This window comes from Coffea arabica, chromosome 2c, assembly GCF_036785885.1.
Source record: "Coffea arabica cultivar ET-39 chromosome 2c, Coffea Arabica ET-39 HiFi, whole genome shotgun sequence".
Taxonomy (NCBI): Eukaryota; Viridiplantae; Streptophyta; class Magnoliopsida; order Gentianales; family Rubiaceae; genus Coffea; species Coffea arabica.
The window spans coordinates 12,051,057-12,109,033 of NC_092312.1; the positions used below are offsets into that span (position 1 = coordinate 12,051,057).

The window sequence follows — 57,977 nt, forward strand, 5'->3', positions numbered from 1 at the left end:
CCTATTTTCATGAAGCAGATGGAGTATGGTGGAAGTTCCTAAAATTTCTTAAACTATAAATGGCAAGTAGGGATGGCAATGGGGGCAGGTGACCGCGGGTACCCGCCCCGCGGGGGGCTAATGGGAAGGGGGATGGGGCGGGGGGAATTTTTTCCCTCCCGCTTAGAAACGGGGCGGGGGGCGGGGGAGTGTACCCCCGCCCCGCCACCCGCTTTAAAAAAATAAATATATAAAATATATATAGGTATATAATTATATATATAATATATAATTTAATTAGTTACAAACTTATGATAATGATATTATTAGTTATGTGTATTATATGATGTCTATTAGTATATATAATATAATTGATATTATTAATTATACTAATAATTATATATGTGTACTAATACAAATTATTAATTGGTTATACTAAATTTACTAATACATTTATACTAAATCTCTAATTACACTTAATACAATAATATTTTTTCTTAAAAAAAGCACAAGCACAATAATGAATTAGTGATTGTATTTGTACCAAAAGTGAAAACTTGACTACTGTAGTTATATTTATTTCATTATGTTGGATTGTATTCAAATAATTTTTATTTGATTGTTTTTATAAGTTTCAATTATAAAATTACAATGAATAATAATTTGATGATGTGTTAATATTTTAGTATTTGATTATTTGCTAAAATTTAACCATAATAAAATTAAATAATAAATTTTTATTAGCCCCACGAGAGCACCCGCGAAAGAAGCGGGGCGGGCAAGGCGGGGACGAGACGTGGAGCGGGGGACAGGGGATGGGGCGGGATCCGGGAAAGTTTGTAAGCAGCGGGACGGGGGATGGGGAGGGATCCCCGCCCCAACCCCACCCCCGCCCCATTGCCATCCCTAATGGCAAGCACGCCAGGCCGTCCTTTGATTCCAGTGCACGTCATAACCTCGTCCACTCATCGCATTTAATTCCGTACGATATCTGTGTTTTTCTATGCAGACAATTTCTAGGTCTAGAATGACCATGCAGCTTCACAACTACACATGCCCTTTTCTACAAAATACTTAAAAATTTATAAGAGTTAAAATTATTCCATTACATGATATTAGTAAAAACTTCTAAATCTTGTGTAATGTAAATACTATAGATGTTTAAATTATTATAATTTTCCTTTTAATTTGGTTTATGATTAGATATCTTTGACGTTGCTTTGGACATTACCAAGTCATTTTTTCTTATCACACACAAGAAGAAAAAAAAAAAAAAAGAGATACAAACTGCACAAACATAAGATATATATCACTTTGAAGAAGAAGATTTTCAACGTGCAACTTCCGTTCCTATACATAAGATATATATATATATATTGTAATTTTTGTGTGAAATTCAACAAGAATTATTTCGCCTAGCTAGTTAAGTTCTACTATATTCACGAAGGCATAATAATCGTTTTGACTTGAGAATCCAGGAAGCAAGTTTTCCAACCTAACTCTCCCTGTAGACCAGATAATCCCATGCAGAAAAAGGGTTAAACAGTACTATGTTCGATCGAAAACTAGAAGATGATCAGAATAGTTGTATATATGCTCATAATATAAGAATTAAACCACTAGCTAGCCACAACATTTGTAGGGTTAGAAAAAAAAGGATCAGAGTAATTGACTACTTATATAACTATATATTTGAGAGAAAAAGGTCATTCTAATTTTGCAGTCTCAATTGAAAAGTGAAAGAATTTCCGATGAAAGACAGAGCAAACCAGCACATCTACTTAGCCATACGCCAAAGTAGCCAGTGCAAGCTTTTACTGATACATGGCTGCACTGGAAATTCATGTATCGTTGTAAAGTAAATTGAGAGAGAACGAAAATTCAGAGTCAAGAATTCTTCTTCAGCAAAATTTATATATATATATATATATATATGTGTGGTCAAAAGTAAGCAATCCTCATTTTACTTCACGGTAACACGTTATTTTCTTGGTCTCTTATCTACGTTATTCACAGGAGTCTTTGCGAAACTTTGCCATGTAAACACGTTTATATCTGTTTACTTTCTCGAAGTTACAAAGCTTTATGCATATAAGGTTAAAACCGGTAAAATCAAGTGGCCCGAATCCAACTAATGCCAAACCACAGCATGGAGACGGAGGACCACTCAGGTCCAAATTACGTTGTTGACCCTCCCACCCACTCTGTGTGTGTGTGTGTGTGTGCACCTGTGCGTGCCTTTGTGTCAGATTGTGCGCCTGAGATGAGATGTGAGAATGCAGCAGTGGATGGATAGAGGAAGAGATAAAAGCCAAATAGAATTACATAGTGCAACTCCGAACGCTTTTACTAAGACACATCCATCCACCTGTATATGTATAAAGTATAAGCCTTCAGATCCAACCATTTAGCCCAAAGTACTTCAATTGTGATGGCACATTGGCACCAAGACCAACCAAATTGACAAGATGTGATCATGGATGGACAACTGAACAAATTAATAACCTCAAGCACCCCAAATTGAGCCAAGAAATTAATCTCCCTCTCTTGTATACCATTGTACCGACCCTTGCCCTTATATGAACTACATTAAACAACATAAAGTGGAACAATTAATTAAAAAGAAAAAAAAAAAGTGGTTCCCCATGAGAAGTTATCCCATTAGGACTCTATCATATGTATCTCAGTGACCCCAAACCCCAAAACCTAATACAAGATGCTAGTACATAATTAAAGAAATGGAAGTTCCATGCACATATATACATAATGAACATTAAAACAACTCACATTTGGACTAGAAATTGCAACCCCAAGTTAGATGTTCAAGGCGTCCCTTCAAATCTGTGGCTTTTGGGAAGGAGGGCACTGCTTGAACTTGGGCAGATGAGACAAAAAGGATCCGAGGTTCCTCTCAGCGCAAATGGGATTCCGATGATCAACCCTTGAAGTAAAAACATGCAGGCTGAAGTTCATTTGCAGCTGACATGATCACTCCGATCCAATCTCCTCCCATCAGTTCTTCAATATTCAAGAACTTTGCTTTTTCTACTTTTTTTTCTTCTTTATGCTCCTTTTGGTAATAAAACCACCATTTTTGACCAATGAGATTTACTAGAAAGAGAAAAACTAAAGGCTAACTACCTGAAAGACTGATTTACTAGAAATAATGAACAAGAGGGAGATCCGTCCAGGACAGGAATGGAGCATGGCCATACGCTAGATCAAAGAAGGAACTGAAGACCCCACATTTGATGGATCAAGCCAGGCACCGACTCCAGTTGCATTCCACAAAAGCGAAGGATCAGAAGAGTTAATCTGATCAATGTGATTCTGATTACTAGCAACGCTCCAATCCAGCCTATGCTGGCCTTCCTCCATTTTCACATCTTTCACCACTACAGAATTTTCACCACTCCGCGGGGGATGCATTTGCATGTCTTCAAACCCTTCAAATCCTCCACCAAAGATCATTTTTTGTTGCTGAAGTGTAGAAGCTATGAGGGAAGCCATAGTTGAAGTAGTAGAAGTAGAAGTTGATCCAAAGATAGAATTACTATAACTTGAAAGAAGTGAATTTGAAGGGATAACACCAACATCTTGAATCTGCTTATTTGAAGAAATTGAATTGATCCCATTTCTATAATCACTCCCATTAACATCACTAGCAAGAGGTCCTGATGAAAACCCTAATCCAAGACCATTCATTTGAGGCTGAAGAAGATCATAACCGTTACTAGTGTTGAACCTGGCCGGATATGGAAAATTGAGCTCCGAAGGATGATGGTTGTTAGTAAGCAAGCTATAAAACAAAGGATTAATATGATTTCCTGCTGATGAACAAGATAGATCTATCTGGCCTGGTGGAACAACATGACTAGGGTTTGAAGTTGCAGTTTGAGCTGAAGTTGAAGTAGCCTCATTAGTAGAAGCTGGTCTTTTAACCCTCTTATTCTTCCGACATCCACCACCAACTGGAACATTTCTGAGAGTTCCACCCCTAGTCCAATAACGCTTACAAGCCTTACAAAAATGCCTTGGCTGAGACAAACTGTAATTGTTGTAGTAGCAAAATTTTGTGTTTGATGAATCGCATCTAGGACATTTGAGGGGTGGTTGTTGCTGTTGCTGCTGGTCTTGGCTAGGCTTCTCCATCATCTTGGCTGCTGTTGACTGATCCATCAACCCTTTCTCATCTATCATCTGATTCTGGACCAGAGAAAATCAAGATGAAGTTAAGATTAAAAAAAAAAAACAAACAAACAAGGAGATCAGGAAAGAAAAGAAGATTCAAAAGGGATGACTTTAGTCTTTGGGGTTAAAATTAACACACAAACATAGTATTCCCTTCCAAAAGCTAAGAAACAAAATGGGGTCATGCTTTGTCTAATAATTGAAAGGGAGAGGAGAGAAAGAGAAATGAATAAGAAGCAACCTGTGGCTGCAGTGGCCATTCATTACTGGTTGATGAAGAGATGACTACCATCTTCTCACAGTTTCCTAGCATCTCTACTCACTGAGGAGCAAGGGAATCGTGTTGAAACAAGGAGTATGAAGACAAATGCAGGTGGCGACGTGAAAGTATAGTAGTCGTGTGTTGACGGGGGGGTTGAAATATGGATGGAGAGAGAGAGAGAGAGAGAGAGAGAGAGAGAGAGTATTAGCAAGAAATTAACGTTAAAACGTTGTTGTTTAACTATAATTTCACGTGAAGGGTTTGGTCTAATTGAATCTTGAATAGATTTTTAGCAAAGAGAAAAAGTGAAAATGAATGAATATACAATTGGGAGACATTCCTAGTAGAGGAACAGGACAGAGGGATAAAGGAGCATATTACAGATGAATCTTGAGAGGTTCAAGAAAAATAACAATTTTCATGAAACCGGCATCCCCCAACAGGTCAGATCGCTGCTAGTACGTAAAATAATTACTTCATTCCTTAGTTAGATACAGACGGATAGGCATATAGAGAGAGATAGAGGGAATCCCTAGAGCTCATTACTCGAGGCGTTTGGCACAGCAAATCCCACTTCCACTTTGTCTATTTTTTTACTACGACTCAACAACGACCAGCATGACTATTCCAGACTAAAGCGAGTGTACACATATTTTATATGCCCTACACACCCATATATCCAGTAATTATCCTGTAGTGCACCCCTATATAAAATCCCACTTTATTTCCGTATCATGATCCGATATAATCTGTGAATTATGATGGGCTGTCGTTCAATGAAAATATAGCATGATTACCGGCCATTATATTTAAACTTGTTCCCATGTTTTGCCTCGAGAGTTGCCGACTTTTAGCGTTAAATTTGGGATTAGGTTTAATTAACTAATTTCAAAAGTCAGATAAAAAAAAATTGACGTTGGCAGCACAATAATATGGACTCGAGTGAACTTCTCAGCTTATTATTTTTTTAAATAAGAATAGCGCGCTTGTGTCTGAATTGAGGATTATTTGTTTTATTTTTTAGAATACGTACGGTAAAAATTTTTACAATATGATATATATAAGATAAAAAATATTAATTATGCATTAAGTTATAACCATAATTCACCACACCAAGAGAACCAAAAAATCTAATAGTACCATATATTTTTTGTTCTTTTTGTGCTTCATATGGTTGAGATGTATGTGCTATGAAACTTTCACATCTTTACATGGTGTATACAATATGGAATGGAATCATATCATCTGATCTGACAAGAATTTTCGAGGCCAATTGATGGAAACTTTGCAGGAAGTTGTCAAGTTGCATTATATAATAAATAAACAAACACATATTCCAAATCTGAATGCAGAACGAAAATACCAAGAGAAAAGGACAAGAGGGGAGCATGTCTGCATGTGGATGTCTACATCTATTGGTCTCAAAACATATGGTTTAGACCACGCTTTATTCGCAAGGAGCCCTTTTTTTGTTCAGTTTTTGCTTTCTTCTTCTCTCTTGCTCTCGTAGCTAGTCTCTCCCTTAGTTTTGGAGGAATAACACAACCGTTAATACAGGTGTCAGTCGGTTCAAATACACATAGATTAGTACTTGCATGGATTTTCTTGAAAAGAAATATTCATATGTTATTGAGGAAAAATGAGCGAAAGTGGAAACAGAAACTTTGAACATGTACGCATCAGCCCCATGTGGAGGCAGCTCAGCTGCTGAGGTGAAAAGAAGGAAAAAGCAAAGTAATGTTTGGGGAACAAATGGATTTTGTAGTCTCCCAAGGGATTTTCTCATTCTCCTAACACTCATCATTATACTTCTACTGCAGCATCTTTCCTCGATCGTTAAAGTTAAGATGTTAGGTCAGTAAAATAATACAGACTACTGGATTGCGTTAATAACAGTAAATTAATCATGTCTTTTAACTAATGACTATGATGGTAGTAGTCAATTTACTCGATGTCCTAGGTGGTGCTTGAGTTGAGTACTCATATTTACTGCTAGAATTCAATTTCTCATCTGAAGGCTCAAAAGAATTATTATTATTATTTTTTTAAGTTCTCTTCTGATTTCTGAAGGTTAACATGCATGCTGAGAAATCCAAAATTTTGAGGTTGCATTTTTTTTTTTTTTAAAAAAAAGGAGAAAAAAAGCACAGAATTCTTAACAGTTTTAAAGAAACGCTATTTGGACTTGTCAAGTTTAGAACACATGCACCCAACAGAGAGGTTCCCTTGGTCTTCCGGTTCGAACTTGATGATGCATGCTCATGATTACAATTACATTTAAATTTTTTGAATACCAACTCCACAGCATGAACAACAAAGTCAGAATCTCATGATTACAACTAAAATTTTGAATAAATTACATTCACATTTTGTTAGGGTTTCAATGTTGAAGATACTATATGAATATCAACTTCGCAGTCAAATTTGATGCTTTTCTTCATTTGAATTTCAATTTGCCCCTTAGACAGCGCTGAGTTTTCTATTGTTTCTTAATTTTTTTTTTAAAAAAAATTGACGACACATAATTAAAGGGTTGACATTTTTAAGTAAATTTTGTGTGAAAATCATATTCTGTTTATTTGAGGACCTGATTGTAAGCTGGAAACTCTAATAAACATACACTATAGAGCAACTCAGAATTAATATGTTGCCTCCAGAATTCTGAATGCTTGATTGAGAAAGAAAGTATGGCAGTTTGCATCCGTAGTCCCCCCTAATTCATTGTTTTCCGGATTATGAAGAGCGCCAATCAACAAATTATCATCCCAAAAGAGATTAAGCAGGTCGTGCTATTTAGGGCTTGTTCTTAATTAGTTGATTATTTTAAGTGACTACAGATTCTGATTTTGGATGATAAGCTTTTGTGATGCTCTTGGTTGCTTTTATATAATGATTATCAATTTTTTAATAATAAAAAAAGTTAAAATTCATAATCAACTAAAGAGTAACTCTTACTAATTTTGATTATTCACCATAATCACTTTCTATAATCAGATTTTCTAAAATCTAAAGCAAACAAGAATAAGGCCTTAATTAACCTCCCCCCTTTCCCCACCAACCCCCCTCCCCCCCGCCCGGCCCAAAAGAAAAAAAATCATTCTTCACCTACGGGAGACAAAGAATGAAGATCCAACTTTTGACTTCAGATCATAATCCCCAGGTTCGTTTCAAAGCTTGCTCAGTGATGTGCTGTGCTTTGATAGTATTAGACTATGGGTAAGTTAAGAAAAGAATCCAAAAAAAATAATACTCATGCATGCATTAATTATTATGTTTTAACTCTTTTGATCAGAAATGCTGTGGCTGTGCTCGTATTAGTAATTATGTGAAGCATGCATATGTACTCCGCAAGGGCCATGAAATGAAAGGACTAATGAAGACATCATGATTTATAAGCACCTATAAAAATGGAAAAAAAGAAGTCACAATTTCAGAAAGAGAGGGGGGCGGGGGTATGTCAAATCAGTTAGGAAAAATGAAAAGAAAAAAAAAAAGGAACGGTATAGAAATTCATGAGATAAGAACAAATTAAATCAGCTTTTTATTGATTATGACAACGTGATTTTAGTCTAAGTAACGATGAAGAAACTGGGATTCGATTAGCTAACAACCAAATTTAGGAGTGCTTTTTCCTTGAAACGACAACATGAACTATGCCGCTTCTACATTCCAAAAAGAGTAAAAAAATTACCAATTTGAAGATCTTTTAACAGACCATAGTTTTTATCTATGGTAGTCTGTTTGGGAAGGGAACCAAATTATTTTTTAAAAAGTAAAAAAAAAAAAACAATCGATTTCCTTACAAAAACAAAAAAGAAAAAAAAAGAAAATTTTTTTTGAGTTGATTAAGTTGGATGTGGATACGTGGTAGCAAGAAGCAACAAATGGCCATAATTTCAGAGGTGGAAGTGGGTCCAATCTAAAGCACAGATAGCTCAATCACTCACTTGCCAACCCACCACTGACTCTGGCCGGTCTGGACAAGAGAGATTCCAAATTGGCAAGCATGAAAGCAAGAAACCCAATGCACACGTTAATGGGGTAGTTTGGTGTAGAATCAAAGTGATGGAGGAGAAGGAGGGGAAGACTCGACCACTACTTATGTATCAGCAAAAGAGATAGAGACTGAGGATGAGATTGGGGGGACCAAAGCATCAAATCAGTGCAACTGTACTCATCAAACACTCCCCCACATTCCCCACCCCAGAACAATCTTCAGACAAAGATCTCCCTCCACTTACTTTGATTTTTTTAGTATCGTCTGAATCATTCAAACTTTCTTTTTTCTCTTGTTTCTTTTTTTGTGGCTGAGTAGGGTAATTGTAGTTGACTTCTTCTTTTTACAATTCTTGTAAGTAATTAAAAGTGATTTACAGCGAGTTTTAAATTCGAACTCGAGTACTCCCAACACAAGGATCAAGTCCTCGGTATCAAAAGGTAACAAATGATATTTGGTGGCATCACATTTTTTTTTTTTTGAAATGCATTTGTTATTATAATAAGTGCTCCACTTTCTTCTCTGTTATGGTCAAAAACCACAGAGCTGATAGAGCATCGGCAACAGACCTACGGGGCAAAATTATATATGCCCAGGCTAGGCTTCAGAAATGATTCCAGAAATGGAGCATTTTCAGACGTAAGTTAAATTGATCATAATACCAGGGAGATAGTTTCGTGTCAGGATATGCAGACCCTGGTTTAAGGTAAATTATTACAACACAGAGATTCGCGGGGTTCCATCATCCCAACAACTGCGGGAATAATCATCAAGAATTTATCCTCGGTAGGTAACTTAGGAAAGGAAGAAGATGGGAAAGTTACACATCCCGGATTTCTTTAGAAGTTACAGGAACACATATATAAATAAATAAATAAATAAATAGTAGTAGTATTTTAAACAAGTGAAGTCATGAATTTCAGGTTTTAATTAATAAAATGAATATGACAAATAATTACTGTGATTTTTTTTTTGATATATAATTTGATTAAAGTATTCTCAATTTGTAATAATCGGTTGAGTTGAGTCAGAGCTGATCTTGGTGCCGCGAACAGCAAACTGGTCCATAATGAACTTCTTGTTAGAGGGGAGATGTGAAATTAATGGGGGGGTCAACAGAAGACGAAGAATGTGAACAGTTGATTATGTCTGGGGGATATCCACTTCGCAGCTGCTTTGGTCAATAATCACGGGGTTGGCCTTTGTTTCTTCTTCTTGTTCTTCGTACATAGAATCTTAACCATATTCTCATGACATATGGTTGGAAAGCAATGGACTGTTTCCCTTGGAATTTTCGAGGCATTGTTTGTTCGATGGGTCCGATGCCCATCCCAGGAATGTTTTGTTTGACTGTTTGAATCAGATTAGCAATTTCATTTGGCCTTAATCTCAAAATGTTCCCCCATAATGTAACTCATACTAGGTAGTAACAAATTACCTCCCGTGGTCATGAAATATGCCATTTGTCCCCTCTAAAGCATGAAAACATAGCCATGTCCTTGTATGTATACTTATTCTTTAACCTTTTGATGTCAAAAGACCAAATTTGTATACCAAAATCTGTATCCCAAATTTAACCTTTTGACTCCAAATTTTTTTTTTTTAATTTTACAAAGAATTTTTAATGATTAAGCTACATGCCAAAAATAGCTTGTAGCTTCTTTTTTTTTTTTTCAAAATATTGCTTGATGGAAATATTAAAATTTTAGCTGGGAATGTTCCTTTTAGTTTTACTTTTTTAGTTTACCTTTTTGTTTCCTTTTATTTCTCTTAAAAAATATATATATATAAGTTGTTTTTGGCATCTACTTTTGTCATTCACGAGACTTTACCCCCTATTAATATATTAATTCTCTGTAAAACAAAATATAATTTCAGAGCCAAAAAGTTATATTTGATGTATAAATTTATTTTTTATATATATATATAATGTAGAGAGGCCAACTTGTATGCTTCGTGATTACCGAACAATTAGCTATTGAAATAACGTTACAGTGAGACATTTTGGGACTAAGCCTTTTGTTTTCGTAGAATTAATGTTTCAAAAGATCGATATTCATAGAACGATAAACACTATTAACTAATGAATTTTATAAGCAGTAATGTAACTAATGATATAATTGCTTGCGCAATTAGTGATAGTGGTAGTGATTAATTAGAAGGGTCACTTTCTTGTAGGCTGTCAAGAATGCGTCGTGACTGTAAAATGGGACATAACAACGTCCAGAGAATTACACGAAATCCTCACCGCCATCTTCGCAGCGTTTGGCCATTTGCTCGTTAATCCACTCATACTATTATTTATTTTTGCCAAAAAAAATGATATTATAAACCTAAAGAGCCAAGGTGCCAACTAGAGAAAGTATAATGCTCAAGCGAGTCTGAAATTAATATTAAACAAAGCTATTAAGGATTAAATCAGCTCACAAGAGAATAGCTTTATTAGTATGTAGATAAATTTACTACCAAATTGCTAGTGTGTTGTTTAAATTTGATCTTCAATATAATATTTATAGCTAATCACCCCTTCCTTTCTACGATTAGCTAATTAATTCATGTTAACAATGTAAATGCTTCTTGTTGACTAAAACCTGATTTATAACTCTACCAATTAACATTCATTCTAATGGTATCATACCTAGTATCACCTCCAGTCTCTCTCACTCTGTGCTACCAAACACCAAACCAAAACTACATGGGAGGATCAACTCATGGTTCAGTGCAAGTTATGTCATAGACCCTCACCGGTGGTTAACCGATCAAACTTAAGTGCCACAAGAATCATCAAAACCAAGAAAATCAATAATACTTATATATACAAGCTAGGTTTGTCCTTTTTTTTTTTCCTTTTTGGTAATGTAGATCAGTGTTAATCTTTTTTTTTATATAAGAAAAACTGAGGGTTTTATTGATGAGATTGCTGGAAATCGTCCGACACAATTTGGTTGACAAAATTCGGAGTAGAGTTTCATAGAGGTTCAGAAAGATTAGCCATTTTTTGTATCACGAGCTAGTTCAGTGGCAATCTGATTATATGCTTGAGCTAGGGGTGAGCAAAATTATCCGCTAACCCGAAAACCCATCATATTCGATCCGAAAATTAGGATATTCGATTTTTATTATTTGATCGGGTCAAAAGAGGATAGGGTACCCGCTAAGATGCGCGGCAGGTTAATGTCACATAATTAAAAACCTGCGGGTACCCGATCCACCCCGCATATATATATATATATATATATTTTATACACACACTATAAAATAATAAGTTAGAACTAAATAAGTAATTTTATTGAACAAATATGAGAGGCTATAGTTTATTTACAAGATTCATTTATAGAGGCCATGATCTTATATTTTATAGAAAAAAGTTTAATTAATGTGGAACATATATATTAAAAATTGTGCTACTTATTTCAAACTTTTATTGATTTTGAATTCTTTTAATTTTTTTCCTTTATCTTATATTCTCTTCACATGCTTGTTTCTTAGTGGGAAACCTTTTTTATAAAAAAATTTATTAAATTTTAGATGAATGTGTAAAATATAAAATTAAATTGGTATAAATTATTTTTTTTTAAAAAAATTAAATGATAAATAAGGGGCGGGTACCCGCTGACCCGACCCTATCTCAGCGGGTACCCGATTATAGGGTACCCGTTGATATGCGGGGCGGGTAAGAGTCGAAAAATAGTTGACCCACAAGGTGCGGGTCGGATCAGTCAAATGGTGAATAGGACGGGTACCCGAACCGCGTCCACCCCTAATTTGAGTCACTTAAATTCAGAGTTTATCACCAAACTAGTTTAATTTTTTAATTCATATTTAACTACAAGATTCAAACTCTGAAAATCACTCTTTTCTCCACATTTTAAATGTAATGATAAGTGTATGTCACTATTCACTACCCCTCAAATTTAAAAAAAAAAAAAAATCATCCTTTGTTAGGGGTTTCAAAATTCTTCTTTCCTCAAAAAAAAAAGAAAAGAAAAAACTCTTACTACGTAAATAATTCTTCTTTCAAGTTTAACTTTCATCTTCGTTTGTAAAATCAAAATAACATTATTAATTTGCAATTCCATTTTCTCATCTTGATAGATGATTTGTGTACTGGAAAGTCGAAGTAATGAGATGCCGTCCATTAGTTACTCCAGTTAATGTTAAACAAATCTAGTCAACTTCAAATTATCTTAGTAGTACTCCACCTTGTGAGAAATGATGGTACAAAATTCATGACAGCCTAGTATAAGTAAAATGCTTCACCTATAATCGATAGAGATTATAAGTTCGAGGCATCTAAGAAATAAGTGAAAAATCATTATTGATTCTCTTTTTAAAAAAAAAAAAAAAAGAAAAAGAAAAAAATGGTACAAAGTTCATAATTAAGCCACATGAAAGCAAACCATGGGGCCAACCTATCGGCTCGAATCCTGATCTTAATCTGTGGTCCTCCAAGATCCAAATCCAATTGCTTAAGCAATCTACTCATTATTTTGGTGACAATTTCTTTTTCTCTTTTTTCCTTTTCCGGTTCAAAGGAAGCTTCAAACTCGAATGAGGGACACCAGTAATTAGAGAAATCAGGGTTACCTGGCTAATGGTTCAAGTTCAAGCTCATGAAAATCATACCCGGCTCTAAAGCTCTGTTTTCAGACTCGGACCGGACCGGCCGGTCGAACCGGTCGAACCGGAAACCGGCCAGGTAGCCGGTCCGAGTCACATTAGAAAACCGGAAATTTAAAATCCGGTCAAAGCCGGTCAAAAACCGGGTTTGACCGGGTTTGACCGGGAAAAAACCGGTTTTTCCGGTTCAACAGTAATTTTTTTTTAAAAAAATTCAAACTTTTTAATATTATGTTTTGACCCCCTAAATTGTTAAAACTTATTGATATAGCTCAAATATTTGATACTTTATAAATATTGTCCTAAAATTTGATGTTATTTTTCAATTAAATTCATAATTTTAATTCTAAACTTGTTAATATTTATTAAATAATATAAATTGCTACTTGATTGTTCTAATTTCTTTGTATTTTCTTGTTAAATATATTTGAAACATCAAATATATATGAATATGCCTTTATTAATATCAATATATTATTAGATATTATATATATAATATTTTAATTTTTAAATAATTTTTATTTATGACGTCATCCGGTTCGACCCCTATCGACCCCCGGTCGAACCCATTGACCCCTGACCCCTGACCTCGGCCGAGTCGCTATCCGGTCCGGTTCTGAAAACATAGCTCTAAAGCCCCACATAAAATTGTGACACCAAAATAATGGGCTTTCTGAAAAGTGATCACGGACTTCTAACACCTTTGAATTTGAACTAGCAATTTGGGTCATAGGCTACGCTATGCTGATTCCATTTCTTTGTAAACTATCACAGAACATCCATTGAAACTCTATCAAAAGGGTAAAAATCACATCCAAAAATCTACCCAACATCATCAGCACATTAGGGATGAATCCGGGTAAGAACAATTTGCCGGTGGTAATCCTGTCCAAAAATGAGCAAATGGCAAAAGTGGCCCTCAAACTATTTAATAATACGTGTTGTTTAATCATTAGTTTTTTAATCACTGTAAATCCTTTTATGAGCCAAAATTTTGCCCGCGGTCCTATTAGGGAAGGCATCTGTAAACATGGTATGAAAATTGAATTAGGTCAGTGTACGGGTGTAATGCCATAGAGGTGTGCAATTGACTAATTCAATGCAATCATTCTTCTACCTAAGATAAGATTTTTTTTTTTTTTTTTTTTTTTTGTAAAATGAAAGTTTAGGTGGGTTCGATTCCTATCACCACCACAAATCAAAGCTTGTCCATAGGATCATAGGCTATTTACAAGGATTTTTATAGATTATTCATCAACACAACTCTCATATCAATAACGGAATTCAAACACACAACATTTTTATAAAAAAATGGTTCATCTTTATCAATTGAATTAAACTTGTGTAAGCGGAGAAACTAAAGTTTTGTAACTCCAACTTAAGGCACCATGAAGCAAAAAACCATAGCAATTAGTAATGCAGCTTCTAAAGGAACTAATATTTATTTCAGGCATTTAATAAAATTTGCATCGCACATGTAGAAAACTACGTTGCTTAGGCCAAATTATCATATTAGGGTTGAAAGATTAACCAAATTACTAGATACTTAAATCGAGTTCAACTTGATAAAAGTTCATTTGAACTTGATTCGCCGACTTATCAGATCAAATTTGAATAGTATTTTATGTTCGATATCTTTGAAATTCGATAAAATGTTCGTTCAAGTTCAGTTCGATAAATAAACAAGTCAAATTTGAATAAAATTTTAAATTCATTAAAATTAATAATCAAATAAATTTAAATACTAAGGTGCTCAACTTGATTACGTCCGTTACGCCCCTACATGTTACCTGTTGTTTGCAACCAAACAGCTCCAACAAAAATGGGCTTCTTCAACCCCCTTTTGCAATAAAAAAATTTTAATCTCTTCCCTAAAATGTAATGTCGTGTTTCAATGGTAGCAACCCGAATTACTAACTTCCAACAAATAAAAGATGACTAACCTGTGAGTTCATTAATCAAAGAGCTCCCATAGTACATAAGTGGACCAAGGAGCTGATTTGATTTAATATCCACCCTACATGATAATTGATGTAGCCGTATCACTCGCAAAGTTCGGCGGGCACTTTGCAGCAAATCAATTGGCTGCTCTAAATCTAAGGGTAGAAAAAATTCGGACCGAAAGAAACCAAGTTGTGCAGGGACACATCAACGAGGACAGGAGCATCTAGGCGTGGCAAAGCACTATTAGCCCGTGTTCATCATTCATGACAACTTGCAGATAATCAAACCTTTTTAATTCTCCATCAGAAACTCAATTTACACACAAATTATGTACAAAACCCTTCTTTTTTAATTTATTCTAGACGTAGAATTCAATATAATTGCTGAAAACTACTTGCACGAAGAAGGCGAAAAGCTATTCAAGTTCAGCACTACTATGTTGGTGCAATCGCCAAGGGATGCAGGTAGTTAGTAAGTGTCCTTTTCTACATATTTATGGGTTTGTCTAGAACTTCACTTTCCTCCAAGTTACTTCAGCTTTAGGGAAGAATAACAGATGAACTTTCTAGGTAGTAGCATTTTGCTAAAGCATTGTTGCTCGATTTAACAGAGCCAATATATACATACATATATATATATATATATATATATATATAATTAGGGTGTCCACACCTTATTACGATTGATCAGAATAATTGAAAATGAAGGCAAATCATACTTACCATCACCTCACAACCATGTCAAATGGTTGGTGAGAGATTTGCCAGATGCAATGACTGCTTGACGAAGGGCAGAAAGCAGCACCCCTCCTGAGAAAACAGCCACATATCATTATTCTAAATTTGTTTACATGCGGTAAATTGTACTCCTAAAAGGGTCTTAAAAATTAATGCCAACTAGAGAATCATAAATAGATCTGGTGAACTTTTTTTTTCTGAGATGCTGATTGTCATGTTACCAAAATATAAATTTTACTATAAACTTTAGTAGTCACATTATAAGTTGCAAGTTTTAAGGGGAAAGTTAAGTACTTATAGTACCTGGTAGCCTGTCTGTATTTTACATCTCTTGATGTATATACAACTACCCAACAAATTATCCTTGTCTCAGGATCCTACCCTCAACCAGGGGAAATAGACATGGAGATTGTGGTCCTCACATGCTCTTGCTCTCGTCTCCCACTCTTTCTCTTTTCACTTTCTTCACCCTCTGCTCTTCTGCTTTGTCGCTAGACCATTTTCCCCCAGCTTACCTTTCTCAAAGGAATGGAAGCAAGCAAAGCAGAAGGGAAGAGGAGCATGAAACAGGTGGCGGCGGAGGAGGATGGAGATGATGATGAAGATGTTGGGGAGGAGAGTAAGAAGAGAAGAGCATTGACCCTCTCCGGAGAAAAGGCCACCGGCATATCAGGGCCAATCCAACCTTCTTGTCAAGTTGATGACTGCTCTGCTGATATGAAGGATTCCAAGCCATATCATCGTCGCCACAAGGTCTGTGAGCATCACTCCAAGGCCCCAATTGTCCTCGTTGCCGGAGTCAGGCAACGCTTCTGTCAGCAATGCAGCAGGTTGGGATACCTTCATTTCCTCACAGAAATGCTAGTTTACTTTCTGTCCATCTTTAAGCGCTTTGCTCCTTGGTGAGGAATTCCCACTCGGATTAATCTGTCTGTCTGATTTTTGCATACTTCTTTAGAGATTCTGCTGTGTCATTATTACTCAACATTAACCTGGGAACCATTGAAACTGTTCATTCAGTGGCAAAGAGTTAGAAAGCCTCGATGATTATGAAGCACTGTTTCATTTGAGAAACAAAGAACAATCGATCTGCATAACTACACTTGGATTTGACATGCTCCGAAATGAGCCAGAGTTTTGCAGATTGTAGTTGAGCCAGAAAAAGACTTGGTTTACTTACACCCGGATTCTTGCTCATTTCAGTGACACCAGTACTCTTTGTAATTAAAATGAGCTAGAATATGACAACCATAGCTTAGCTATGAAACAAAAGAAAAAACATTAAATGCTAAAATCAGAAAACTGGTGTCATAAAAGCCTGCATAATATTGATTTGTCGCCCTCCGTGTCTAGAGAGTTCAAGCATTTGTATGAGCCTCTGTTTAGTGTGGTATCATGCTGTGTGCCATAAGAAAATTTAAAGCGAACCCACGATTGCAGGCTCCGGATTGATTCAAACAACAAAATCATTTCACTTAGTTTGAACTCTAACAAGCTGACACTTGCATTGTCCCTTAGGGGACACCGGATAAAATTGGAATGATACAGAGAAGATTAGCATGGCCCCCATGCAAGGATGACGCGCACAAATCGAGCTTTAACTAAAATATAACCCTCCGAGTACAATGCACAAAATGATGCATAATACATGCTCTGGAATTACCGATAGTTGCATTCAAAGGGACAACAGAATGCACTAGCATGGTATCTTCGAGTATCTTGATTAATCTTTCTTCAGTGCCTTTCAGTCCTTACTCAGAGGGAAACACTAGTTACGCGCAAAAAGTCAACTTTTTACTTCTCAATTTGTGTCGATTGATTCATAAAGCTGAGTGCGTTTCACTTTCTATCTCATGCAGAAACCTAGAAATCATCTGATTCATGAAGGAAGGTATCCTCCCGCTTATGCTAAACCTTTTACATATGTCTCTGTGTTGTCCTACAGGTTTCATGATTTATCAGAGTTTGACGAAGCTAAGAGGAGTTGTCGCAGACGCCTGGCAGGCCACAATGAACGTCGCCGCAAAAGCTCTTACGACTCCCGTGGAGAAGGGTAAAGCACAGTGAACGGTCACTCAACCGAAGACTGAAGACGATACAACCGTTTTGACAAATTGAAGATCATTACCCTCATCATTTGTATGCTCTCTCTCTTCTGTCAATCCCTGGACTGTTAGATTAGTAGCGTTGACAATAAGATTTGTGTGCATAAATCCAAAAGTGTACTCTGGTTTCTCCTCGGATACCATGTTCTTCTGCAACTACTCTCATGGAACAACTGTTGATGAAAGATCGACCTCAACAGCTCCGCCAGAAAGAAAGAAACCAGTTGCGGTTAATACATGTAAGCTACCAAAAGACCCAAGCAACGAGGACAGTAGCGTATGTAATCTATCAGAAATCTGGCCCAACTTGCAGATCCTGGATTGGTTCCCTTGCCGGCTTTTGAGCTCTTTAAAGAAACACACCAAAGCAAAGGCAACCCCTGCAGGCACTCCAAAAATCTATCCTATGTTTCGTCCAATGACAACAGAAGGCCTGCATAATGTAGGAATCCTTTCATTTTGCAGGTACATAACCTGGCAATTTAGTAAAAATTTTGAGATCAAAATTGATGCGATCAATTGGCAAAAAAACTGCAGCTCAATATACTGCCGCATAAGATTGCCAAACCAATGACCTTAGAAAATCGATTGGAAAACAAGTGACAGCCTACAAAATGGATCTCCAATTTGATGGAATCTCGTATCCTTTCATAACCTGCTTCACCGGGTGGTTGTTGAAGCACATGTGATTCAAATTTCAGAATCATCCCCCATAATATCGAAATGAAAAGTTGCAACACTCCGATATCAGAAACAAACAATTGAAAGTTCAATTACTCCTCAGCCAGTATTGACTTTGTTATTTCCAAATGTTAGTGCAGTAACAGAGGCATATGAACAAACAGTGTCAGAATTCAAGTTCCTTTACAATTTAAGCTTTTTATAGAATGAGTACAAAAAAAAAAAAAAAATCATCCAGAAGATGTAAAATTACAAGGTATAATTTCTTTGCAAGTAGTATAACATGAAAAAAATGATCATGTATGATCCAGTGTCAAAGCATGTACACAATTGACAACTGAGTTTACTGATGTAACAACATCATAATACTCTTTGAATAACTAGCAGTAGGAAATCAATGAAGTCAATCAAGCATTTCAGGTCAAAGATAAACCATTAGTACAACTGAATTCTGTGAGGGACACGATAATGATGATCATGCAGCATTAGATTCTCTATTCCTAAGCTCACGAAACTCAGACCAACAAGCTTGAGAAAAGCTCTGTTCCAGACCAATCAGCACAACATTCTTCCATCTCTCCATGACAGAGAATTAAAGTGCTTGAAGGAAAACAATTGAGAAACTTATGCCAGAAGCATTTATCAGCTGTGCAGTTTGTACATGACAAGTGTAATGCTGGTCATCTCAGAAGATTGGCATAGAGCTTTCAGATCTAATAATTATTATTATTGGAACGAGGCCCAGTTGAACAACTCCCACAGTGATGCCTACAAAGTTGAGTACAGGAAACCAATACCCAGGTCTAATCACGCTTGATCCCCAGCATTTTCACAGCTAGCTCCCATGTGACAATTGCAGCAGCATTAGCAGGAAATGCCCTTACCACAGTAGGACCCAGTCCCGCATAGCATCCTCTAAGCCCGGATCTCCTGTAAATCTACAATGACGTAGCAAACATATGTAAAAAATGCCCTTACTCTTTTATTAGCCAAGCAAAATTAACCATGCCACCACAAGGCAGTGCAACTGAAGTTACAAAAGTCATCTATCTATCGTATATTTAGACAATCAAATGCAAATTTCCCACATTATTGAATCACATACTAAAAGTTCTAGAGAACAGCAAAACATACCGAGGTTAAGACCTGAAATGGATTTCTTGTAGAGATTTTATCAGGGGTAGTCTGTATAATGGTTTTTGCAACATCAAAAGGAAGGACAACACACCAGCACTGCAAAGAATTAAGTGAGGAGAAACGGATTTAGGAACAGGTTGATTATAGAGTGTCCATATACAAAATGGGAAAGAAGCAAAAGAAATTATATTTAATCATGTCAAATATATTCATCTGTCCCAAGGAATACACAAAGTAGCAAAGTGATTTAGATACTTACTGCTATACCACCAAGACCACCACTCATTATCCCGATTCCCACATCAATCAAGTGGGTCTGATGAGGGGAAGCATCTTTCAGTTGCAAGTGCATGTAGTAGCGAACATATTCATAAGTGGTAAAGAAAGATGCATTACCCAACGATTCTCTAAGCAAGGTTGTGTATCCTCCCCGAAAAATGCCTGTAGGCTGGAGATTCAACATGTCAGCTTGCAAGTATATTAGATAACTTAACTAAAAACTGAGCAAGCAGTTTCTCACCCCCTCAGCTTTTACTGTTTTAATGGCACAGTCAAGAGGACTATTGTATCTACTGGAATATGAGATCAAGGAATCTGTGCCTTGAACTTGCATCCTACACTGGAGAATCTCAATGTCAACAAAATTATTGCACCAGGTTAATGCAGCTAGTCATAATTAACTATCTGATTCACTTGCCTTCACAAGCTCCGTTGGACAGAGTATAGAACTAATAATAGATCCAGCAAAAGCTCCAGCAGGAATAATCGCCTGAGGCTGCGGCTTATCACTATGAAATCCGCCCTTTCCAATACAAACAATGAGGTCAGAAGGAAACTTACAATAAGCAGATGATGTGACAGGAGCTCATAGCATCTTTCTCAAACAATCTTGAAGGTTTATGCTCAAAAGGGGCAAAAACAAGAATTTCATCCATTATAGTCAAACAGACCTGCAGGAGCTGTTTTGTTTGAGAGTAAATGCCAAAAGCAAGTGAACTTTCAAAAGCCATTCCCAGAAAAGAAGACGTTGCACCTCGATAGAGACCTTGAACCTATCAAATAAAAATAAATCAGTAATCTGCAGGAAAATACCAAGAAGAGAAAAGAAAAGAAGAATTGGAGGCAACAAGCATGGAACTAAGATGCATCCTTCGGACCTCACCTCCAAAAAGAATAAAGGGACCTTACTTAGTACACTGAAATAAGGTCAAAGTACATTGTGCTTTATGAGACTTCTTGTTCACGTTAGTTTGATCCATCTTCATCAACTAATGAACTTCAAACCTTTTAAAACACCAAAATCTTATTTCTTTCTGCCATTTCAGTCATCCAATTTACCAGAGATCCAATTGTGGCTCATAAATTGCGAAGAGCCATTTTCTCAATTTATATTGAATGAAGAAATTCGATCAGAATTTTACCTGAATGAAATTGGTCGTATTTTGTGTTGGCATTTTTACAAAAATTAATCACTGAAAACCAAGAAAAACATGTGGGGGAGAAGGAAAAGGTCGATATGATAATACATTGAAACGAGTATATTGCACACCAGGATGTGTTTCAACTAAGACAAGAATAAACGACAGACAAGAACAGGAATTGTTACTTAAATGGTTGATCATCGTAAAACAGTAACAGACATGTGGTATAACAAAACCTATAGTAAAGGTTACAAAAGATGGCAAAAAAGATTTTGATCAAACCCATTTTATCATTTTTTACAACAAGTGCAAGAAGTAAAGTTAATACGTGAAGGATGCAGTTTCACCTTTGATCGCAAGCAGACAAAATTCAAGGATAGTTATTCCTAGCCAATTCAGAAGTAATAATTTCTTTAACTTGTTTTATAGTGGGATACAAAATTTGAAATAACTCAAGGTCCACAAGCACAGAGAGAGAGAGAGAGAGCATCTGACAACAATTTGGCTATGTGAACAGCATTTGAGGCCAAAAGGACAAAGACATAAGAAATTGTTTGAGTAAGCAAGTTGAATTTTTTCATTCAAAATTGTTGAGATTATATAACATTGTTTACTCATGCTGTTGAACAAAAAGAAACACATTCCTAATGACGAGAAATCCAGCCTCTGGCTGATCGTCTGGAAATAACACAAAAACAATTCATACAGGCAAACAAGATGCAGTCTGTCATTGGTCCTCTGCCAATACCTTCATAGCCTAAAAGTGGACAGATAACATGTATATAAGCAGAAGAACCGATGGACAAGGTTGGGGACAACGATGGCTCATCAGTTACAGTAGACAATGCATCACTTTCCAGAAAAACATGAGAAATTAAATTAGGAAAACAAAGTTAAAAATCTTATTTTATTTACTTAGACATCATGGTACTCTTAGTTAATAAATTAATGAACTTCTTAATGTTATTACCAATTAGTTCTTGGGACTATCCATTTAAATCTCATGCATTAAACTTCAATGGAAATTCCCCTAAAGTAGACATGTACAATGGGATTATGTTCATGTGTCTGTGCCACATCCAAAAGCCAAATGCCGACAAAGAAGTCAAAATTTAGCTTTTCTTAGATTACAGGACAAATATTGCTCATAAAGTCAAGAGCAATACATTTGGCTGCTTCATGAGGACAGACATGGTGGCAGATCAAAAATATCAAATTTAGATCACCTGGTTCACCTTTACCACCTTGTCAGATCATGACCAGACTAAGACTGGCCCTCTATAAGTGGGGATGTAATTAAGTAGGAAAACACAAGTAGATGCTACTTAATTCTTTACACTCACAGGAAACACAAAGGTAAGGTTAGGTAATAAAGAAGTAGAGAGGCATCACACTTAAGTCTTAGTATTCTAGAAGAACATGCAAGCACAAGAGACACAAGGGCTATCGTTGGAATCCAAGCAGTAAAGAGGCATACTCCTTCAGTCTTCAGTATTCTAGCAGTACAATGCAGGCCATTCTTGTACTTTATCCCGTTAGCTGCTGTATTGTGCTTTTGGAGCTTGACCTGATGAGCAATGGACAGTCATTGAGAAACAAGAGCACCAAATATAATTCACCTGACTCATCAACCCACTTCTGCAGTTGATAATTAACACTGTGATTACTGAAACACCATTCTTGTCTAAAATAATAAACAAAAATCTTCCACTTCCAGAAACAAATAAATCTAACATCAATTCATTCATTCCAACCCATATGTCCAAGGACAACCCAAGTCCAATAAAAAGAGGATCTCAGAAATCAAGATGGTTGAAGGTGAAGCTTCTAGATATCTTAGACAAGAAAACAAAACACAAATTAAGTCCCACATTTTTGGCATCATATCGATGTACATTACAGCTATGGAGAAGAATACTGAATCAGATGAGTGAATTTCAAATTGAAAAGCAGGTATTTTAAATGTCAACACGTTCTACCAGCTCTAACTATCATCAATAGATGAGGGTGAAACTACTGGCTGGTCTTCTGAGGGAAACTAAGAAGTAAGTGATGAACAAAGGATGCGCAAAACAAACAGTGTGAAGAGATGCATAGTAGAAATGAACACGTCAAGTCTACTTCTTTCTGACTGTGAGTACACAAGTTGAGGCTGTGGATGAGTTCTTAACCAGGCTATGTTTTATTTACTTGCGTCATCTACAGCCAATTATATGACACTAGAAAAGCAGTGATCCTGGTCCCACAAAAGGCAACAGAAAAACAAAGTTTGGAGAAGAGAACTTTTCATGGTATGACTTGGGTATTTATGCACATACTTATTTTTTCTGTTCATTGTCTAAAATCTTCTATCTTATGAGCACAGATCAGCAGCACAAAATTGGTGAAATACGTAGCCAAAGAAATCAAGAATAAAATGAATAGTATCTGGTATTATTATGTTGTGATGTCTAGAGTTAGCATTTCTTCCAATTGCATAATCATTTTATTCCACTTCATTTCAACCTGTGCTAAGGCTTCTTAGATACTCAAAGCCTGCTTCCAAGTTTAGTGGCATCACACCCCAGACTGAAAATTACCCTCCAGTCCGCATCTTTTTCTCCCTTTGCTATGTCTATGCATTTCTTTTAAAACAGCAGCAAAGGCAGCCAGACTAACCTACTCTATTCTAACCTACCAAGAATCGAACTCCCAATCTGCGAGCGCAAATGGGGCAAGCCAGTTGTTTCCATGTAGTATATATTACATTTCATATCAGTAAAATTTGACAGCCCATTTCAGTACAATGCAAACGAGAAAGCTGAAAGATAGATAAACTTAAGCTCACAAAAGTAAAAGCCCAAGTCAAATATAGTCATTCTACATTCAGAAATTTTTACATAAAGTAGCTAGTAAACATCAAAGTTCCCAATAACAAGGAAAATATTAATGGCACAAAGAAAAAGAAAAAAGGTTAAACGCATACCTTGACAGTGTCAAAAGGATGACCAACAATGACAGTTGCAACGCCTGCCCACATACCTGCCACATATTCTTTATACATTGAACTCTCCCCCATCTTTTAGTGGTTTCTTTGAAGAATTCTTGTTGCCAGGGAAATCTTTTCTTTTTTCCTTGTTTCAAACTTGTATGAGGGGAATGTGTTTGTCGGCAACAAGAAACAAAATCATGAGGTGGTGCTTTTCAGTGGCCATAGCAGCATCAATCTTTAGACCAAGAGTGGTTAGAACTTAGAAATAGAACGTTAATATTACTAGTATTTATTACTGTTTTGGGTCACACTATAGCCGCGGTGGCTGGTGATGGAGGAGGATGGCCACCGATAATGATAGCCGAGATGCTCCTCCGTTGGTAGTTGGCTTCTGCTGCTGCGGCGGCGGACCAACGCATGCTGGTTCATTCACTTATATAGTGCTTTGTCAGGATGGAAGATAGAAATAAACATTAGTGGAACGGCACCGTTTACAGAATTGGGGGAATTAGTTAGCGGAACGGCACCGTCTAGGAGATTGGGGCAATTGTTAAGTAGAACGGCAACGTTTTGGCCATCTGCTTAGTTAGTTACGGTAGTTAGCTTACAATAATAAATAGGGCCCATTCTCTGTAATAATCAGACAGTTATAAATCAGAATTAATTCTTTTCCCTTTTCTCTCTCGTGCTCTTTTCTCTCTCTTATCTCTCTCTCTCATTCTTTCCTCAATTTTTCCATTTTTTTTGATAAATTTGTAAAATTCAACATTTCAATAATTCAATCCATAACAAATTGGCATCGGAGCTAGCAGAATCCTTGGACAAATCAGTTAAATCATGGCAGAAAGCACCAGATTCAAGATATTGGAAGAACAAGTGAGGAAACAGGAGACTAAACTACAGGAAATCATGGAGAATCTTCAATCTTTGCAATCTTCATAGCAGCAGCTCAGAGGGGAGATTCGTCGAGAGCTGGACGAAAGCAATAAGTGCATGGAAAGCCTGATAACTGGAATGGAACAGAAATTTGGCAAATTTTAAGAACAAAAATTCAGCTCACTAATGCTGAATGTGACTTGTGCGAAGAAGAAACTGCCGGATGAAGAAGTTAGGGGAAGAACAGAACAAACACCACCACTGTTACTGACTCCCCCTCCTTAATCTATATTGTATCCAGAAGCAAAAATTACAAGAGCTTTGAGGAAGGAAGGTAAAATTCAAGTGCCAAATCCTCCAACAATTGATTTACAACTGTTTTCAGGAGAAAATCCGAGAGATTGGCTGAGAAAATGTAACAAATATTTCATTAAATATCAAGTTCCGGATGAGCAAAAAGTAGCTATCGTAGAGATGTATCTTGATGGAAAGGCGGACAGGTGGTTCCAAGGGGTAAGGATTGAGAAGCCTAGGCTGACCTGGGAAGAGTTTGAAAAAATTCTGTGTAAAAGATTTAATGATAATGGCTATAAGAATATAGTTGAGGAATTCAACAAACTATAACAGGAAGGAAGTGTGGAAGGGTACCAAGAGAGGTTTGAAGAATTGAAACCACTAATGTTGGTCAAGAACAAGAATCTTGATGAGAGCTATTTTATTTTCAGTTTCATCAGTAGATTGAAAGAAGAAATTAAGCCTATGGTGAAGATGCTAAGACCTGCTACACTGTCAGAAGCCTTTGAGATCTCTCTGTGGCAAGAGCACAACATTAAAGTCCAGTCGAGAGGAGTTAGAGAAGGCCACAAGAATGTTGCAGAGAGTAAGTTTGGCATAACCAAAGGCACTGCTCCAGTGGCAGCCAACACCAACACATATAAGATACCTTCAACTGGGAATTTTAAGGACGCCAAATTCAAAAACGTACAGATTGACTGTCCAGATTCTAAAAGAATTTCACCTCAAGAAATTCAATACAGAAGAAACCATGGCCTGTGCTTTAAGTGTGGGGAAAAGTATGGACCTGAACACCAATGTAAATTAGGACACTTAAACTTTCTGATCTATGAAGAGAAAGATGACTCAATGTTCGAAGATCATTAGGGGAACAGGATGATCAAACTGGAAACCCTAGCCAAGTAATAGAAATGTCCCTTCATGCCTTGTCAGAGGCCTTGAAAAGGAAGACTATCACACTGACAGGGAAGCTGGTGGGGAAGAGGTGTTAATCCTAGTGGATACTGGCAGCTCATATAGCTATATCAGCAGTGAATTAGTCATTGGCCTGGATATCAAGTACCAGATGGTCTCCAACCCCTTTTCTATAATCATGGAAAATGGCGTCTGTGTTACTAATAATGCAATCTGTCCAAGTGTGATGTGGGAAGTTAATCAATACAAGTTCAAGTTTGATCTCAAGGTAATGGAGTTGGGAGGATGGGACATCATATTGGGAGTGGATTGGATGGTGCACTTCAGCCCAATCACATTTGATTTCCATCAGTTAAAAATCTCCCTATTCAACCAAGGATAGACAGTACACCTACAAGAATAAGTTGAGAACTGTGATTTGGATCTGATCAGAGGGAAGGATTTGAGGTATTTCATTGAGTATAAAAGACAGGTGTGTACAGCCATGGAATGGAAGGAGAATAAGGATGGAAATAAGAATGCCATGCCCAGGAAAGTGGAAAATATCCTCAGTGAATATGCTGATGTCTTCAAGACATCTGATTCCTTACCTCCAAAAAGGAGCATTGATCATGAGATTACTTTGAAACCAGGGTCTCAACCAGTCAAGTTCAAACCATACCGTTATCCCCACTCTCAAAAGGGGGAAATAAAGAGACATGTTACAGAAATGTTAAAGAATGGAATAGTTATATACAGCACCAATCCATTTGCATCCACAGTCCTGCTAGTCAAAAAAAAAAAGGCACTTGGAGGTTTTGTGTGGATTATAGAAAACTGAATGAGATGACTATTAAAGGCAAATATCCAATACCACATGTGGAAGAGCTACTGGATGAGTTGGCAGGAGCTATGTTCAAGTCAAAGTTGGATATGAAAGCAGGGTATCACCAGATTCAAGTCAAGGCTCAGGATACTCACAAAACAGCATTCCAAACTCATTGCAGCCATTATGAGTTCCTAGTGATGTCATTTGGCCTTACTAATGCATCAGCCACCTTTCAATCTTTGATGAACCAGGTATTCCAACCATATTTGAGAAAATTTGTCTTGGTATTCTTTGATGATATACTAGTTTATAGTCCTACATTAGAGTCACATGTTCAGCATCTGAAAATAGTGCTTGATATTCTAAGGCAAAACCAGTTATCTGCAAAAAAAAATCTAAATGTTCTTTTGCTCAGAAAATAGTAGATTATTTGAGACACACTATCTCTGAGAAGAGTATCAGTATGGATCAATCCAAGATTGACTGTATCTTGAAGTAGCCCTACATTGGAGTCACATGTTCAGCATCTGAAAATAGTGCTTGATATTCTAAGGCAAAACCAGTTATCTGCAAAAAAATCTAAATGTTCTTTTGCTCAGAAAATAGTAGATTATTTGAGACACACTATCTCTGAGAAGAGTATCAGTATACAAGATTGACTGTATCTTGAAGTAGCCTGTACCACAGACTGTGAAGGAATTGAGGAATTTTTTGGGGTTGACAGGTAGAGCTGTAAACGAACCGAATCGAACCGAATATCTCATGTTTGAGCTCTGTTCGTTAAGCAGTTCGAACAACGTTCGTGTTCGTTCGTTAATTTTCGAACTCCAAACTTGTGTTCGTGTTCGGTTCGTTAAGTAAAATTCGTGTTCGAATTCGAGTTCGTGTTCGGCTAGTTTAACATAAATGAGCCGTTCGCGAACATGTTCGAAATGCTCGAATCCAAATTATTTTATGCTTTAAATATGCCATGCAAATTATTAATTATTCTTAAAAATAATTAAAGTACTAAGTGACTAAATTCTATTATTCATTAACTATATAACTAACATTAACATAAAAACAACAAATAAAACAAAAAAATTTGCCCTCCAAATATAAAAGTCCAGTCATAAAATTAACGCTAAAATTTGTCAAATGACAATTATGTCTATGTTCACGAACGTTCGTTAAAACTCGCGAACATACTCGTGTTCGCGAACGTTCGTTTAGCATGCTCGCGAACGTTCGTTAAAACTCGCGAACATGTTCGTGTTCGCTCGATTATTAATCGAACAAAAAAATTCGTTCGAACTCGGTTCGTTTAAAATTTCGAACGAGCCTTTCACGAACACGAACGAACCGAAACGAACCGAGCTAACGAACAACTCGATTCGTTTAACAACTCTATTGACAGGATGCTATAGGAGGTTCATACAATGTTATGAGCAAATATGTAAATCTCTGACTGAACTCTTGAAAAAAGATAACTTCACATGGAATGAAGATGCTCAGAACTCTTTTGAGAAATTGAAGAAACTGATGGTCACTGCACCAGTCCTTAAACTGCCAGACTTCAGTAAGCTTTTCATCATTGAGACTGATGCCAGTGGGGGAGGTTTAAGGGCTGTGTTGATGCAAGAAGGCCACCCTATTGTGTTCCTGAGCAAAGCACTCTCCCCCATGAACCTTGGACTATCTGTGTATGAGAAGAAACTCCTTGCATTAGTTATGACTGTCACTAAGTGGAAGCATTATTTGGTAGGACATCACTTCATCATCAGGACAGATCACCAATCACTAAAGTATCTACTGGATCAGAAACTGAATACTACTCTACAGCACAAGTGGCTAACCAAATTATTAGGACTGGACTACGAAATCCAATATAAGAAAGGTGTTGAAAATCTGGTTGCAGATGCACTCTCAAGGAGATAAGGAAAGGATATCACAGTGGACAGCAACACTAGTTCCTGTTTGGCTTTATTCGCTGTTAAACCAAGCTGGATGGAGAAACTGATGAAGAGTTATGAAAGTGACCCTCAATGTCAAGAGATCATATCTCAATTATTGTTAGACTCCACATCTCAACTATCTTACACCCTAACAGATGGAGTACTCAGATACCAAGGGAAAATGTATGTAGGGGTAGGAAATGGCATCAGAAACAAACTGGTCTCAGCTTTACATGACTCTGCAATGGGAGGACACTCTAGACAGAATAACTGCTGGCACAGGATTAAATCCTTGTTTTACTGGCCAGAGCTCAAGAAGAATGTTATTGCCTACGTCCAAGAGTGTGATGTGTGCCAACAAAACAAGTCTGAACATCTTCCATATCCTGGCTTACCTCAACCCATTCCAATTTCTCAACAAGCTTGGTCCTACATTTCTATGAACTTTATTGAGAAACTTCCCAAATCTCAGGGCTATGATGCCATACTGGTTGTAATAGACAGGTTCACTAAATTTGGACCTTTCTTGCTATTAACACATCCCTTCACAGCAAGGCAGGTTGCACAAGTTTTCCTAGACAATGTTTCCAGGTTGCATGGTTTGCCAGAATCTATTATCACTGACAGGGATAGCGTGTTCACTAGTTGTTTCTGGAAGGAATTGTTCAAACTAATGGGAGTTCAACTTAAGTACTCTTCTTCATACCATCCTCAAACAGATGGCCAGAGTGAGAGGCTCAATCAGTGTTTGGAATCCTATCTGAGGTGCATGACTTGTGAGTTTCCATCTCAGTGGAGCAAATGGATACCTACTGCAGAATGGTGGTACAATTCTGCATACCACACCAACTTGGAGCTTTCACCATTTGAAGCCTTGTTTGGCTATAAACCAACACCTCTCCCTTTGGGACCATACCAGGACTCAGTGATACCTACTGCAACTCAGATATTGCGGGAAAGGGCCAGAATCACCACTAGCATCAAGGAGCACTTATCCAAAACTCAAAATAAGATGAAACATTTTGCTGATAAGCATAGGACGGAGCAGGAATTTGTGGTAGGGGACTGGGTATTCTTAAAATTATAACCTAATAGACAACAGTCTGTATTAGTGAGGAAGTGCTTAAAGCTTTCTGCTAAGTATTATGGTTTTTTCAGGTTGAAGAAAAATTTTGGAAAGGTAGCTTATAGACTGAAACTCCCTGCAGGGACCAGAATGCATCCGAAATTTCATGTATCCTTACTTAAAAGGAAGATAGGAACTCTACAGCAAATGTCTACAACATTACCAGAATGGGATGAGCATGATCTAACTCCCTTAAGCCAGAAATGATTCTTAAGAGCAGGCCATTTTACGAGATGGACAGCCTGTGATACAACTCCTGATCACATGGAATCACCTCAGCTTTGATGAAGCATCCTGGGAAGATAAAGCTTTCATAGAGCAACAATTTCCAGATTTTTGCAGACTTGAGGACAAGTCAAATCGCAAGGGAAAGGGATTGTTAGGATAGAAGATAGGAATAAACATTAGTGGAACGGCACCGTTTACAGAATTGAGGGAATTAGTTAGCAAAACGGCACCGTTTAGGAGATTAGGGCAATTGTTAAGTGGAACGGCAACGTTTTGGCCATCTGCTTAATTAGTTACGGTAGTTAGCTTACAACAATAAATGGGACCCACTCTGTGTAGCAATCAGACAGTTATGAATCAGAATTGATTTCTTTTCCTTTTTCTCTCTCGTGCTCTTTTCTCTCTCTCTTATCTCTCTCTCTCATTCTTTCCCCAATTTTTTCATTCTTTCTGATAAATCTATAAAATTCAACATTTCAATAATTCAATCCATAACATGCTTCTTCCGGAATCCACCGCACCAAGCTCCACAGCTTGGTAAAGTACGATTCTTGGAATATTTGCTTTTCTTTTCATTTTTTTTCATCAGTCTTTTCTCTTGGAAAATTCTGTATCTTTTCAAGTTTAAAAATTTGACCCAAAAAAAAAGGTGGCCTTTTATCTAAAATATGTCATACATTTATGGTACACAATGTAGTTTAAGGGGAAAAATTGAGAAGTTTCTTCAATTATTTTTCGAGTTTGTAGTAATAAGCATAATGAACTCAACTTTTTGACTAATTTTTTACTTTGGCAATTGTTTAGGCTTTTATATTCTATTGTAGGAAAAATGTAATTCATTTATCTTATTTAATTTTCACACCCAAGAATCATGTGCACATAATTAGGGCTACCACCTTGCATAGAAAAATAACAAGAATCGCTATCTGAGATCAAATTCACTATATAAGAGATCTAGATACTTACTGTTTTATGTTAAAACTATAAAGGACGAGAGATTTCTCAAAAAATGTGGGAGACTAGTTTACAATTTGCCATTTTTCATTTCAGTTTTGTCCCTTGCTTTTCTTAATTGTTTCCCCTTCATGGGGTGGTTAATTCGAAAGCAATAGCATAGTAATTCTCAATTGAACTATTAACGCTTAGGTACATTGCCTCTCTATCCCCTGTTGCTTTCCATGTAGTCCAGTCAAATCACTCAAATGAAAGACCAGTTTTGTATTGAATGACGAATTTATTGTACAATCATGACAGAAAACAAAATTTCCTGCTCCAAAATGAGCTTATTTTTTCTGGAGCATCTCTTCTTATCACCAAAGAAGTGCACAGGCAGACTCAAGACTAATTACAGCAAAGAATTTCAGCTGTTGCAGATGCTGTTCTCCGTGGTCCTTAATAGATTACAACAAACTAGTTTGGCCACACTCTTTCTTCTGGCGCTTTGAAGTGTCATTCACATATCGGTGGTCCAACAATTTATGACTGCGCTGTCACAACTTACTAGGTATAAATTTGTTTGAGAGGTGTTCAACCTTCCCACTTTGATCTTTCAACAAGTTGTGTCTATCAGCAATGAATTTAGCAAATCGAGAACCCTTCATATCCTTCTCATTGTCTCCTATTTGAAGTTTTGGAAGACTAGGCAAAGACGGATCTGGTTTAGGTGATAACGGTGGCATCAATGCCCATATGGCGGAAAGATGCTCATTTGGTCTATCAAGATCGTCAAGAAGTGACAAGTCCTGCATGTCTGTTAAAGAGGTACAGACAAGCAAAATCATCAAACTTCTCCAAAATAAGCAGCACATAAGTGATATGCTTCTCCACATACTTGGTAAGTTTCCCTTTTGTACGGTACAAAGAAATCTCTGTCCTCCTAAAAATTTATCGACCAGAAAGACTGCAATCAATGAGAATCTAGCATCTCAAATGCTAATTACCTTGGGAAAACTTGAAGACAGGCTCTAGAGGCGCACAAGGAATGCTGAAGTTCAAATGTGGAATTACAGCTCCTCCACCATGTCTGGCATTACTGAGCAAAAAATGAATCAAATTAGACATGAAATTCCATCTGCACTGTTGAATTTACAAATTAGAACAGAAAATGATAATTGTGTTCCCAGGTAGGGTTTCCACACCAACTCATGCTGGCATAACACACTAGCAGTTCAATGCACACTCCATTCGGTTAACTAAGTGCCACACAAAGACAAGTTTTACTATTCAAGGACTCGGAAATCAGCTTACAATATTAACCCTTCCAGTAAGAAGTAACTAGAGCAGTCTGGCAGAGTACACCAAGAATGGTACATTTGACAAAACAGTGAGAGTCAGATGAGCGAAGATATATCACCTTTTGCGATATCATGGTGAACTATTTGTTGGTCTGAAACACAGAAGTATATAACGGCTCATAAAAGTTATTTACTAGAAGGAGCCAGTTACATTCAAGAGCCACTCTCATGCAAATAGGTATTGCACATTGAAGTTTCAAATTTTGATCATGTCAACCAGATCATTAGCAGAACTCCAATATCCAATCTTGTTGGTAGTAAATATCTGCTGCTGCCAGTGAACCCAAATTGCAATTGGTATTGCTACATACAAACCTAACAATCTCAAAGCTTCAACTTACACCCTATATGATAGCTCAGGCATCAACCATGCTTTCACTAGAGGAAGGCCAGCGCAGCTAGGTCCCCGCAAAGAAGTGGCAATGGCATCAGGAGGGGAATAACCAGAAAACTAGCCTTGGAAATTATAAATTCATGTTGTTGTTGCCATCAAAGTTGAAGCTACAAGTCTTACAGTTGCAAGTGAAAGCATTTTCGAAATTTTGGAAATGACCAAGCAGCAGAACCATATCGTGCTCATGACTAAATCATTGCTTATTATCAGAAGTTAATCACCTGGTAACAAGGCCAATCATATGACCATCAGAATCCACAATAGCACCCCCACTGCCCCCAGGGTGTACAGCTGCTGTGGTCTCGAGCATTGCTGGAAATTGACCATCCATATTTGTATCTAGACTGAATTGATGATGCAACTCATTCTTTGCCTCAACAACTTTTGATATGACACCAAGGCAAGCAGATGGAAGGAATTCTGAAGAAAATTCAGACAAAAATAGAAGAAAATTCAGACAAAAATAGCAAAATAATTGTTGCCTGGTTTTGGATCTAACCATGCAGTCAACTTTTAGCAATGTTCACTCAATATGAGACCAGACAACCACATTGTCGAACAAAAGCATGTCAAAGTACACACAGAAACCAATGGTCGCCCTGTAAAGAAGTCTACCAGTCTCCCACAATTATGTTGCCAATGTACTGATTATTTGCCATACATAACCAGGATATACTAATAGAAAAAACATAAAATTAAAATAATTGTCAAGACTAAAAGAAAATTCCATCCTTAAACTAAAGCCTTTCTGAGGGGCCTTAAGCTCTCAACAAACACTATCCAGAAAAAATTTCAGAGCCCCAACTCTGTCATGCATACTAGAGGAATAGTTCCTTAAATGTAGGCATCCATGAACTAGAAAATGTATGACTTCAACTGCAATTTTAAATCTTAAATTGTCAAGAGGGTTCCTTCTATAAAATCCGAGAAAACCTATATATTTCATGAGACATCTCTACAAAGAGAAGATAAAAAGGAAATGGCACGGCACTGACCAATAGTTTCAACCTCAAGCATAAACCACCCAACAAGCATTTGATGGTCCGTTATAAAGGTTGTTTAGAACAAGAATAATTATGTCTGATGAACAAAAAAGGAAAGGAGAATGTAAAAACCATGAAACTAAATAGAAACTTACCACATCGAGGTCCAAATAGTCCATGGCCAATAACATATGCTTTTGATCCAGGTAAGGGGCATTTAAATTCCACAGTAATCGGGTGAAGTTGATTGGGAACAAACTCAAGCTGAAGCAGTGCAACATCGAGGGGTCCTTTAGAAACGTAAACTACCCTAGCATCAACCCATAACCAAGGATCCCTGTGATCCAAGCGAATACGTATGCTTTTTCTGCTTATGCTTTTCGTGACTTTGAATATAGATCTGCCCTGTTCATCACCCCGAGAAGAATCTTCATTTTTCATCCCTCCAGATAGAAAATCCTTATTCCGCCAATGGTTATTGAATTTCACATCTCCAAACAAAGATTCCTCACAGGGGAAGGACACTAACTTAGATTTTTCTGTATCAATCTCACGACTTGAAGCTGCTTTCCCAAACCTCCATGGTTCCAACAGATGAGCATTTGTGAGAACCAGACCTTGTTTGTTGAGCAAAACACCAGAAGCCCAAGCTCCATCATCAATGGTTATAAGGCAAACAGAAGAAATTGCCCTCTCAACAGGAGATGGCGAAAGGGAACCAGAAAGGAGAGACTCATGACTGTGCTTCAGTGATCTATCTATGGCAAAGCCTTCAGTTGACATCTTTCCTACATCATTCAAGTTTCCATGGTTATAAGAGATCTCTTTCCACGTAAGTTGAGGCTCCTCCTGCAGCAAGTCACTGCAAGCAGATGCAATGGCTTCCCAAGGAATCACCAGCTGTCATCCAAAGTTATTGACTTTGTATAACAATTGACATTAAGAACTCTAAAACATGCAAGCTCACTAAAAAACAGTTGAATCTTAATTCGTTTCCAAGTTTAACAAAACACCTACACCCCAAGTGGTTTCAATATCCACTCGAGTAATGAGCAAACAAAGACTAATTTAAATTACTTGAGAATCTTAACACGATGATGTACAGGAAAAAATAATTATAGATGAAAGGCGCCCTCAATTAAAATCCAATATGTTGATTGTTGAGGAACAAAATAAAAATGCTGTATTTTCTAATACCATGACAGTCATTTAAATATGTAAAATACACCACCCATCTAAGTGGGAAATCTCTAGCACAAGAAAGAGTACAAAATCACGTACTTGCATGAGTACAAAGTTCACAAGGGCTAGACATGTAGAAACCATGACCGTGACCAAGTTCAACAATATCAGCTAATAAATCAAGAACTGTTTCACCCAACATCAATTCGCATATGATAATACTATGAAAAAGGATAAACATGAGGAAGCAGTCCAAGTTACCTGAATTTCTGCACCACTAGTCCTTTGCCGTAAGGGTCTAGTCAAAATACCAATAACTTGGCCATGTTCTCCGAAAACCGCGCTGCCCTCCATGCCTAAATACATACAATTGAAGATCACAACAGAATATACTAATCAGAAGAACCAGACAAGCTTTTGATATTTTCTCGCACCAGGAAGACAGCGAATATCAGCCATTAACAGTGATCTGTCAGAGGAAGAAGGCGGATGGCTGTTTGCAATAGATCCCACTGATATACTGGTTCAATCGTCAAAAGATTCAACATGAACATTGACAAAGATAATTGCAACAAACACAAAGTACAGAAATTACAGTATATATCACATTATTTGTGAAATCAGAGCCATAACAGTGGATTAAGCACCAAGGGAAGAACTTAAGAAACCTTTTTTTTTTCTGGTACAAGAAATAAAATGCAGTGATCACATGATACTTAAATCACATTGCAGACAAAAAACAACTTGCTAGACAATAAAAAGTGTGAGATATCCAGAAATCAAGATAACCATACCTGTTGAAGAAATGCACAGGAGACAGGATGCCAAAAGGAGAACCCATTGCCAGAAGAATATCTCCTTTCTGACTTCGAGGAGATGTGTTCAACTCTGGCAGAACCTAAAAGCAGTTAAAAACAATTATACTTACTGCTATTAAACCTCACAACCTTTTTTAATGGCATATGCAATTAAAGGGGATTAAAATTTATTCTTGTACTTGTCAATCGTGTTTTCCATAGTTTAGTTATAGTTAATGAATGTATCCATCTTAATGAATGTACCCATCTTAAGTACATTTTTCCATTCAGCTCATCGTAACAGTGGTCTCTACTACCTTGGAAATAAACTAAATCTTGCCGTGATAATTGAGAATCTGATAACAAAAGCAAAAAACAGGAAAATTCAATCTTTCTATTACATGAGAAATACACAGAAAAAGAGGAAAATCCATTATGACCTTACAAAACTTTTTGGAAACATGAAGAAGTGCCATCCTTGTAGTCATTGCAGCCAAAATACTTGGATTGCTTGATTCTGACCCCCTCATTTGCCCTTGCATCTGGAAAGGAGATTGCTCAACCTGAAATCATCAATTGAGAGTTCCTGTTACACAGTACATAACCTCTCATGTCAAACTCTGTGATGTCTCAGAAGAACACCTTTTATGGACCATTACAAATTGAAGTACGTATGTAAAATGTTTGAGCAATTCAAACCACACTAGTTGCAGCAAATCATTTATCATCAATATAAGATTAAATTTAAACAGTTCAATTTTTTTTTTTTGGGTAAATAACAGTTCAAATTTTTACTAAGCATTTACTAAATTGCAAATGATTACTAGGCTATCATATTACATATAACATCAACTTGGACTATTGTCTACTGACATGTATCATGGGCATATTTTATCTGATATAGAACAGTTACTCTGGAATTATGTACTCTACAAAATACCTTGTTTCAATTGGAAGTGAAAATTTTCACAAAGTAGGAGAAAATTTAACACAAGATTCAGTCTTAAGTTGCCAGATGAATCAATGGGTCTCACAGGGTACAATATTACTGAACTAGCTACATTTAAGACACTAGTAGTCCAGCACCAATGCACCTGGTCACACTTTACTTGGGAAGCAGAAAATAAGCAATTAAATAGTATAGACAACTTTCCAAGAAGGTGCATATAACAAGCCAGTGACCTGCATATCCAACAGTCCTTGTATTTTGCTTTCTTTTTCTGTAATCAATAGTCTGTGTCTCAAATGGACTTTCTATCTTCTATCAACTAATATACTTCTGAATCAAGACAAGGTCCAAATGCTGAATAAGTTCAGAGAACTCTGAACAGGAGCCTTGGACGCTTGAAAGGTCAAAAAATATATCATGATGCTAGTTAATGGAAATTGATCCATATTAGCACCTCTCAAAACTACAATGAAGTAGATGAATAAATTTTTTAGAAAATTAAATTTAGGCTTCCATTGACAGTTTGGGAGGCTTATTCAAAAACATGATTACAGAAAGGTAACAATCACATGCTATCATCACTCATTCATTCCTTCAAGGAGACGTACAAATCATTGAAGAAGCAACTGATTTGCCAAAATTTTGCTCTATCATAGTTCATACATAATAGAATTCCATATAGATAATTTAGAAGGATTGAGTAACTCTGCTCCAAGATAAGTAAAAATCAGCTAAAACCAGTGATTTGCTTGCACTTTCACTGAGTAGCAGAAGGAAAGGTTAAATTCAGTGGAAGTTCTAAAGAGATCCCACAAGTTGCCATGAGGCATTTGATTCAAATCAATGACATATTCACGTGAAAAAGGCTTAAGTGGAAACCCCTGTTGAAAGGAATCGACATGTTGCTAAAAGTTTGCTTTTAGGCTAGAAGTCTGATTCATGCAATGAACTCCTTGGTCAAGATATGCAAGGGGAAACAGCTGTTTCCAAGGAATAGGATTTGTTGCTGTGACACTTAAAGATTTTGTTTAGGAAGTTGAAGCTGCTAATTTTGGCATATAATCTTCCACAATAGGAAATTATCTTAGTTTGATTAGACAAAATGTGATGCAACATCAGATAAGAGAGTATAACAGCATAGAGATTTACTACAAGGAATGTGGTACTTCAGATTCATCATCAACCACTACAAAAGGAAACAGTATGTGTGTTAGTGTGTTAACCATTTGCCATGACTAGAAATAAACTCCTATGTATAAATCTGCATAAAGTTTACCTCAGATTATATTCTGAATTCAACATTAACTGATAATTTGATGTTCTGTATAAAAGGAGGAGGGAACCAAATATGTCAACCATGAAGAGCAATTTACCTCTGACTGAGCATCACCCATAACAGATTGGGGAACGCTGGCATAGGAAGCCAATGACCAACCAATTTCCCAACCATGCTCCAAAGAACCAGAAGCAGTTTCAATGAGAGATTGTACAGCACTGTATGATACAGGAATGTCAACCTTAACATCACATGAGGAGTGTCAAGAGCCTTTCTAGATAAACCCAAATCAAGAATACAATGCATCATTGGAAGAGAATAAAGTTTGCCTTTCCAGATAATCCCAAATCAAGAATACAATGCATCATTGGAAGAGAATAAAGTTTGATAATAACCAAGCATATTAGTTCATCTAAAGACCCACAAGAAGCTAAAACACAGTATCCTATTGAGAGATTATCATCTTCGGCCAAATGCCATTGACTAGGCATTGCAAAGAGTCTGAAAAGCAACTTGCAATGCTACAGTGATCTTGATACATAAAAGACAAGATGACATGTAGAAGAATGGCAAAACAATTTGTTCAAAAGTTCTATAGCTTGTACTCCACAAACGCTTTACAAAAAGCCTACCATCGTTAGAAGTTCCGCTGGAATCCATTGAGAAGTCTTCCCCTTTGTGATTTCAACATCTATTTCCCTTTTCCCCTGTACATCAGCACATTACCTATGAACATAAGCAAAGAAATCTCGTGACAGCAAAAAGCTCAACAGATTAAAATCCTTTGATAGACTTGTACCTCAACCAATATTTCAATTTGAACACCAAATAGCAACTGGGGTTTATCCTGCTTGACATTGGAAGCAACTTCAGTACAAAAACAAATATATATATATATATATATATATATATTTATACATATGTCGGCTGCAATTCTTTGATTGAATGCATTAACGTGTTTAAGAAGCTCCACCAACCTTATAGATGTCTGTCTTGTGTTGCTTACTGACAAAAGGCTCAATGACTGATGCAACAGTCAAAACCAACACAGAATTCCGCACAGACTCTGCATCCCAGTTCTCATTACCGATTTCCTTGGTTCTTGAGGGATAATAAGAAAATCCAGGTAAAAGCATCCCTGACGCCGACAATGTTGTGTTGCCAGAACTACAGCAAAAAAATTATGCAAAAATGGGCCAAAAACATAGAAAAGATCAGTCTTTTATGATATCAAATATAGTTTCTGCACAGTACATACATAACAACATTGTATAATCAAAGTACCCCATGTAACACTTACTTATAGTGGTGGAAAGCATGTTTCCGCATTTTTAGGCCCTTTGGGTCCTGAAATCAAGTGTCTCAGAATGAAAACTTAAACCCAGTTAATCTAACACTATAAAATTAGCATAGCTTCAACAAAATCGAATAGCCAACTACCAGTATTGTGGTGTGATTCTTTAAATAACCATAACACCAAAAAAATAGTAGCCAACACATAAATACGAAATTATTCTCAACGCAAAGAAAAATATGGAATGTAAAGTAGTTGGACGTATGAGTTTCTGCAAAGAGGGACTCACGGGGCCTTGAATTCTGACCATGACGGAGAAATTGCGGGCAAAATCGACAATTTCAGGGAAGCCCATGTTGCAGAGCTTACGTGACAGCTCAGTTCCAAAGAATCTGACGATGATGATGATGAAGCTGTGGAGCATACAATTTTTCCACCGAGCATAAACTGAGAGAAAAGAACAAGCGATTTGTAAATCAACTTCCAAAAAGTAGTAAAAGATAATAATGGTTCATCCTTGTTGATTGGTTCTTTGAAGCATACTTGTCTAGTATCTTATCTGGGGCTTGTCTTGACTCCTGATTTCTGAATCAGCATCAACTGCAAGGAATGTGGACTTGTGGGGTAATAGTTCTTGGATTAAGGTTTGCTACCTACGAGGCGGGATAGACAGTTAATTAACGGCTACCGGAAATAGAAAGAGAACCAAACCGGAAGACTTGTTTTTGGGCTTTCTTAACCTTCAATCAATCCAGCTGAATCGAGCTCCCGAAAAAGCTCACAACTTGGTCCATATTTATAGACCTTTCGAGATTCAAGCAAAAAATTTCTCTGTGGGTCGGATGTCAAGTTCATACAGTACCAGACCCAGACAGAAGGATAAATACTTCTTCTTCTTTATCTATTCAATCATCAATGCTTTTTATGCTTTATGCCTTATTTTCATTCGATTTTAAATTAAATGTATTTATGGGAAAAAAAACTCTAATGTTAGCCTAAATTTATTACATATTTTCATTTTGATGTGTGCGTACATTGTTATTTAAGCATTATATTTGTTCTGGTATTATATAAAATAAATTTTTTTACACTATTAATGTATATACTAATAGGTCAAAATATATGACGCGACATCTTAATTTGAATTTGAATAGCTAATTATATATGTGCTAGTATATATACAATAAATGCATCTTAATTTGAATTTGACGTGACATCTTAATTCATCTAAATCTGCTAATATATATACAATAAATGCATAAAAATTTACCCTAATATATATGTATGTATATATTCTTTATCACAATTGTACGTAGCTAACCTAGACTTACACTCCGAGGAAAGGAGAAGGATCCGATGAGATCTCAAGAGAACCAAGAGGGGAAGAAATCACCTCCAATCCAACTAGCGCATTAGTACAGTGATCTAGCACCTAAGAAAGGCTGTGAATCCCTCCCGGTGGCCACTGGCTAAAGCACCGTGATTATTGTGTTAATGTATATGTTGAATCTTATATTCGTAAAAGGTCGAAATGCAATGTTACCATACAATATCAGAGTTAAGGATATTAGCACAGCAGTAGCTTTTCTCCTAATTTAACACTAAAATCTTTCATTTACTATGAAGCTACTCGAATTACCTCTCTTATCTCTCCATTGGTTTTTTTTTTTTTTTAACTTTTATCTCCCCTTCTGATACATCTCTAACCACAATTAATTTTACCATCCTCATATGCGAAATTCGAAAGGTAAAGATGACTTTCACGCAATGAAAAGAAAATTCGAGTCAAACTTAATTGGAAGTAATTTGCCAAGTACCCAAACAGAATAGATATTCGGCAATTGACCAGTTTTTTCATAATTGAACAATCGATTTTAAGTATTTGTAATTAGAGGTGTCAATCACAATCCAATTATGTTGATCCGTTCAAACCCTCTCATTAATTTTAAATGAGTCTAATTAGGTACCCAAAAAAACCAATTTAATTGGTGAGTAGTTGGTTGACTCAATTAACCCATTTATATCCATTTAAAAATAATTATGCATGTAAACTCAACTTTTAATAAGCATTAAACAAATAAATTTGAATATCTGACTAATCTAATAATAATAAAATACCAATATTTCTCGTCAAATAACATGCAAAAAAATAAATAAAATTTTAAATGACTCATAAACGGGTAATTAGGTATACCCATACCCATTTATTAAATAGGTATAAATGGGCATTACCCAAATCCGTTCGAATCATCTATTTTGACACCTCTGTTTGTAATCACACATTTTCTACTTTGATGTTCAATGTCCTTTTACTTCTACTATCTATTTCCTTGATTTCGTTTCTGTGGTTTCATTTAACCTGTTTGACATACCGACCACGAGATTTATTTGTATTCCTTAACAATATCTAGCAATAAAGCAGAATAGTTGGAAGGAAAAAAAAAAAAGAAAGAAAAAGGGTCGGTCGGTCGGCAAACAAAGTGCAATGTTTTTTAGGTTTTTTTCTATTCTCACCCCTTCCCACATCCTTTCCATTCCTAACTGTCAGAGATAAGATTCAAATCCAATTACAACATTCGAACTTCGAACTTGATAACAAAAAAGACTTCATGAGCTCTCTTCTAATCACTGAGTTGACCCTAATGGCATCTCTAAGACATGTATCTATTGATTGCTGAATGCTTTTTATTATGATTTGAATGATGAATTATTTTTGCTCTTTTTTGCAATTTTTTAATCAGTAACTCTTGGAAGCACATTTTTGTATAGAACTATATAATTAATGTGCAATGGAATTTGCTAGTACGAAAGTGGACGTCAAGTCTGTCCTCGAGCAGATATCATCCCGTGGATATGCAGCCCCTAATTAAGAGCATGAGTTAGAGTAACCCTCCTACAAAAACCAGCAAGTTAAATGGAAAAGTGTAGTATAGAGTGGTTGAAGAATCACCAACGAGCATCAATCAATCAAGAATTTTTTTAAAGGGAGACATTAGTTGCGCTCCATTTCTTATTTTTCGCGCTACTACAATTTATTTTATCATATAGTATAATAAATGAAAATCATATGATTAAAGTGACAATGAAAGTGTGATTAACAAAAATGGAAGTGCAAATATAACATTTGCCTTTCTGAACTAGCTAACTACTTTTTTTTTTTTATTTTGCTGACGGAGTGGGTGTCCGGGTCAATCCTTACGGGACCGACTAATCCCACTTCGACTCGAGAGGAGAGGCCCCATCCCCCGAACACGATAATCACAGGATTCGGACTCTTGCGAATACTTTATTCACACACGATAACCACACACGATAACTAGCTAACTACTTTATTCTCACCAATTTGCCACTGGAATTTGCCACAAAATTCCATTCTTGGATAATACAAAACCCACAAAAAAAAATTCCTCCTTAAAAATTAAAACTAATAATGTTTCCTCATTTAACCAATTCTTCATTTTCCATGACTAAATGCATATCTATAATCGAGGTGGTTGGATACTTGGATCCATTCAAGCAATTGATTGTTACATGCTATAAAGCAAATTCAAAGCACGAGGCGCAGTGGATCAATATTATTGTTTGATATATAAAATTCTCAACAAGTTAAAGGGTCATATTAGCAATTTGCCATGAATTCAAAGACTTGTTCCTTGTGCATGCACAGTAGTACCTTTTTGAATGCTAAGAAAAGAAAAGTTGTCTCCAAAATTTCTCTTCTTTTTTTTTTTTTTTTCAGTTTCAGGTAAACAATTCATTATCAATTAATTTATACAACTCGCGCAGCGTAAATAGTAGTAGTAGTAGTAGTGTATGTATAAACACAACAGAGTAAACGAAAGCCACACCGAATCGCTTCTCTCTCTAGTCTTTCTTGCCTTTCTCTCTCCTTCCTTCCCCGCCAGGTCCGCCACTTCCCGCGGCGGCGAACACCTCCATCCACGCCTTTGACTAGACAATGCCAGCACAAAAGCGTTCACAGGAGACTCCTCCTCCGCCTCCACCTCCGACTCTGCCTCCTCCTGCGTCTCCACCTCCTGCACTGCAGCAGCAGCCGCCTGAGGATAGAGACGATGATTCGCTCCAACGTAACCAGAACGACAACGGCGAACAAGCCGATGACGCTGACGGTACGTTACCTACACGTCTACGGCCTACAGATTCGCATACGTTTACCTAATTCGAGACGTTATTTTCTAGCGGAGAAATTTTGGTCGGTTGCTTTTGCTACTCTCTCATCTCAACTTTTTTTTGACTCGATTTCTTTTTCCTTCACTAGCAGATTCCGATGGAAGTGCATCGTCGAGTGACGGGGAAAAGGACGAGTAAACTTTTTTCACTGTTCCTCTCTGCTTTTGTAGATACTTGTATGTGTGCATGTGCATGTCTGGTTATGTGTTCGGCATTGTGATTGATTGTCTTATGACTGTGATTTTTTATGTTTAGAGCTGATCAAGGCTTGAATGTGTAGCTGGAGGCGTTTAGTTTGAGATCCGCACGATTTCTCTGGTTTTAGTGGTTGTAGCTATCATTTCTGTTAACTTTTCCCGGTCTTCCAGCTCTGTAGTTCACGTTCTATTCAGCATTTGTGGAAGTTCAAATGGGTATATTTCAAATTTCGTTGAAGCTAGTTAACGTTGAAAACTTGGTGGTCGCGATTGCTAATTGAGCTTGCTGAGATGGAATAGGTTTCCTATTTTTCCTTTAAAGTTCTGTGCATGAATTTGCTGATTGGGAGTTACTTATTAAAAATTATGCTTAAACTTGATTTGATCTGTGGGGGAGTTAGTTCGGCTGTTGGAAGTTGTTTCTTCTCCCTCCCCGCCTTCCCCTTTCTTCCCTGCTTTTTGGTGTTACTACGCAGGATATGTAGCTGGATAATTGGACAGTCTAGTAAGCCACGTGTGATATTTTTACCATGATGTGCTAGGTGATTTCCTGAAGGCTCTATATCCATGTGAGAGGATTTAGCGCATGCAGTTCTCTGAGAGATGTGAGGATGAAAGGGTACTTTGGGAAGCGAGTGAGAGAAGAGTTGAAATACTGAAAGGGTGATTTGGAAGATGAGGGGCCTTCAGTCTTCAAATTTGCATTAGGCCACTGAAATGAGGGTGTTACACAATTGAAGTTTCCAGTACAGTAGACGCTGTACCTGGCCTTTGTTCAAGAAGCCATGCATCATTATCATCATGTTCAGTCATCGATTACTTTTGGTCCTCTTTTGCTGTAGGATCTTAGTTAGAATGAAAAGGCATTTGAAAGACACGTACCATAATATCTTGGCCAGCTGTTGTTTGTCTTTTAGTGCATTAGGAAAGTTTCCTGTCTAATTTTGTGAGCTACTGGACGAATTGAGAACCTCGATGGACAGTAACAGCATGGTTTTACACCAAGCTACCTCATTTTCGCCAATTATGAAATTTTCTCTGTGAATTATGAGGTTGACAGAATGAAGATTAAGTTCCCATAAGTTTGATTACTCCCATCCAACAGCCCTATCTCTTACTTTATCTGTTGTCATGTAATTTCAGGGTTATGTGCTTGGAAAGGTGCTGGCTGCATAGTTGTTTACAAACTTCCACTGATTTGCTTTTAAGGAATTCTGAAAATTACCTCTCTGCACTTATGCTTTACCACTTCTGCAGATTTATCATCATGAAATTGTCAGAGATACGGAAGGAAGTCCAGTGTCCGATATGCTTGGGTATGTGACATGCTTTAAAAAGTTTAGATTAATTTTCTCTTAACTGCAAGTTAAAGTATGTGATTCAATACCTGATCATGAATATGAGACGGATAAAATATCAATAGAATTGTTCTCTATTCAGTTTTGCAAGAAAAGTTTGGAAATATTTTTGCTGGGGAGGAGAGGAACTTGTCTGTGATTTTTCTGGCTTTACTCTCATGTGAGATTTGATTCCCTGAGTTTTAAATCCTTGAAGCTGCTTGTCCTTGAAGGTCAAAAGTTTATATAGTGGATATTTTGTCTGAACAATGATGCAGAATGAATTTGTCATCAGGAACTTATTCTTGTGTCAAGTCAGTAACTTTTGCCAGTATGCCGCAGCTTCTTGAAATGAAAACCTTTTCTTGGGCTAGTGAAATTTCAAAATGCGGCATTGTTAGTTCATTATAGGGTCAGGTATCAAATATATAGATGTCTAAATAATTATTCTTAGCTAGCCATTTAGTTGAATGAATACAATATGTAACAATTACCAAATTAAGAGCTTTTTTGTGTATTGGTATTATGACTATTATAAACAGAAATCTTCAATGTCTTCTGATTGTTTCTATGAGTATTCAGCAGGTACCTTTTGCTAGATATATCCTCTGCTACTATGACAATGTATTATATGCTATATTTTTCCATTTATTTTTGTTTATTGTGATACTCGTTCACATTCCTTGATTTAAATATTCTACAGTAGTTTGGATGTTGAAAAATGATTAGAAATAAATATTGCTTTTGTATTAGTGCTACAAGTTGTGTCACATTTGGGTTGGAAAGATATCCAAAAACATTATATTGCAAACACCCTGTAAAAGGAAATATTTCCTTGATCAGTTATCCTTTTGTTCCTTAAGCACTGTAGTTAAAGCAAGCATTAGTTAGGAAGTAGAAAAAGAACAAGAAAATGGAGGCACTTTTTTACTGGTTTGGGACTTGGTTGTGCTATAACTGTGAGATGGCTCACATGGCTTTCCACCATTTGGTTGTGAAGGCAAACAAGAAATTGAGATCTCTGTACTTTCTGATCTATTAGTCTTCCAACTTTACTTTCAACTAAATGTTTCTTAATAATGTTCTTTCCCATATATCATGGATAGGCATCATTCGGAAGACAAGAACAGTTATGGAATGCCTTCATCGCTTTTGCAGAGAATGCATTGACAAGTCAATGCGACTTGGGTACTGTATCATGCTCATGTTTAAACTGTGGTTGCCCTCCTGTATCCATACTTATGATTTGACCTTTAATGCAGGAACAACGAGTGCCCAGCTTGTCGCACGCATTGCGCTAGTCGACGTTCTTTGAGGGATGATCCAAAATATGATGCTCTCATTGCTGCTTTATATCCAGATATAGATAAATATGAGGAGGAGGTATAGTTTAATATATTATTCCATTTCGTTTAAGGGACCAATTAGTCTAATTTTTTGCTGAACATGAGCACTCTCTTTATCTGGTATTGTAGCAGGAATTGGCTTTCCATGAAGAGGAGAAAGCTCGTAATAAGCAAGTGAGTTAGCTCTGTTTCACCTCAGAACTTGAGTTCAGTCTAGATTTCCTTCACTTTCGCTTCCTTATTACCTCGGTATGCTATAAATAGTTTGAGGAGAATTGAATTCCTATGCAGTAACTAGCACAGCCAACAGTTGACCTTCACTGCAGGAATAGCTTTGCCTTAATTGTGAATGACAAATGTGGGAATCCCAGTTTCTGCCTTTTGTCTGGATCTCATTTCCTATGCGTCATTTTCGTTTATTCTTTAGCACACTTTTGTATATGCCCATGTAAACAAGACATTAGCTTTCTAACAAATATAAAATGACCATTCCAATGTATGGCTTTGTCTTTGATTTGTTTACAGCCCAATTGCACATCTGCTTTGGACCATTGGTTTCCTAGAATTGGTCATTTACTCATCTTTTTGGTTATTTGGTCAGATACAAGCTTCAATTGCCCAGACTTTTCGCCGACAGACAGAAGCACTGGGAAGAAAAAGATCAGCTAGGGCTGCAGCAAGGAGATCTCATGGCAGTTACCGAAATGTGAGGGGAAGGAGAAATCTTCGAACTTCTGAACATCAGGGATCTGACGAAGATGATGATGCTAATGGAATTTATGGTGGAAAAGATTCATCTTCTGCTGATGAGCGCAGTCCAGAAGTGAAACCAAAAAGGCAAAAAAGATGGGGAGGTGCTCGTTTTTCACAGTCTTCTGCGGCAGCCAATTCTGATGCAGGGTACGATGAGAATGATTCAGAAGTAAACAGAGAGCTGCTTGGTGCTTCTGCTGGACTGATTGGCGGCACAGAAATTCTTGCATGGGGAAAAGGTGGCATGCGCAGTCATACCCGACATGGTGGTTTTAGTGGTGGCAATGGCAAGTTTGCTAGAAACAGCCGACTTTCAAAGCTGATGGACTCTTTACGTTGTTCAGATGTAAAGAATGAGGAGGTAGACTATACATTATGTGCTTTCCTCAGGTGTACGTTGATTTTGTTCCAATTAGTGAAGGAAATTTGTTTACTTCTCTTTTTATTGGTACATGCCATGGACATCCTGCTTGTCTGGATGTTGAACTAGATTAGTGATATCTTCTGCAACAAAAATAGCATAACTTGCTTTTTTAGCTCGTCACATCACAATGTTCTCGCATGAGGATGGTTTCTCTTTTGATCGTTTCAGTTGGATGTCAGTCTTGAGCTTGTTGCCATGGATAAAGAAGAAATACCCAATTTGCAGAGGCCTTATCTTAGTTGTAAGCCTACTTTGTCAGTGAGACACTTGTGCCAAGTAAGATGCTCGCACATCCTAAGTTGTCATTTCTCATATATAGCAATCCACATTGAGGAGCTTATGTTCCTAGTCTGTAACTAGTTCTTATGTCTATACTGTACAGTATGTTGCTCTCCAAACTTCTATGCAAGCTGAGGAAATTGAAATTTGGTGGAAAAGGGAACTTAAAAAGGGGTTTCCCCCAAAACACAACAATGAAGCCCCTAGTGCATCTGCTTTTCTTGATCAGTCTGAAAATACGGAAAGGTTGGATGAGCATCAGACCCTGGGTGACATTCGAACTATTTACAGTTCCAGTCAGTGCAATTTGGTGAGCCTTCTGTTTGAGATGACTTTAACATGCAGAACATGAACTGTAAATTTACTAAATACTAAACTAGAATTCTCATGCCCTGTGTGTTGATCAGTGGTATTCTGCTTATGTTCTTGCTGCTTGCAGGTTTTGGCATATGGGCGGAAGTAGAAGGGTTTAGGAAAGATGTATACAGATATAGTGCTTAAGGGGAACTCTAATTTAGTTCAGAAACTGGGAAGCTCTTGTATGTATGGCCCTTTTGAGTGGATTGTTCACAGTAGTCGAAGAATGCATAGATAAAGTTTCAACAACAATTATACATAATCTTGTTTATGATTTTGTACTTGTCTGAGTTATTGGAGATGCTTGTTATTCTTTTTGACATAGTCCCCATCTGACCCTATTTAAATATTTGTCTCAGCTGTTGTTTTTTTAGGTACGTATATGAAACTCTCGCTTAATTAATTCGTTGATATCCGAAAACGAGTACTCGTTCCAAGTTCATGAAGCCCATAACCTGTTGCATGTTTGATGCAGTCAGAATGGAAGGATTTGTTCCGCTGATGTTGTTCATCTATGTTTTCCAGGACATATTTTTCTTCCTCTAATATTCTCTTGTTACCTTGTTATTGGCAGTTAATATTGGCATGGAAAACCTGCTTGTGCTACTTAGTATATCAATAGATAGACTGTTATTGGCAATTACCAGTTTTGCATCAGCCGGCAATGTCTCGTCGTGACAAGTGACAGGCAAGATTTATCCTCGAAGAGGTGACAAAATTTCTATAACATCACAAGAAAGATTAGGCTTCATAAATGGCATACGTAACAAACCCGGTGATGATGGATAAGTGATTAAGAATGGGTTGGTTGGTCTGAAATAGGGATTGTGCCGTTTGAGTGGGTAGGCTTAAAGAACTTAAAATTTCCGTTCCTCTTTTTTGTTTTCCTACAAAAAAGTAGGCAATGAAAGCGAGAGCTTTTAAGATTGACGCCCTACACTTCACAGTTCTCACTCTTGGTTTTCCTCTATCTAGCGTTGTAGCATTATATTGGACGTTGTGTTCCAGAAAAGATTTTTTAAAGTAAGAAAAACAAAGAGAGGCTTCCCATCCATGGCTCCCTTCGGAAAATGCAGCAACTTCCTCAGATGAAAAGATGGATGGTTCGAAACAAAATCAATTTATGAACTGATCTATTGCGTAAGAGGGTCAAACGTGTGAAACCCAAACCCCTTAGCCCATCAATATTTGGAAGCCTCACATTTTCGGTAGCCGACGATTGATAGATGGACAAATTCAGGCCCACACCCATTTACGTACAATCCGTTGCATCGGGTATTTTATCGCTCACTGGAAGTCCACAAATTTTTGGAAGCTCGCCATTCCACGTCTGAAATAATGGACATATCAAGGTTCATTTCCCTTCACATATGATAATACAATCTAGGTTCTTTGCTAGAGATTACACACTATAATTAATCGAAAAGGGGTTGCTTTAAAGTTGGATAGGATTTGATCCAATAATTGAAATTTTTTTAATTTTTTTTTTCAGCACTTTAGAGTCTCGACTTTAACCCTTAGATCAAGAGCTCCTAAGCAAAAGAAAAAAAAAAAAATTTTTTTATTGTGTTTAATGTTTGTATTCATTGTTTCAGTGACTACATCTATCATCATCACTATTACTATTGACAAAACATAATTCGATGCAAGTCTGACCAACAACAACTGCATCCCCCGAATCCCATCCAATGTTCTTTCAACAACTTGAGAAATCTCAAGTATTTGAGTTAAACAAACCGAAGCCCCAGATCAATCGTCAAAAGCCCCAGATCAATCCCATCCAATGTTGAATTGCCTTTTTTCTGTATAGCCTCAAATCAACAGCTGATCCCCCTGCAGCAGCTTCGGCAGCTGCTGCTTTACCAATGTTGGGAATGCCACGCACTTGATTTGATCCTTAATCAATATCTACATCCTAGGGGTGGTGTTAAACTCCACGTTTAAGGGGAATAAATCACAATCGTAGAATTTCTATACATTTCCCTTTGAGTAACCTTTTCTTTCCAATTTGTAATGATACAGACCAGGCTGGTTTGTACATGGCAATCCCATTGCGAGTTGTAAGCATATAATTAGTCCTTTGAAGCTGCTTTCTAACCACCCACTCCGTCATCCTTCCCTCAATTATTTTTGTCTACTGATCAGACTACTAAAATAATCAACATCAACATCAACTTTTTTTTTTTTATTTGTAACTGGACCTCAATAATTGATGTACGGCGTCTCAATCAATTCTTAGTGCCACGGGACAAGTCAGATAAGCACGAAGTAGTCAATTAGCACAAGAACATAGTAATATGATACCAGTAACAAAATTCAAATCCAATCCAACTTCTCTTATTTAATAATAGCAGTAGCATAGATAAGAGCAAGCAAGCAGTAATAGGAGGTTGCTTGTGTCCACCTTCCACGGCGCACACAGCACACACACTACCGATTCTTCATCAAACATTAAAAAGCACTTGAGATGAGATGAGATGAGATGAGATGAAAAACAAACACATTGCAGTCAGCTTTGGAAAACTAGTTAAAAGGACACCATGGATCCATAATTACAAAAAAAAAAAAAAAAAAACCCCATTAATTGAGGTGCCTTCTTGCAGAGCTGCAACATCATATGAGAGCTACGAGGTTGAGTATTAACTCCCAACGCTATTTACATAGGCAGTAGTAGTAGGAGCCATCGGCTATCAGTCGCTTCAGCGATGTTTGCTCCTAGTCTCCCCGCTGTAGAGCCTGTAATTAAATTTGACAAAAAAAAAAAAACAGAGAGAGAAAGGTTTATGTACAAGTTACTAGCATATGGTTATCTTGATTACCACTAGCAAGTACTATTTATTCTCCATAGTATCAAGAAATCAAAAATTTTAGAACCCCAATAAGTTGCTGCTTGTATGCTCAATGGATACGATTGATTACCTTTTTACAGTTCCATTTGGGCATCCAAAATAAAAAGAGTCCTACTGCTGACACTAGATCTGACAACTGGTGCTAAAGGCTTTTATCATGCATCAAGAAGATTATTAGGACAGAGAGCCAAGATTCAAGAGTCAAATGAAAAATACTGCGCAGATCTCTACTTCGGACATGCAACTTTGAAACCACTTTCCCATTTTTCCTTCCCCTTTCCATGTTTTTTGTCATTTTTTTGGGTAAATTTCTCCATAAGAAATGTTAAATGAAAACACTACTCCATAAGTTGAGACGGTGGGCGAGGCTCCGTCTGAGGCATATATTAAGTCTGTTCAGTTGGCATAGTTCATTAATTGAAAAAACGATATGAGTACTCTAGATCTGACAACTTGTACTACAGATTTTATCATAGGTACTTCCAAGTTTTCATGAGGGGCCAAAAAGCCAGGATCCAAGGATCAAATGGGAAGATCTTCCCAAAATAAAAAAAAAGAATCAAATGGGAAGGAAAAAAAAAATTACCGATCTCTCTGCTTAGGACATGCAACTTGGTCACTAATTTACCCCCATTTTTTTCCCCCAATTTCGAGTTATATTTATCTTGATCTGGATAAATTTACATGCGACTTGGGAAACAAGTACCAGTCATAGACAGTGGGAGAGTTAGACTGAGGCTTGTCAAACAGATCTGATCCAAGCCCCTTGGTTGCAATGTTACTCCCCGGGTGAAAAACACTCCTCCACACATTCTCTTTGCGGGCTGCCGTCGGCGACGGAGTGGTTGGTGTTCCCGGAGTTGCCGGGGTTGCAGGGCTGGGTGGCATAGACATGGACCTCTGATACTTGCTGCTGCTAGCTTCACCTGCCCCCCCATCTAAATCAATAACACCACATGCCCAGTATTTGTCACACATAATAGAACTAGTACACAAAGTGATCATCGTCAAAATTTTTTAAAAAAAAAAAAAAACAGAGAATCTCATGGCAGAGATTCAGATCATCATGCTGATTCCTGCAAGTGACTGTAACACTTGCAAGATGTACTCTATACCAGCTCACCCATGCAGGTAGGCCTTTATTCATTCATATTCTAACAAAAGAAACTGACATCCACAAATATACAACACACACACACTATAAAAGTAGAAGTTGAAGCTTTAGAATTGGATGATGAAGGGGAAGGGGTACCGGTTTTGACGTTCAAGGGCTGGGTGGGGAGCTTCCTTAGCTTTCCCAGGCCACGTTCAGGTTGAGGTCCGGCTATAACATCATCCCACAGCTTGTCTATCAGAACCATCTTGCCGCAATGCAAGGCTTTAGCCACTCAGCTGCTTACTGATTTTTCTTTTCCTTTCTCCTCTTCTGCTTTTTCTTTCTTGATTGATGAAACGCCTCAACTGCTCGGAATAAATAGAAGGGAGAGCCAAAATATCTCCTTGTCTCCAGAAATTAGTTTTAACAAAAGGAAAAAATATATATATATCTTATTTTTTATTTCTTCTTTTTCAATAATTTAGATGCTGACTCCCAAGACTTTTTTCCCATGTACAGAACACAACCGCCCTGTTTAGTTTGTGGCATGACACGGAGGGGCTGCTAAGTGGAAGAAAAATAGTGGGTGGATTAAATCAATGTGGATAAGGATGAAGATTGAAGACTAGGGGGAAATGTGGGACCGCTGTGATATTATCAGTCTTGAGATCGTAATAGATTAGCGGTAGCGTAGGTGGAGGGTTGCCAGTACAAATGTCACTTTCCTTGTTCAATATTGTCCTATTCTTTGGTTTCTGCAGAATAGGAAGTCTTTTTTTTTTTTTTTTTTTTTTGACAAATGATTTTGATAAGAGAAGAGTGATTTGGGATTGGGATCCGCTATCCACGTGACACGATGGAGCTAGTTACTTTGCCATCATCACACCCAAGGTTAGAGAAAATCAGAAGAATTACTACTACTTGGCTGTTAATTTACGATTTGAAAGGAGGATACAGTGCCAATTATTTACATCCAATTTGATTAGGATACCTTTCGAATTGAAGTCCAATTTTAATATGACAGTGGGTTCCAACTCTTTTCCGATGCCAATTTTCTTGCTACAATTTACTAGATTGGAGGTTCAGCCTCCGTCTAATATATTACACAAGAAGTATAATAATATTTCTTGTTCTTAAAAAAATCGGACCCCTAACCCTGATACAATTCTCTTCAGGCTAGTCTCTCCCCATAGATGGGAATAGGTTAGATAGTTGTCGTTAACAAAAAAAAAAAAAAACAAAGACTAGTGACTACTCTGGTGATTCATCCCCAACTCCAATACAAGCTTTTTCAGACTACCCCTCTCTTGCCGGACAATGTTAGATAATTGCCGTTGCCGACAATAGAAATTTTGTTTTGACTTTAATTAAAGTAAGAGTAGCGTTAATCCTATATGCATTAATTGCATATAGTTATCATAGTTAGATGCATAATACATATGTAAATTTTAAACTCACATTTAAAATAATTATATATATTTAATGATGATAACGTAGATAGTATACAAAAAAATTAATTCATGAGATCATGGGATTGATCATTATTATTTTTTTTTTTAATTGAGCATCCCATCACCTTCTTTGCTTACATGATAGGCTATTATTGTTATTCTCAACTAACCATACCATACCATGGGATAAAATAAATCAACATCACGGGCCACTTCTATAACCTTTTGCCCATGCCTTGTCTAGGGACCCAATGCCATGAATCTGGATGGAGTGCAATGTTCCAACACTGACGTTGACAATCAATGCATTGATTTGTGTTATCACTAAAATGTGCTGAATTTATCTTTGTCATGATCGAAGGTTATTTTGGAAGGGGCTGGAGTGACCGTGGCAGGTCATTTTAATAACTGCTATTCCTTCAGCCTGCCCAAGACTTTTGCTACAAATGTATTAGATCCTGATTCTGACTAATTTACCTCCTTTTAACTAATTTAATTATATGTATTTATTTTAGAGTTCATAATTGTTGAAAATCATGGAAAAATCAGTATCAAATACAGAGTGCTTTGAGTAAATTAAACAGAAAAACACTGACCTTGTCAAAGAGAGCTAATAGTTATAAGGGGTGTTATTTTATTTTTATATCTTTTCCGTGAAAAGAAATTGTGTTATTTTCACTTGTTTTAGATTATATTCCTATATAGGCCTCTATTTAAATATAGCACTCTTTTTTTTATTAATCATATTCTCACTATCATTTTTATCATATAATTTTCATTTGTTAGACTATGTGATTAAATAAATGTTGAAAGTGTAATTAATAAAAAATGAAATGCAAATAATATTTCCCAAATGCCTTGACTAAAAAGGCCGATGACTGAGGGGGGGCTCGCTGGCCTTTCAAGTCTCAGCAACCCGCTCTTCAACTGCAGGATGCTTGGAAGCCCATAAGTCCGGTGTAGCTATATTTAAGTTGGAGTCTCCAAATAAGCCCCAGTATTCAGATTTGCGGGCCTTTCCTGGACCGGCCTAATGAAAGGAAGAAACTAGCTGTAAGAAAGAACGGGAATCCTCTACTGTGGAAATTCTAAAAGGACAGGGAAGGAGTGGGTCAAATGTCTACTTCAACTGCTATTAAATTGGCTATTGGTACGACGCAATTGAGCGTCCATCTGTGGAAGGCGAATTCTTTATCAAGTTTTAACCAATTACCTACTGAAAGTTTTAAATCTAACTTGAATGTAGGTTAAAAGATTAAATTTCTTAATCTGCATTTTAAAAAATTCAAACTTTCCTGAAAAAGTTTACTAGCGGGTGTGTAGCCACCTTTTTGAGGCGATGATGGTTTAGTTCCTTTCGAGTTCTCTTTGGACCCCTTTAGGTCCCTCCTCCTCTAATATAAAATAGAAGTAAATTTAAAACAGATTATATCGTGTCCAAAAAAAAAAAAGAAGTATTTATTAAATTCTGAATTCTTTATTAAGTTTTTCAGTCTACAAACGATTCTGAGGTCCATTTGGCGGCGGTGAAGTCTTCTTCCTCGGCATTGAGTTGTTTTTTGCCTGATCATTTTCAAGCTCTTTGGAAATGGAAAGCCGGGCTTAACTACGACTTAGCCAAGAACCAAATGGATGGACCACCGCACCCAATTTACCAACATCTGTCACCTAGAAATGACCTCCCTTGCTTACTCTTTTCAAGTCACATTAAATCAATGTTTTGAAAACTGGATTGGATCGGCCGGTTCGACCAGTTAAACCGCGAACCGGCATGGCACCAGTCCGGTTCTATGTCATAGTTGATTTTTGACAAAAAATCAATCAAAAATCGGTCGAACCGAATTGAACCGGTGGTTTCCGGTTTTCAACTTTTTTTTTTGTTTTGTTTTGTTTTGCAAAATGCAACTATCAACATTCGAATCCAAGACCTTTGTAATAGAAAACCAATTTATTAACCGTTGCACCATCACATCTTATTAGTTTTTTTTTATAACTTATTTATATAAAATAAACACTCATATTTTTTTTTCCATTTTTCTTACAAAACCTCATCCTCTCAATGCTCTTTCTTTTTAATCTTCAACTCTCTGTCTATCTCTCTATCATCTTTTCTTTTGCCACTCCCTTTTTAATCAAACCTCTTTATTTTTAATTTATTGATGTTTTCTTCCATCTTTTAATTTTGTTTTTGTCCATTAAATTTAAAGAAGTTAAAAAAGAATTATTTTTCTTTAACCCAAATTATTTAATGCCACAACCACTCACTTTTATCTCATTTTTTGTTTCTTATCAAGTTTACATTTCTATTTTCGATTTTCTTGACTTCCTTCGAACTTCAAACTTCTTTTTTTAAACTGCAATATCTAAATCCCAAAACGTAAATTAAAATTTAAGTTCACAATATCTAAATTCTCATAGATGTGAATTTTGTATAATTTCAAAACATTGTGACATTTTTGGGTTGGATTTAGATATAATTGAAATTGAGATGAAATTTATTTGTTTTAACTTATAATTTAAAAAATTTATTTTTAAAAATCCAAGTTATTAAAAAATAGTAAACTTTTTATCATATAAAGTATTAAATTAGTCCATTACATGTCTTATTTTGTGCATATATATATATATATTATTTTTAAAAAAATTCATTAAATCAGGGTTGAACCGGTTCGACCGATTGAATCTCGACCCTTTCACTTCACCGGTTCAATTAACGGTCCGATTTTTAAAACATTGCATTAAATAATATAAATTTCGTCAAGCAACAAAGTGCAGCCTCTAATTGTGTGCGAAGGTGTGCGAGGGGGGTTGGGACACCATCCCACATTGGAAGATCGTAGGATAGTTACTTTGGGGTTAAGGTCTACAGGGGCCTCGTTCTATCACCAATTGGCTTAACGTGAGTTCTTTGTGGGTCTCCCTTAGATTGCTTTCGGACCGGTTTATCCATTAACTCTGAGTGTAATCTAACCGTGTGCGTGTGTGTGTTTTCTTTCGGTTTCCGAAAAAAAAAAAAAAACAAAGTACAGCCCCTAGGAGGGAGAATAATCAGATGATCTTCAAAAAATTCACAAACCAGGAAAAAAGAAAAAAGAAAAAAAATCCAGGTGATTCACCTAAGGAAGAAGCCATAAGACGCTGTGATTCATTCCCATCCAAAGGATTGTGTCTTGATGCGTGCAGACAACAGCATCAACTTTTTCAAAAATGATTTTCTTAACATAACAACCCAAAATATGAGCCGGATAAAATTTTTAAAAAAAAAAAACCGTTCTTCAAGAAAAACATAACCCATATGACATATGAGAAAAAATCACAGAAATTATAACCTTGAAGTTACCTACTCAGTATTGTGAGAAAGGCCAACAAATGTGCATCAACGTTGGTATTATCGACTTTTCTTTTTGTTTTAATCGAAGACTATTACGAGGTCGTACTTTGCCCTGCAGTTTATCTTCTGTTTCTAAATAAAAGTATGATAACCCTCGTGACCAAATTTTCAGAAGGCGATTGACTTTAAGATCCAGTTCCACAAGCGAGCAGAGAAAAATTAAATAAAATAAAATTCACAATTCTGAATTGTCCATTTGCTCAAGTCACTCCACTACGTACATGCACATCTTGGACACTATCAATGCGATCACTCAAAAACTCTGGCATAATTTACAACGCATTTTGGCATGGTGCCTTGGTAATGTGACAATTCCAATTTCACCAACATCTCCAGTTCTGTTTTTCAGAAGCAGCATATCGGAACTCAAGGAGCTTTAAGGAATTTTAATCAGTTGCCTTATTGGCATCACGCTCACAGAATTGCCTGTATCAGTTAAACAGTACATTTTCATGAGGCCACGAAGGAAAATACAATTTTGTTCCTAGACTTTTGTTCCTAGACTAGCATGAAAGCCCAATTCATTTTGATCTATTACCTCAGTTTAACCAACTTTCTTCGCCAAGTCCATTAATATTGCTCATCCCACAAATTCACAGCTCATATTTGCTGGGGTACAGAAGCATCATACTTGCAATCCACTTCAACAGAATAAAATACTGATCAACCTTGAGTCAATTAAAATAATGAAGAAACCCAGATCAAGCCATTTTCGGGTATAAGCCTGACAGCCCAAGAAAATATCTGCAGAAGGACAAAGGCAAGCATCCAACAAGAAATACATAAGCTCCCTATAAAAAGGCGAGAGAGTTGCAATGCAATCTGTCACAAAGCCTCAAGAAGAGAGAGCTAATTCTACTCAATAAAATGTCTTTGGATGTTGCTGCCGATGTTACCTCAGATAACTCACT

General features: G+C 36.8%; 6 protein-coding genes and 1 non-coding gene across 13 annotated transcripts; 3 read left to right on the forward strand and 4 right to left on the reverse strand.

The window, feature by feature from the left end:
- Positions 1–2,499: 2,499 nt before the first annotated feature.
- Positions 2,500–4,858, reverse strand: LOC113726040 (dof zinc finger protein DOF1.4). The gene is made up of 2 exons (XM_027249509.2): positions 4,412–4,858; positions 2,500–4,185 (listed from the first exon to the last, which is right to left on the reverse strand). The coding sequence occupies exons 1-2, from the start codon at positions 4,481–4,483 to the stop codon at positions 3,196–3,198; spliced, it is 1,062 nt and encodes a 353-aa protein (XP_027105310.1). The 5' UTR covers positions 4,484–4,858; the 3' UTR covers positions 2,500–3,195.
- Positions 4,859–16,054: 11,196 nt separating this feature from the next.
- On the forward strand, positions 16,055–17,973 carry LOC113726042 (squamosa promoter-binding protein 1). The gene is made up of 2 exons (XM_027249512.2): positions 16,055–16,560; positions 17,676–17,973. Exons 1-2 carry the CDS (start codon positions 16,259–16,261, stop codon positions 17,785–17,787), a joined length of 414 nt encoding a protein of 137 aa, XP_027105313.1. The 5' UTR covers positions 16,055–16,258; the 3' UTR covers positions 17,788–17,973.
- On the forward strand, positions 17,240–17,342 carry LOC113728319 (U6 spliceosomal RNA). The gene has a single exon (XR_003458047.1). It is a non-coding gene; the product is annotated as a U6 spliceosomal RNA (small nuclear RNA).
- Positions 17,974–18,760: 787 nt separating the features above from the next.
- LOC113726041 (mitochondrial arginine transporter BAC1) lies at positions 18,761–24,465 on the reverse strand. The gene is made up of 8 exons (XM_027249510.2): positions 24,040–24,465; positions 22,552–22,641; positions 20,604–20,705; positions 20,351–20,455; positions 20,174–20,272; positions 19,913–20,101; positions 19,651–19,749; positions 18,761–19,454 (listed from the first exon to the last, which is right to left on the reverse strand). Exons 1-8 carry the CDS (start codon positions 24,130–24,132, stop codon positions 19,320–19,322), a joined length of 912 nt encoding a protein of 303 aa, XP_027105311.1. The 5' UTR covers positions 24,133–24,465; the 3' UTR covers positions 18,761–19,319.
- A 6,955-nt stretch (positions 24,466–31,420) lies between these two features.
- Positions 31,421–40,310, reverse strand: LOC140004082 (glyoxysomal processing protease, glyoxysomal-like). 3 transcript variants are annotated; one of them, XM_072074386.1, is made up of 16 exons: positions 40,107–40,310; positions 39,939–39,995; positions 39,685–39,842; positions 39,402–39,448; positions 39,079–39,268; positions 38,901–38,948; positions 38,734–38,808; positions 38,199–38,342; positions 36,317–36,439; positions 35,874–35,977; positions 35,514–35,599; positions 35,341–35,435; positions 34,053–34,797; positions 33,136–33,334; positions 32,167–32,258; positions 31,421–31,976 (listed from the first exon to the last, which is right to left on the reverse strand). In XM_072074386.1, exons 3-16 carry the CDS (start codon positions 39,817–39,819, stop codon positions 31,717–31,719), a joined length of 2,343 nt encoding a protein of 780 aa, XP_071930487.1. In that variant the 5' UTR covers positions 39,820–39,842; positions 39,939–39,995; positions 40,107–40,310; the 3' UTR covers positions 31,421–31,716. The 3 variants fall into 3 exon arrangements, with proteins under 3 accessions (XP_071930487.1, XP_071930488.1, XP_071930486.1); XM_072074387.1 differs by having other exon boundaries at positions 40,084–40,310; XM_072074385.1 differs by having other exon boundaries at positions 39,939–40,310.
- A 2,899-nt stretch (positions 40,311–43,209) lies between these two features.
- On the forward strand, positions 43,210–48,603 carry LOC140035040 (putative E3 ubiquitin-protein ligase RING1a). 5 transcript variants are annotated; one of them, XM_072074390.1, is made up of 11 exons: positions 43,210–43,525; positions 43,678–43,720; positions 44,927–44,944; positions 45,041–45,099; positions 46,227–46,308; positions 46,383–46,503; positions 46,596–46,640; positions 47,068–47,580; positions 47,812–47,919; positions 48,026–48,232; positions 48,362–48,603. In XM_072074390.1, exons 1-11 carry the CDS (start codon positions 43,354–43,356, stop codon positions 48,383–48,385), a joined length of 1,392 nt encoding a protein of 463 aa, XP_071930491.1. In that variant the 5' UTR covers positions 43,210–43,353; the 3' UTR covers positions 48,386–48,603. The 5 variants fall into 5 exon arrangements, with proteins under 5 accessions (XP_071930491.1, XP_071930489.1, XP_071930490.1 ...); XM_072074388.1 differs by having other exon boundaries at positions 44,927–45,099; XM_072074389.1 differs by having other exon boundaries at positions 44,927–45,099; positions 46,599–46,640.
- Positions 48,604–50,591: 1,988 nt separating this feature from the next.
- LOC140035041 (auxin-repressed 12.5 kDa protein-like) lies at positions 50,592–52,633 on the reverse strand. The gene is made up of 3 exons (XM_072074393.1): positions 52,381–52,633; positions 51,835–52,066; positions 50,592–51,015 (listed from the first exon to the last, which is right to left on the reverse strand). The coding sequence occupies exons 1-3, from the start codon at positions 52,487–52,489 to the stop codon at positions 50,979–50,981; spliced, it is 378 nt and encodes a 125-aa protein (XP_071930494.1). The 5' UTR covers positions 52,490–52,633; the 3' UTR covers positions 50,592–50,978.
- Positions 52,634–57,977: the final 5,344 nt, after the last annotated feature.

Coding starts and splice junctions, on each gene's coding strand:
- LOC113726040 (XM_027249509.2), bottom strand. CDS start 4,483: ATGCTAGGAAACTGTGAGAAGATGGTAGTCATCTCTTCATCAACCAGT. Junction 4,186..4,411: donor AATGGCCACTGCAGCCACAG/GTTGCTTCTTAT, acceptor TCTCTGGTCCAG/AATCAGATGATAGATGAGAA.
- LOC140035041 (XM_072074393.1), bottom strand. CDS start 52,489: ATGGTTCTGATAGACAAGCTGTGGGATGATGTTATAGCCGGACCTCAA. Junction 52,067..52,380: donor GCCCTTGAACGTCAAAACCG/GTACCCCTTCCC, acceptor TTATTGATTTAG/ATGGGGGGGCAGGTGAAGCT. Junction 51,016..51,834: donor TCTCCCACTGTCTATGACTG/GTACTTGTTTCC, acceptor ATTTAATTACAG/GCTCTACAGCGGGGAGACTA.
- LOC113726041 (XM_027249510.2), bottom strand. CDS start 24,132: ATGGGGGAGAGTTCAATGTATAAAGAATATGTGGCAGGTATGTGGGCA. Junction 22,642..24,039: donor ATCCTTTTGACACTGTCAAG/GTATGCGTTTAA, acceptor ATTGCTCATCAG/GTCAAGCTCCAAAAGCACAA. Junction 20,456..20,603: donor AAACAAAACAGCTCCTGCAG/GTCTGTTTGACT, acceptor TGTATTGGAAAG/GGCGGATTTCATAGTGATAA.
- LOC140035040 (XM_072074388.1), top strand. CDS start 43,354: ATGCCAGCACAAAAGCGTTCACAGGAGACTCCTCCTCCGCCTCCACCT. Junction 46,504..46,595: donor TAGATAAATATGAGGAGGAG/GTATAGTTTAAT, acceptor CTGGTATTGTAG/CAGGAATTGGCTTTCCATGA. Junction 47,581..47,811: donor CAGATGTAAAGAATGAGGAG/GTAGACTATACA, acceptor TGATCGTTTCAG/TTGGATGTCAGTCTTGAGCT.
- LOC113726042 (XM_027249512.2), top strand. CDS start 16,259: ATGGAAGCAAGCAAAGCAGAAGGGAAGAGGAGCATGAAACAGGTGGCG. Junction 16,561..17,675: donor TTCTGTCAGCAATGCAGCAG/GTTGGGATACCT, acceptor GTTGTCCTACAG/GTTTCATGATTTATCAGAGT.
- LOC140004082 (XM_072074386.1), bottom strand. CDS start 39,819: ATGCTCCACAGCTTCATCATCATCATCGTCAGATTCTTTGGAACTGAG. Junction 39,449..39,684: donor TGGTCAGAATTCAAGGCCCC/GTGAGTCCCTCT, acceptor ACTTGATTTCAG/GACCCAAAGGGCCTAAAAAT. Junction 38,949..39,078: donor ACAAGACAGACATCTATAAG/GTTGGTGGAGCT, acceptor AATGTCAAGCAG/GATAAACCCCAGTTGCTATT.